The sequence below is a fragment of the Uloborus diversus genome, chromosome 1 (assembly GCF_026930045.1).
Source record: "Uloborus diversus isolate 005 chromosome 1, Udiv.v.3.1, whole genome shotgun sequence".
NCBI classification, from domain to species: domain Eukaryota; kingdom Metazoa; phylum Arthropoda; class Arachnida; order Araneae; family Uloboridae; genus Uloborus; species Uloborus diversus.
In genome coordinates this window covers 94,782,522-94,854,610 of record NC_072731.1, presented here as the reverse complement: position 1 = coordinate 94,854,610, position 72,089 = coordinate 94,782,522, and positions in this window count along the sequence as shown.

Below are 72,089 nucleotides of genomic sequence, written 5' to 3'. Positions count from 1 at the left end.
AGGGTTTTTTTTACATGCCGCGCAATTATACAACATGCACGCTGTCGATGTTCTCCATTTATAAAATCACCGACTTGAGTCAGGATTGATCCTGCGCATTTGGGCGTAAAAGTTCAGCTTTTGATCACTACACGACTTTGTCGTTCGTAAACAATGGTGTTAAAGTAATTATTTGAGAGAAAAGCAGCAATGCTGCCGTGCTGAGCGCAAAAAATCGTATCTACAGCTGAGTTAAAAATAATTCCCATTGACAAATGATCTTGAAACATTTTACTTAGGTTAAATATGTGAAGGGAAAAAACCACCAGGTGACAGTAACTAAATTATGATAAAAGGTGCAGATACGACTTTTGTGCTTACCACGGCAGAATAATGCAACATAAAATTTCATTTTGGGTGGTTACACTAATAAAAGAATTAGAAAAATCAAAATGCAAAATGTGTTTCAACTTCACCTGGTCTCCTTAGTTTGTAGATTACTGGTTGATGCTTCAATACATTCCAAGTAGCGTACACCGTTATTGAGTGCATTTTTCAACAGAAATCTACCTGTACATTCCCAGGCGCCAAAGCTATATGAAGCATAACTATCTAAAGAGGAGTAAAGTTAATCCATCAAAAGCAAAGATCGAAAAAAGGAAAATAAAGTGTTTTCTAGAAACTTTCGACGAATTTTTCTTTGTATTTATTCTACTACTAAGAGCTTTAAAATATTTTCCGATTTACTTCAGGGTTTTGAGCTCGAAATAAATCTCACGAAAATGAAATGGAGTGTAAGGAGATATAATCTGAAGAAATTTTAATTTTTTCTTTTCAGGAAAGAAATTTAAGATAAAAATCAGATTCTTCTGTCACATTAACTTCGACGCTCTGATGGATTCTAGTAGCAGTAAAAAAAATTTCCAGGCTGTAGTGTTACATTTTACCTTAGATAATCACTAATATTTTTTACGCCTTTAAGGGTTTCCGTAAAAAATATGTCAAAAGTAACTAAGATAAAATAGTAGATTCATAAAAAATGCTCTTAATTCCGTAAAAATGCATTCGTTTCAAAAATTTAAAAAGTATTTTTTTTTTGAAAAAGCATTCTTTAAAACATAAGATTTGACCATTTTTCAAATAATTTGTTTGAGTAAAACTTTAATCCTGTTAATATTTTGTCCTATGGCACGAAAATATACCTGTCTCACAGTCTCCGAAACATTCGTTTCCTTTGTATCATTGGAACAGATACAATTTCTGAGAATATAAATGTTTAGAATCAAACAAAAGGTACATCTCATTTGCCTAGTTCTCACGAAATTTGCTTGAGTTCTGCCTCTGCATGCGGTGACGTAACTAGAAAATTTTTTTAAGGGGGAACACTGAAAAAAAAAAAAATGTTGATTGGATAGGAAAAGAGGACAAAAGGTGTCCAGTCAAACTTTGGAAGCTAGTTTTAAAAACGCAATTTTAGACTTAAAACGCTATTATAGGCCATGTTTATTGACGTTAGGTTAAGGGAGGGAGCTCAGAGACTTTTTCCGATCGATTTTTTTTAAATAGATTGAAATCAATTCCTTATTGTGCCTTATAGTAAGGCAATAAGGGTAACAATAAATGTAAATGTTTACTCACCTTTGTATACTTCTCCAAGTAATTGTTTTTTGAGCACATCTATTAATTTAGATAGTGAAATTGCACGAACTTTTCAATGTATTTTAACTCGTTCAAGATATTACATGGTACAATTAATTTGATCCTTTATTTTGTTTTGAATAACATTGTGTTTCACGCTAGAATCATATTGCGGTAGGCAAAATAACTAAATCTTAATAGATTAAAAAGTAAGAAAATAATATTCCTATAGAGTAAAAGTAAACAAAAACACCGTTAAAAGCACAAATTTGACAAAAAATGCAACTTTTGTTTAACTTACGTTAATTTAATATTTCAGCGCTTGACAATTCAAATCTTTTTTTACTAATAATAAAGCTGAAAGTCTGGATTTCTGTGATGCACATAGTGTCTAAACCAGTTGACCGATTTTCATGAGATTTGGCACATTAGTTGGTAGCATGGAGGAGTGCAATTCGAAGCGATTTTTCAAAAAATAGATTTTGTTCTTTTTTATTCGAAATTTAAGTCCATATTTCACATACATTTGAATAAGGGAGAAATATTTCATTCATATATTTTTAAATTTTAGGTCATTCGGAAGCTTGAAAATTTCTGCATCAGATGAAGTTGATTGGAAGTTTCTGCGAGCATTCAGAAAGCAACAGGAATCGTTTAAGAAAACCAAACACCAACGCTTACCTTAAGCAAGCCAAACTGCAATCCGAATCATTTTCCTTTGTTGAAAAAAAAAAATAAACTGAAGTATTTTAACTGTTAAAGAAATTCGTCTGCTTTTATTCTCTTAGTTTTTATGGAATTACTGCAGCGTTCTCCATCTTTGCACGGTTTCCCTCGAAAATAAAAGTTGTGTCCAGTGACGCATGTTCAACAATCAGGTTTCAATTAGAGGGGAAAAAAAGGGGACTGTAAAATTTCTCGTTAAAATAATTATTCTTAAAGATAGTAAACGTCAAAAAGTTCCCGAATAAATTAAATGCAACTCTCTATAAATACAACTAAAACCCTTAAAAAAAGAAAATAAGAAAGAAGATAAATTGCCAAATAATAATCAAAAGGGGAAATTTTTTCCTCAAAACAAAAATAAAATTAGATGGCGAAAACGATAGTTTTTCGATATGGAAATAGAGTTTCGTGGGCTTTCGAATTTCGTTAAAATCGAACTGATCGGATAACTATTTCGGGTAGAAAGAGCATTTTAATGCCATTTTCGGGCATTAAAATTAAAAATCGAACGACTCGGTTCTTTTCTGGCGTTCGAAAACCCCCCTACGTTCCTTTTCGTTGCCCAAGTATCTCCCTGCCAAATTTGATCGAAATCCGACGTAAACTGTGGATTTGCATAGGGAACATACACACACACACAAAAATTATATATTCTTTGTTTTATTTATATAGATGTTCATGTAAAACATTAAAATATTGCTATTACAACGCTCTATCTGTAGTGTTTAATATGTGTGCGTTATAAGCAAGGAAAAGTTAATTCTAAATATACAGGCGAATCAATTGACCTTATAATTTTCTACTACGGGCAAAGCCGTGCGGACACCGCTTGTAAGTAATAATGTTAAAGCAGATCCACATCTAATAATATAGATAGGGACAAAATCATTCCAATTTATCTAGTAAAACTAATGTTATTGGGCACAAGTCCATTCTTCTAATAAAAATATGACTAGTAGTCACCTTTGAACTTCCTTGGGTACTAAGAAATGATGCATTGGTAAGTCAAGGCTGTTAGGGTGAAACACATCAATCTCCTTTTTTTCACATTAATATAGATAGCGATCTTCTTATCTATACAAATAGGTCTGTCGCATAGCATAATGCAATAAACATAATATTATGATAAATGGATTGTTGTTAGATGTGGTGTATAAGGATATGCGTTTGGATGTGTTATTAACTTGTTTTTAGGGTATTTCATATGGAAGTTTATTTTTTGTGTAGGTATTATAGAAGCGGTAGCAAAAAGAAAGATTTTTGTATTATAAACATTAGTAATTTCAGAAAACTCACTATTTTCGTTGAAGAAGGCGTTCCCTGAATCCCCGATACACGTGTATGCAGCAACCTGCTAATTTGTGTGATAAAACGTTGTTGTTTTCCTTTTAGTCTTAGTTGTGTTGTGTTTTTTTTTTGGGAATGCTAAAGTAAACAAAACTGATTTTTAAAATTTGTATTCCAACAAAATGAACTACTAATTAGTTGTCTCTTTATTTCTTTAAAAATAAGTAAAGTCAAGGAAATTCTGAAAGTTAGTCTGTGGTGGGCCTGCGTCCAGGAGACCGTATAGCGCCTACAGCCTTAAAATTTTGAACAAAATTACTTTAAACCCCGGTGATTTGCACCTGGGGTTTTGTTTTTTTAATTCGAAACATTTTTTTTTTCAATTAAATTTTAAGCTCAAATTTCGCGTAAATTGCCTATTAAAGGGGTGAAAATTACTTGCACATGTTAATATTATATATCGTTGGAAAGGGTGAAAATTTTTCGCTTTCTTCGAAATTTGTTTCAATGCTCTAACTTAATTACGGCTTGAGATATTTGCGTTTTTAGCTCGAATTTTTTTAGGCTTAGTTGAAATTTAGGCACTACTTTCTTTATTAAATCTATCAGTGAAAAGTGAAGGAATTGTCCCAAAGTTTTTATTTTGACACCACTGGAAAGAGCGGCTTTCTTTACTCCAGCTCTAACTCGACCAATGGTCGAAAAACTAAACTTCTATCTCCAAAGGAAAAAAAGTTACAAGCCGTTTTAATTAACTTTGAAAAATTCCATCTTCATTTAAACTATGGATGTTTCATTTGGCGTTGCCATAGGTACGTCTTTTAGATTCGTTTGTTTCTTCTTTCTTTTTCACAAATTTTAAGGGTTTCGATTTTAACGGCGAATCTTTGGCTCAACTCAATTCAAGCCCCGAGCTAAAAAGCAAAATATATTGTTAGAGACCACGAGAATAAAAACGACTTTTCAAGCGCACAAAATTGCTATTTTGCAATGCTCAGGAGCCCCTTAGCTCTTACGGCTCTGCAAGTTGGTCCAAGTTATTTTGAAACCCGGGGAAGGGGTACTTTTTTTTCCAAAGGGAACTCATAATGCGTTTTTAAGCTGTTTCTTTATTATTTTATACCTATATTTAAATCTTTGCGTCTCAAAAAAGATTGCCAGGCAATCTTCAGGGGTTGGTGAACGTCAACAAGAAGGAGGCGGAGTCCCCTAATCTTAAAAAATAAATAAATAAAATAAAAATAAAAATAAAAATCCTTTGTTACAATTTACCAGTGTTGAATGAGCGCGAGTCCAATCCTTTGTGTGCACCAAGCTACTATTTTTCCGCTTGCCTGTAAAGTAGCGAAGCGACATACGTTCGTCTGGCTCTGAGGTACAGATTTTATTGAAATATCAAGAATAAATTATAATACATTGGTAGTTTATAGTGCAAAGACAACACATTACTGAGATTTACCATTATTCTCTGAGTTCTGATTATGCCATAATAAATATTAAGTAAATTTAAATTACTAAATATTAAGCAAATTATCTTATTAGCTCTTTTTAAATAGTTGGTAAATAAATAGCATTGCATATCACGTAGCTTACACATAAACCAACGCAATTTTTGCATTTACGGCTACTAAGTTTATTTTACAAAATCGAGTAAAACTGTCCATTAATATACCTAATACAATCGATTTATCATGTTATCATCAAAAACTCGTTTTATTGCAACAAAACAATGTACTTTAAAAAATATAATAATAGTTTTACAGAAATTCCGCATGAGAAAACAAAACAAAAAAAAAATTCTATCAAATATATTGAATGAATGGCTCAAATCATCATTTTCTCGCAAAATTATTCGTAAAATAAATGCATCCGATAACTTTTGTCGTGAGTCGGTAATCAGCAAAATGACTCTCGAATCAAATGTCATTTCGTGAGAGTATTATGAGGAAAACATTTAAATGAGGGTAAAGAAAAGGGCTGTTTTTAAGAAATCTGCTTGGGTAATTTCGGTATGTGAAGACTAATGTTGGGTATCATTTGACTTTATGTTAAACGTAGCGTTTAGATTGCAGCAATTGGGATTATTGAAAAGCTCTTTGAGTGCCCAAAGCTATTCTTACATGTATGTCTTACTCTGATTTTCGGACCAAGTTGTATTTTGGTAATTAAATGGCTTTTTGTCATTTCGAATGTTCTGAAGTTTTAGAATATGTAAAAAGACATGCTTTTTTTTATAGTCTTTATTCTGAAAAAATATACGAGACATTTGGAATAAGTAAAATGAAATACAATTATATGAAGAAAATGGTCTTTGCGCTTTAAAACAGAAAGTTTATGTATGGTTATGTATGTTTTTTTTTTGTGAAAGTTAGTATACAGAATGTTTTGTTTGGTATTTTTTATCAAATCAGAAGTTATTAGTTATTGAAGATGCACTTCATTACAGAAAGTAAATGTAATAAACGTAAAAGTAAGTACAATGACTAAGTTAAGGCCATATTACGTTCTGTTAGCTTCCCGCTACGTCCTGGCAATGTCCTAGGCCGTCATCACTAGGCTATCGACCGCTGGATGCTATCCTTGAATTCTTTTAACGCTTTTAGTAGCAAGGGTATATAAAGAATCGTTAATGTGCCCTCAAAGTACTGCAAGTATAGTTGAATATCACGCGTTTTGTAACACATAAAAAAAAACACGCCTCTCTTGTTTTGCCGCTATTTAAAAATTACTCCACTAGTTTTCAATCTGGTTAACACAGTTTTGAATCTTGATGTGTCTGTGGTTATACTTAAGCAAACCGCATGTAACAGTTTGTTGCTCTTCTGTGATTTTTTTTAAAATGATTCAGGGACTTTTCGGACACCCTGTATAATATTTACACATGCTACGCAAGCATTTAGCATTGCACATCGGTGCGAATTTACCCATGGTATGCCTCGAAACAGCAGTTCATGTAGCTGCTGACAAATGTCGTTAAAAGTATCATGTATTATGGTGCCAGTAAGATGCATGCGGACACGTACATAATATACGATACAAAATTGATAAGTAGCACGATGCGCAAAATGGGATGTTTCCTTCAGTCAAAAGTAGTACCGTAAACTGGGGCTACTTGAGCCTCCAAGGACTACTTGAACCAATGAGAAAAAAGTGTTTAAAATCCTTCCTGGTACTAAAACACTCAATATATAGACTTAAAAAACCTTTTCCATGACAGTAACCAGTACTAGGCAGAGGCTGGATTATGAAACAAAGTTTCTGCTGTTCCCGCCTTTTTCTGATAAAGGTTATGATTGCAAGTTGTCTAAACAGTTGTTTTTAGTGTCTGCAAACTTTCACATGTAAGTTCATGGAAACATCTAACATCATCAAAGTCAAGATAGTTTTATGTTTGCATTCTATTACTAAATAAAATAACAATGTTTTAAAGTTATAGATATATAATTAACACAGTAACTAATATAAGTTAGTAAAAGTACATTGGTTGTTTGAAAATGGGGCTAGTTGAACACAGCGTTCAAACAGTCCCAAACCATATTTCATCACTAAATTACGTTAAGTAAAGTTTGTAATTTTTTTGAAATAAGGAGTTTGATACTTTTTATACTGGATAACTTGCAGCTCTGGGAATAAAAAGGGTCCGAAAGTAAAAGAGAACCCTTGGAAGTAGGAAATATGCGGATTTTTAAGAGGAAAAATTACAATTGTGTCCCGATTCAATTAATTCCGGAGAAATGTCTTAGGGAATAGTATCAGCCTATTTTGACTGAAGTACATCCATTAAAAAGAAGGAAATTAAAAGATGATTCACAGAACAAGCTGGGCATTCTGTAGTATTTGTAGTGAGGAAGAGCAGGTATTAAATAATATCAGATAAAATAAATTCATTCAAGCCATTAAAGACAGGAGTTTTCTTTCTTTCTAATGTTTAAATAATGAACTTTTCAATTGGTTTTAGCTAGGGTCTGGTGGGGTAAAGTGGTCATAAAATCGTAGGTTTTCAACTTACGTGAATAATAGATACAATAAATTCTTTAAACATTTAAACTTTTTTTGTTTTTATTTTACATTGCATTATTAAAGAACACAGTACATTGAGTTTTAGGAAAATAAATATTGATTTAAGTAGTTTTGTCACACTTCCTTTTCCCTTTGTATTTATGACCACTTTACCCCATGGGGTGGGGGAAAATGGTATAGCGTGGGGTAAAGTGGTCATAGTTAAAAATAGATGCAAAACCATTATAAACAACCCTATTATTTGTATATTTCGGTTATTTTTATAGTTACAAGTATATGCACAAGCATATGTGTGAATACACGAGTATATACGTGTCGTGTAAATATTAGTAAACACGTTCATATATGAGTAGATACATGTATGCATCAGATACATGCATGCACGCGCCTACTTAAGTATATACGTGTTTTCACGAGTATATAAGCATGTATACGTGATTACCTACAGGAGTGTATGCGTGTCTACACGAGTATATTTGTGTCACGTGTATATACGTGTCACGTGTACGTCCGGGTATATACGCGTATAAACGAATATCATGCGTGTATGCACTTGTATCTCGAGTACATACGTGCATATCTGAGTATATACGTGTACAGTATATCTTTAAGTGTAAATACACACATATACGAGTATACACGAGTTAATTCGTGGATACATCTAGTGCGTGTTTGTACGTGCCTACTCATATATATATATATATATATATATATATATATATATATATATATATATATATATATATATATATATATATATATATATATATTGTGAAGCACGAGTATATACGTATGTTCGTGCAAACACGATTATATACCTGTATAGACGTATATACATACATTTATGTGTATACACCAGTACATGTATGTATACACGAGTATATAAGCTTATATACATGTGTACCTGCAGAATGAGCAAAAGTTCTTGAGCAAAAATCTAAGGAGTGTGAAAAGGGAGGATAAGAAGCAAAGAACTATAAGGAACTTACGTTCGCTGACGCGCTACATGTACACAAAGCCAGAAACTGATGTATGCAAACAAATCGCAATTTTGTTACACAAAGATGATTTTATTCAACATTTACGTTTTAAAGAAATATTTAGAGCAGTTGTTAAAAGTTACAGTCTGTAGTAGCTCTAATACAAGCATCGCAACAAAGGCGCAGCGACAGATGAAACTTTTTCAAAAGTGTCATTATTGCAACAGAGTGCTTTGTGATTGCGACGCACATGTACGAGTATTACAGTTGCAGGCCGCAAATTTCATCAGTCGCTTTAAAACTTTCTTGAGACCTAAAATGTTGTGTTAAATTTTCTTTGTGTAATATATAAATTTGTGACTTGTTTTGCATCCATTAGTTTCTGGCTTTGCGTGCATGTAGTGCGTCAGCATTGTGTTTGTGAACATATGTTTCTTATGTGATTCTTGCTTCTTATCCTTCCCTCTAACATATTTTAATAATTTGCTCAAAAGTTTAAACTCACCCTGTTTACTTGTATATCATATGCTTGTATGTAAGTGTCTACTCGAGTACGTATGCGTATATTCGTGTCTACCAGAGTATATAAGTGTTTATACATATGCGAGTATAAGCGAGTATATACGTGTATAGTCGAATGTATATCTGTATAGATTAAAAATATTTAAAGATACTCATATACATATTTATTGGTGCATTTATGTGAATACGTCTATATACGTCCCTACACGAGTATATGCGTATGCATATGCATATACTCGTAAATTTAACCCCGTTTAGTGTAAATACAATACATAATAAGTGAAATTACAATTTAATTTATATCTGCCTTATACTTAACGATTAAGTGACATTAGAAGAACAATATTTGCTAAGCCTAATATTATGACCACTTTACCCCATCTTACTTAAATTGTTCTAAAAAATTATCTAAAAGAGATTCAGCTAACTGCTAATGGGTAAGAGTCATTGAGACATGTAGGAAGCTTCCTATGCAGTCAATCTGTTCATAATTCTAACAAACAAAATTTCCCAAGGAAGTTAAAAAGAGTGTTTAGATTTAAAAACTTTTCATATTCACACAAAATATTTTTTTTTCACCAAATAAAATTTTGCCAGTTGTAAAATTTTGTATTCAAAATATAGTTTCTAACTGCTCTACTCCATAATAAAATTTTTCACATTCATTTGAACATTTATTTCCAACCTATAGCCATTTATTTCACGAATGACCACTTTACCCCATTGACCACTTTCCCCCACCAGCCCCTATAGTTAGATTATTTTTCTATTTGAGAAATTATGTTTGCCTAAAAATATGTTTTTATGAATTTACGGTGATTTTATATTAAGTTATATAAATAATTTGCAATTTATATAAATAGTTTGCTCATTAGAATGTATGTTTTTAGTTTTCTTTCAAAATCATTGGTCCTTCTTGATACCACCACCTGTTTTACAGCTTTTTCGCTGAGTGAAACCAAGTAGCCCCAGCGCGGGGCTACTTGAACCCAATTTTAAAAAATATAAAAAAAATATAAAGAGATAAATTATTGTTTCAAAAAGGCTTAAGGTGGTTGCAGAGCATCTGATAAGTGGTAAAAACTAAGGTAATCCGTGCACATTACGTGTTTAACCAAAAAATCAGTGTAAAACTCGCAAAGTATATGAAATTTCGAGTCCATGTAACCCCTGTTTACGATACTAAAATTGGAAGAATAAGCCAAAAAAAAAAAAAAAAAAAAAAAAAACATGAACTCAGAAAATATTTTTACTTTCCTAAAATTTGATCTTTTATTAAGTTTTTTTAAATGTCGGATTTTTAATTTAAAATGCTTCATCTTGTGACGTCACAAGTTATTAAAGCCATCTTGAACCGAAACGCGTGATCGTCTTTTCTGGCTAGCTATCGCATTTTAATGGTTTTTTCACGGCGAGCAATTTATTAGCGGAACAAGAATTGTTAGTTTAAATAAATTATTCATTTTTTAGCGATGTTTGTCAGTGCTCTGAAACTTTACTCTGGTAACCCTACCGGTTTGTCACTTGTGATGTCAGCATCGAAAATAAAATCAGTGGGTTGAATGTTGTTAAAGGTTATTTTTAAAAGAGAAAATAAGTCAAAACAAAGGAAAAAAAATAGCTTCCCCATGTTTTTGACGATGCTTTTTCAAAAAAAAAAAAAAAAAAAAACTTTTGAAAAATGGGAACTATTCCAATTGCACGATGGTTTACGAAATGGTAGTTCGCCATTTCAATTCTTTAAAGAAAATAGTTGGTGATCAAAGTCATGGTTTGGAATTCAACATTGTGTTGTGATTATTGCTTGCATTATTGCTTGCATCACAAATGATTAGATGCGATAGAACCTCAAATAACATTTTACCCTGCTTAGAACTTAGATGCTAATCATGATGTTTGTACTTAATTTGCTTTGCATCTGCATAAGATAACAATCCAATCCTTTTTTAATTTGTCTACCTTAAAATTATCATACAAAGTAAATTATAAGGCTACGTTGTACAAGTCTTTTTCTGAACAACTACTTTTATTTACTTTACTCTTAGACTGTTTTATTTCTTCTGGCTTTTTGACAGCACATTAGTGGATTCATTCAAGCCGGGATGAAGAATATTTTTAGATTATAAGTGCATTATTGTTCCCAATTGGAACATTATTAATCGCGAAACCCCGAAATAAATCTTGATTTATGAGCATGAGGCAAACAGTACTCTCTGTTTACAACAACGTGCACTTCTTTTTCTCAGAAAAATCACTATCGAGATGGATGTACATAGGGCAGGGTGGCCCAAAGCGGGTAGGCATTCCTGTTCCGCGCATGGTGTGCAATCGGTGATACATACGTATGCATTGTTTTACAGAATACCTCCGAGTTTCTTTCAGTCCCAGTAAAGCAGCGGTGAAGCGGCATTGCGTTTTCAGGCTTAAAATTAAAAAAATAAAATAAAATAAAATAAATGATTTGTAACTTGTGATTAGTCGAAAACTAGCTTTTTTTTTGTCGACAATATGACGTTATTCTAACACCATCCCACTACGATGGTTACTCTGTTTTTTTTTTTTATTTAATATCGGTTATGGTTATTGGAATAAAAAACATGCTTTCGGGCAAAGCGGGTATGCCCGTTTTCTTTATATAGTTTTGCCAAATATAGGGTAGACCGGGGCACGTTTACGAGGATTTTTTTCAATTAACTTTCTGAATTTTACGTTTTAACTTAGGAAATTTTAGACATCGCGGTTTTATGAAGCAGTTAATGGAGTCAAAATTGGTATATTCAGTTGTTTTGCAGTAAATTACCGCTCTAAAGCCAGGCCAGGCAGAAATACTTAAAATACACCGCCAGCTCAGTTATTCCATCCGAGGACTGCAGTTTCGTGCTTCTTAGCACTCATCAGCCCGGAATAGGAATCACATGAGCTGGATGCGAAAAATCTCTTAAGAGAGCCAAGAGAGCCAAACAAACTGGTAGCTAATGCAGAATTAGCAAACCAGATGAGCTACCGCAGCAATGGTGAGTTTCAACTCAAAGATTGCTGTTGCTACAGCAATCGTTAAAATAAAGCAAACTTATTACAGACCAAATTGTGTATAAAGTAAAAGCTGAACGGGCATGCAGACAGAACGATATGATTATATGTTATAAGATACGAATTTGTAACTCTATTAAAAATTAAATGGTGGTTTTCAAAACTAAATAGTTTGAAAATACTAAAAAAGTTTTGAGACAATTCGGAGTGAAACAAGCGTAGAGGCACGTTTAGAAGTAAGACATAGTAAGAACGTGCTTAAAGGTGCTCAGACGACAACGCGTGAACATGCCCCGTCGTCAAGTTTGGATTTATTTTTAACGTGCAAACAAATTTAATAACAGTTCAGTTCATAGAAATACAATTCCCAAAGAAGAATAAAATCCTGCTAATTTTTATGTATTTGTTCTTTTTTAACTAAGTATCATTTATGCACAATAAGCTTCAAAAAGGTTAAACTCAAGATATACTCGACTTGGTAGAAAACAGATTATTCTTTCTGCATGCTAGATCGAAGCTCTACTAAAGCTCAAAAACTTTTGATGATATTTTCTAGGGAGAAACATCAATATGTTATGACTGTTGGCTCTGCGGTTATAATTCGTTTTGAAAAAAAGGCACTGCGTAAACGTGCCTTGGTCTACCCTATTGAGTTAGATTTTTTTTAATAGGATAAGTATAACTTAAAAAAGTTACTTTTATGATGGCAATCAGAGCTTGTCTATTGATTTAATCAATTATTTCTTTATGTTCTATAAAGAAATGAGCTAACTTATACATGTCCAATTTAAATTGAAATTCTAACTTATTATTATTTTATCTTAGCCTTAGTGAGTTGATTCAATCATTTATTACTTCATAATTGACTGACAAATGAATTAAATCACAATTAGTTAAGCTTACCTGCTGTATCCGAATGACTTACTCGCTTTTACCCTCTGATAGGGCAAAGCTGGATTTTTAAATGTGTGTTATGTTTGATAATAAATAATGGGTTTGATAAAATCCAAGAATAACTTTTTATTTTAATGCTCACGATACATGCTAGGAAACAAAAAAAAATTGTTATGATAAAAAGCCAAAAACTAGTTTTCTTTCCTTCTTCGTTAACTCACCCGCTTTGAGCCACCCTCCCCTACAATTAGATACTTTCCATCCCTCCATCTCATTTGGTACGAAAGTTTTATGTGCACAAAACATCACAACAAAACAGAAACAAAGATGCATTTTTCTTTAAATTCTGAGAAGCTAAGATGTGATGAAAACATTTCATTATAAGCTTCAAGTTTCTACATATTACTAAAAAAAACTAAACGTTACAATATTTATACTTTACTTCGCATAATGAGAAGCTTTAACGAACTGGATTCCAGGAAATCTTACTCCACTGCTATCTTTTTTTCCCGTCATTTTCTTATTGAATTGTTAAATATTTTTTTTAATTCGTGTTCGAAAATTTTATTTTCAATTTTCACAAGATAAATTACTCGCAGTAAAATACCTATCGATTTCAGTGCTTGAGCATTATTATTTTTTCCCTCATCATTTATTTAATACTAGTGGTAAACGCATGGCTTTGCCTGTAGTAGAAATCGAAAGGTCATTTGGTTCGCCTGTACATTTACAAATAATGGGCGATAAATTTCTTGCCAATAAGCTATGCTAATTTGCTCGTCCATGTTGTGGTAATTTACTCACCTACGTTATGGAAATTTTCTCGGTATTGCTAGAGAGAGATTAAGTCCACCAATGATGGCTCAAAGTTGAAATTGAAAAAGAACAAAATCGAATTTTCGAAAAATCGCTTCGAGGCGCTTACTCCAATGCTACGAATTAATTATTTGCCGAATTTCATGAAAAACGGCAGAACAGTCGAGGCGCTATGCGCGTAACAGACATCTAGAGATCCCATTGAGAAGGAATAGTAATGGAGGGAGCCATAGCAAATGTCTCAGTGAAATAAGCTTGGGATCCAATGTTTCCTAGATCAAGTGACTTTTTTGGCCGGGAAGTTGTCGCGTTTTGGCACGCAATCGCTCTTTTCTCATTAAATATTTTTCAGACGACGTGACGGCGCTTATCATGAAGTCGGGGCTACAAATCAGAGCAACTTTGGCTCCAACTCCTTTACCGCATAATAATAAATAAATAAATAAATAACGAATTCCCTAAAATGACGGGCATGTACAAATAGTTTAAAGTGTTCTGTTATTGACTGAAAATTTATGGATTCATATGTATTGTAATCAATGTTTTGAAATGATTTCATACGCAGGCACATACTAGTATTTAAATTGAAGCATAAAAATAGCAAATCTTTATTCTTGCGCATCTGCTGTTCACAGGAGCTTGGCGAGAAAATACTCGCCAACAAAGCAAATGTACACAAAATGCTTAAGAGCCGTTAAAAATAATTACTAGTTAAGCAAAAAAGTGTTTTTATGGAACTAAAATGTTATTTCCACTCAAGATATTCAATGTTTTACAACTTTTTATAGGGCAAAATAAGTACAAAATTTAAAAATTACAAGCTACTGTGGAATATGTACTCGTTGAATGCATATAAATGTTATTTTTTCTTTATTTAGAAGTAAAAAACATTCGTACATGCTAGGGAAAAGTTACTGAACCTCCTGGTGTGGCTTTTCCCTCACAGTTTACAATGCTAGAATACTGCACTATTACTATAAATCTAATTTTTCTCTTCTACAGTTAGAGGTTGTTATCATACATGGCTTCAGCTAATGAAAACTTCTTCAGTGGTTACGGTCAACTCGAAATTGCTCCCCAAGTCACATGGTACTGTTGCCGTATCGAGATAGTAGGGTTGCACTCTCTTCATCTATTCCTTCTCAATGAGAGATCCAGACATCCAGAGACACAGACGGAGTTTTAGAGACAGATGAGTTAAAAGTTTTGCTTTTGTCGTGATTTTTATAGTTTTGTTATAAATAGGCTTAAAAAATGAAAATTTGCCTGATAAAATCGTACAACTTTTTATTTCTACGTAGGATATAAAAATGAGTAAAATAGTGAGAGACCTTAATAGAATAGGAACAGATTTATTCATTTCATTGGCTTTGAATTTTCAGCTAAGCATTGGGTATGCTTAAGTAAACCTTTGAGCATAATGACAGGAATGCTATGATTTTCACAGTCATACGTGAATAAAAATTTTACGGGTTGGTTCATCTTTTTGCATTTGTACTCTTTTGCATTCACTCATCTTTTTGCATTTTATGCATACGAATTCGAAAACGGATTTCTTTGATTTGTTTTAAATGTTAAAATATACATAGCATTAAATATTTAACGTCTCAAAACATTTATTTTAAATAATCTTTTTTGTATCTTTGCGCTGCTGGAAAAGACTACATTTAAGATTATTTTAATACTTAAATATATTTCTTAGAATTTATAACTTATTTTACCGATCCAATTCTACATATTTTTTTCTGCATTTTTACTGCTGTTTTAATTTCTTGCATAACTAAGTACAACACTTTTATTCAGGTTAATCATTTTCTGCTATTAAAAAAATAATACTAACTAAACCTAACAACAAGTAATATAAATATTGCAGAAAACTTACTGAAGCGATATAATTTTTGTCTTAAAGCTTTGAATAATAAGTTTTCAAAAAATAATTGCGACTGAGGCCAAAAAATTTGAATTCGAGAATGATGTTAAAGACGAATTTCATTCATGTGGTTTATTTATTTGTCTTTGTGCATTTTTAAAGTCCATGATACATGTAACTGAGGAAGCTCCATACATTTAGGTCGAAAAATAAATATTGTAACGTATCCGGTGCGACTTCCACTTTCTTGAAATAAAGAAAGTTCTTGAGGGAAACACAGGAAATTTATTTACACTATATGTACAGGAAAGATCGGTAACAACTGCTAAATTAATCATCAGCAATTAAACAAATATCAATCAACACCGTAAACTCAACGGTTACACACGTATTTACATCCAAATACGTAAAACACAGGAAAATGCCTCGCAATAAACAAAGCTAATACACTATCAGTACAAATTCTCAATCGAAACTAACTTTTTATCATGCGTAACGGCTTTTTATACACCACCGAAAGAGAACTCTCAAATATTCCACAAGATTCCCGAAAATCGTAGATCGTTATTTTATTTCTTTTCCATTCACAAATTTTATTATTCAGAAATGAGGAAAAAATTTAATAAACGCCGAATTTAGCTAGATAACGACAAATTAATCACGAAAATAATTACTTTTTACAGAATTTGTAACGATATATTATCTTAGACTAAATAAAAACTGTTTGCCTTTATTGCGAAAGTGTACAAAAAAAAAGTTTAGAGTGCTAGATGTGCTTTTGGGGGTGTGTCTTGAAGCTCTCAAACTTCTCTTAATCATCACGATCGTAATCTTCATCATCATCCAGAGCTGAAATCCTCTTTCCCGTTCTTAGTCCAACCATCGTATTCCTAGTTCTGCTACGGTCTTGTCCTGTAGTAGAGGGCAGCTAGAGGAAGTCTCCGCCGTTTAACACGTTAGACTTGGTAATTAAGTTTTTCACGGAGGTTAAAAACTTTTATGAATACTTGTAAATTTCTAGACGACTTCCTGTTGTCGTAGACTGTTTTAGAAGGGGTTAATTATCATTCCCTGGATTGTATAACTCATTTGTTTGTTTTGTATGAATTATTGCTATATCTGTACACCACGGAATTCCTTCGATTTGTGTCACTTCTTTTATGTTCCTTCATGCTTTTTTGAATTTAGTATTTTTTTACTTAATCGATTTCTGTACTAAGTGTGTCTATGTTTATATGTGTGTACATTTTGAATATTTTTACTTTTTTGTTTCACTTTTGCATTCATATGTGCTTGTTTGTATAAATTTTATTATGTTTTATTGCACATCGTTCGATGTTAACATTTGGTACTAATACTTCGCGAAGCGAACTTACTGTTATCACAGAGAGGATCGGTGAGTAACAGCGAGTTGTAGCAGGAGCACACTTGCTTGTTGAATATCTTACCCAGAGGGAACCCACACGAACCGCGTAATAATAAAAAAAAAAACAGCTGAATTAGGTAGCATTCAAAAGTGCATATTGACATACTTAAAGTGCTGAAGTTAAAAAAAAAATAAACGCAAAATTTAAAATTTGGCGAGAATTTAAAACTAAAACAAAATTTCATCGCATTCATGTGTCAGTAAATCTAATTTGCGAAGCGTGTAAAAGCGTATCCGAAACTCACTAAAATTGGCTGCAATTCTTAAAAAATTTTGGCAGAATATAAGACATATTACTTCAAAAACCATGATACTAAGACATATAGTATATAATGGTTTCAGGAACATGACAAATGCTACGTATTTAACTTTTTAAAATCATTACACATAAAGTAAACACTTGTGTCTAGTCAAATATCATCATTATTTATGCCATCATGTCAAGAAATTATTTCATTCCTTCCAAGATGGATAATTACTGACATTGAAAAAAAGGTCAACCATAAAATTCGTACTTTGAAAAGCATCAACGTTAAAAATTCTAATAGGATTCCTTCAGCTTTTAAACATTTAGTGAAACACATAATATAAAACTAAACGCTCGTTGCACGTCTCTAGTTCATTATGTGCTAAAAATGTTGTCAAACGCAGAATAAAACATCAGAGACAGATACGATCCATCTTCGTCAAAACCCAGAGAAATGAAGATGTGAAGGAGACGTCCCATTATTAACTTCATTTTCCGTCCTAAAGTCTGGAAAAACAATTAAGAGTGATGATTTTATTTTATTCACCATAATGAATGCTTTTAATGAGGTGTCTCGCTTGCCCTATTATGGCATCAAGTCTTTTTTCTTACAATTCCCTTCTAGCTTGTTTATTGCTTGCTTTTTCCAGATTTGATAACACGAGATACTTCAGATCATTACACTTCGAAAGATGTATAAAAATACTTTGGAGATTTTGAAGACTGAGGCATGTATTGAATGATGTAAAAGTAACTGCAAAATCTAGAGTTTAATCTTAGTCACAACCACTTTTAAGCAATAAACATTTAATTGTTATTTGATTCATTTTTTTATGAATTTAAATGAGTCAAAGTAATTATGTGGCATTATTAATATGCATTTTATAGCTATTTTAGTTAATTGGTTTAGCGAAAAGCTACATTTTTTTCTTTGCATCGCAAGTTGAGGGTTCTTTCACTTGAATCCAACTTAGACTTTGTTTAATATTTTAGCCAGAAAAATAAATTTGCAGTAATTTAAATATATTTAAATTATTATTAATTAAACTCAATAATTACTCAATACATTAAAATGACCTAGTTAAGTAGTACTATAAAATATTTAGACCTGTATTCACACCAGCCAATACAATACAATAAATGAATACTACGATAATCTAATTAAAATTAAATGTTTTGTGAACATGCTGTATTTAGATATTGATTAAACATTAGCATAATACTCGACACAAGACACACATCCGTCTTGTATGCAGAAAAATACAATAAAATTTGCTAAATAATAGTAAAAAATGCGGCGAAAATCTTTTTTTAAATTAAATATTTTATGAATGTTATTCGGACATTGATGAATAATCATCGATTCTTTTTAGTTTTCGAAAAATCGGAGGCGAATGAAGACGTTGCAGTCTCAGAGTCTGATTCAAGAACTTTAGATATGTTTCCCTAGGTTTTGGGTTCATTAGGTTTTTCAACTTTTCAAAAAATTCAACAATTCTTTGTCACCCGAAAGCATTCTTATTTTAGTTACAGGTAGTCCTTTTTCTAACAAACGCGACTTTTATCAGCAGTTTCCGTCTAATATGATGAGCAAATTACGGAAACCCTCGTGTAACGAGGTTTCGGACAAACACGATACTAAAAATTTTACATTTCTTGCCCGACACTGAGTCCAAAACACTGATTTAAACTAACTATTTACACACTTCTTATTTTATTGGACACTTCTTTTCATTATACTAGCGCCGGAAGGCAGCTGTCGTGAAGAAGAGACTGTCTCAAGCAGAGCTAATTTACTGCCTATGTATAAATAGAAAAGTGACATTTAATACCAGAAAAAAAGAGAACAAAAAAAAAATATTTACTCTCATGTGTTTCGGTCAGGTTTATCTTTTCTTTCTTTTTCAAGCAGTCATTTTCACTCCTCAAATGCAATGAACCTTTTTAACAGGTTAAACAGTGTTGTCACACATTGGGGGGGGGAGACTCCCATGCCTCCCCTTTCTTTGTATCCACCACTTCATGTAATGCCCAAAAAATTGAATTCAGAAATATATTTACTTTTTCTCATGGTTTCGATATCTTTTTATACTTTTTCAAGCAAACATTCAAAATTTTCTCCGCGATTTGAGGGGTGGGATCACGACCCCCATGCCCCCCCCTTTATATCCACCACTGGTTATCACATCTAGGAGCTACAGTTTCGTTCTAGATAGAATTAATCAGTCAGGAATTGTACATGAGTTCTTGCAAAAACGATACTGGAGTTTCTAAATAAGATAAGTGAGCCGTCTGATTGTACACTACATGTCGTTCTGCCCTAGCACTATCTTAGGGACTGTAACTTGCTGCTAAATACCCAAGCTTTGCTTTCAATTTACGGGTTTAACCGCAACATGCTGCGAACGCTCGCTGGAGAGATGCATTTCTTTTATCAAGTAGTTTGTTCACGCTCTCAGCTTTAATAAGATAGCATACGCCTCAAGGTCGATTATTCACTATTTCGGACAGATGAGTTACAGCAAGAACGAAACTGCACTTTCTAGATGTGATAACTGGACTGTCCAGTATATTATTGCCTTAGTCTAAGGCTTTGGGCCGGTAACTTATTGGTAAATGCCTAATAAAGTAGCTGAGCATTACATATCTGTGCACTGCTGGTAACTAAAAATGGTTTTCGCAATTGTGAGAACGTTGATGGAACTTATATCGATTAGGAAGTCTTTATTATACATAGAGCCCCACTAAACGTATGCTGCAGTCAATGGGAATAGTTATTGAGTGGGAATAAGCTCAATTGCTATTTAAAGTGATTAGACACGCTTAGCATTTCATTGATCAGCGGTATCAACTGGGCCTGAACCATATTAGTCGACAATTTGAACACTTTCTTTAAATGGTTGGTTCCTAATTTGGTTCATTTTACAATTTTACTTCAAAATCTTCTGTCCCATAATAGTTGTTTCTGTTATAGTCATTCAAAGAGGGAATATATTTTTTAAGACACTAAGTATACATTAAAAAACATTAAAGAACATTTTTAATATTTTTTAATCACACACTTCTAACTATTCACTACGAGTATGCTATTAACCATATGAATTGCACGCGGAAAACAAAATACTCTGGCTAAAAATAATATCCTTTTACCGGGATATGAATCAGATGAAAGACATTTTGATGCTTGATTTTTTGCAAGATGAGTTGTTTTGTATCTACAGTCAAGTTCTCGGTCTTCAGTTAGAACCAACTCCGTGAATGAGATCACTTCTCGTGGAAGAGCACGTATAGAACTGATCTCCTACTGCTGACATAAACTTGTTTTAGTTGAAGTAAGGTGTTTATTTTCCTAGATATTGTAACTATTAATTTAGAAAGTATTTAATTCACTTCATCGCCACTTCAAAAATCTGAACGATCAGTGTATTATGTACAGAAATTCCTTGATACTCAGGCACAAAAAGGTAATTTCTTAATTGAGTTTTGCAAATTTAACTGTTGCTTCCTTTAAATTATTTTTTTAATCCAATATTTGTAAAAAATGTCTCCTATAATGTGGAGTTTTGCTTTGATACCTCTGTAGCTTCGAAACACGACCTGAAAAACTAAAACATAGATCATTTTTGGTCTTTGAGATTGAGACTGAGTTAATCAGAAAAAAGTGCCATATCTAAGACGCGAAAAAAAAACGCAGTTACCCAGTATTATTATTTCAGAAAACTTCTTTATCTTCAAAACGGCTCTTCCAGCGCATGCCTGAGCTCTCGAAAAGTTAAACAAATGAGATGTCTAGACCAGTGTCACCCAAACGTTTTTACCCGGAGTGCCATGTTTGATATTAAGATGAATCTGCAGGCCAGAATATATGAAAAAATTAAATAGGCTTTGTTTGTCTTTCTAGATAAGATGGGAAATCTCGAAAAGGGAAAAAAATCAAAGTATGGGGTGATTTCTTTCAGTCAAAAGTACTACTTTTAGTCACTGAAAATGATAGAATGAGTAAAAAAATAACATGCACCCAGAAATTACTTTTATTTTCCCAACAGTTATTTTTTAATAATTTTTTTAAAATTTCCAATTTTGAAAACAAGGCGTGATCTTTATGACGTCACAAATGATGCAATTTGTCGTACCTTTCTACCTCGTTTCCACGTTATGATAATCAAGAAGCGAATTAAATATTGCGCTCTACGCTTGCTTTCAACCATATCGTTGCCAATACACATGAGTAAAGATGCGAAGTGAATATTTTGCTCTGTGATTGGAAACTCTTAATGGCATTTCATCATTTGTGATGTCACATGACAGAAGCGTAAACAATGAAAGCGCAACGATTTAAGTATTTTTTTAAAATTATTAAACTTAAACAAATTATTTAAAAAATGGTCAGATCCTATGTTTTTAAGCATGCTCTTTCAGAAAAGAATACTTTTAAAACTTTGAAAACGACCCCATTGTTGTTATCATTACTGAAATCGTATAATGTATGTATTTCTATAGCTTGTTTATATGTAGGTCCGTGAGCTCTTCCTTATTCCTTCATTAGATTCCATTATTTACACCTCATTTTAAAACCTAGCATGCCGGCTAGTGATGAAAAATTGACCTACTTTCTAAAAATATTCCGTGTCTTTTAAATTCTAGATTTAAAATCATCTAAGAGGTCCTTTAATAGAGTACAAATTTCCTTATTCCTTTATCAAATTCCATGATTTACATCTCATTTTAAAGCCTAGCATGCCGGCTAGTGATGAAAAATAGACCTACGTTCTAAAAATATACCGTTTCTTTTAAATTTTAGATTTAAAATCATCTAAGAGGTCCTTTTAATAGATGAAAAATTTCCTCTTGGATTGTCAGGAGGGAGAGTCGGTTGAGCATTCAACTTTAATTCGAATTGTACTGTCGAAACGTACAGTATGCGAAACACCAAAACACATACCCAAGATCACATTAATTACAATTCTTTAAAGAAAGAAACAGCTTTATTCTTACTAGGTGGCATGGTTAAGATGCAGCATTATAACACAAATACAATTGCAAGAACACTGCTTTTAAAAGAATTTAAAACTATTCCTTGATCGAATACTAACTCTAAAAATAACCCCTAACAAAAGTTAAAATACATTAGTTGTCACACGTCCAGAGTTTCCGCCTATATATATTTACAAAAGCACCAAGCCCAAATAACTCTCTGCTTAAAATTAACTAATATGAAATTTGCATTTCACACACATTAAAATAACATCAGCCTATGACAACATAATACCATAATTTGCACAAATTAAAAAGTTCTTATGTAATACATTAAAACATTACTTCACAGGGGTTGCATTCTACGACGAGGCATCAAACAATAAAAATCTCACATGCTGTACAAAAGGCACCAATTCGACCTTGCTTCAAAGATCTAGCGTAGGCTGAATGATTTGAGGATTTACCCGCTGCCGATAGCTCCGAACTCCAATTCCTGCTACTATTTTCACGGGCCACAAGACTTACAATTTCCTACCATCCGATGCGCTCATTAGCTCCCAGGTCTGGTCAATGGGGCCTTTACTTCCGACACAGCGATGAATTTAGTCTGGCAGAAGACTCGGATAGTTTGTTGGTTCACTTATGTGATGCCGAGACTTCACATCTTAGCGAGGAACATTTATCTGCACTTAACCTTCCAAAGGGCCATCTTTACATTCACTATTTGAACGAAACTCGAGAGGCTGTTTCAGCCACGCACGCAAGGCGAGATGATATGCGTAAAAAGGGAAACTTTAGCTCTTTCGTACTGCCTTATATCCATTGCGTCATTTCCAACTGTTGCCACTACGCTTTTGGGCAGTACAAATGCCCTCCCCCTCAAAAAAAAAAAATATACACAAGTATATTTTTACTGAACAACTTTTCCATTCACTCTAGGCCGCAAATTATAAGGATGCACAACATGTGGGACAAAACGACCTAAGAGACCAGGCATCATTTGGACATCAAGAGGCAAACTCCCAGTTGAATTTCCCTCCTCTTTTGTATTTTCTTGTTGTGTTTGACAACCTTGTTGTGTTCTTGTTTGACCCATATCTGTGGTAGCAGTATCCGGGTCAACTAAGGGAAATCTGGGAGTGGCCAAAGCAATATTCTCTACATGTACCACCCTGACGTAATTTGATTTCTTTGCGTGCCTAATTTTTACCACTACTGGAGAGATAATTTCAGAAATTAGAAAAGGACCTTCATTATGTTTACTCAATTTTTTTGAGTGCCCTGGCTTCACTGCTGGATTATACCAAAATATTTCATCCCCTACTTTAAATTGCCGTATTTTACTTTGCCTTTCTCGTCTGTTTTCATTTGTCTCAGCCGCATTTTCCAAATTGTGTCTCACTGTGGCGTATGATTCATGCAATTTCTTCAGTAGCTCATTAGCATAATGCATATTATCCGCATAAGAAAAGGGGGTCGCCTTTTCCAGAAACTCATGAGGCAGATTTAAATTTCTTCCATACATCAACCATGCCGGTGCAAAACCGGTCGACTCGTGTGTAGACGTTCTATACGCCAGGAGAGCAAAGGGCAATTTTATATCCCAGTCATCATGTTCGGAATTTACTATATGCGAAAGCGCATTACCTAACGTTTTGTGATATCTTTCCACGCACCCATTACTCTGGTCTCCACGCCAGGGTATCTAATTTTTTTATATTCAAACTCCGGTATACTTCATTGCATTGCTTAGCAAATTCAACCCCCGGTCTGACAAAATTTTTTTTGGTGTCCCATAACGACTAATGAATTGCATCACTACATCCGCGATGACATCACTGCCTATCGTAGACACAGGGAAAGCATCCACCCACCTTGTAAAATAGTCAGTAAAGGTAATGATATATCTATCACCCCTTTCAGTGACAGGCAAGGGACCTACTACGTCGAAAGCGACTGTTTCGAATGGTTCTGCCGGAATAGGAGCTCTCTGTAATGGAGCCAAATACCCTGGCAGATGTGCCCTTCGTTCCATACAACTCTGACACGACTTCACCCAGTTTACGATTCGAGCACACATTCTCGGCCAATAAAACACACTTTTGATTTTGTTAAAAGTTTTCTTAATCCCGGGATGACACGCTTGCGGACTATCATGATAAATCTCACATATTTTTCGCACCAACGACTGTGGCACAACGTACCTAATATCTTTTTCCCCCTTGGAATTTCTGTTTCTGCATACCAAAATTTTATCCTTCAAGAAAAATTTCAGTTTATCCGGATTTACCCGGCTATTTTTTAACAGGTTGTTCTTTATCCTAATACATGCTCTATCTTTTTCCTGTTCCTCCCGCAATTTTTCAACCGAAATTTCAGCCTTAACTGGGCCCATCTCACTCAATTCATTGAATTGAACCTCCCTATTTTGTGCCTCATATTCAGAAACATTTCTGGACAAAAAATTCGCCACCGTGTTAATTTTCCCTGGCAAATATTTTATTTCAAATTCGAACTGGGAAAGCGATAAAACCCACCGGGCTATTCTGCAGAATGAATCCTTAAGCTTAAAGCAGCTAGCCAGAGGCGCATGATCCGTGTACAAATAAAATAGTTTTCCCAGCAGATATTGTTTAAAATACTCGTAATTGGTAAAATACACAATGGCTAAGGCCTCTCTTTCAGTCGTCGAATATCGAGTTTCCGCAGAATTCAATTTCCTACTTCCAAAGGCCACGGGTTGTGGAAATCCTTCTGTATCCAACTGCGCCAGGACGCAACCTATCGCAATCTTACTTGCATCTGTATACAAGTGAAAGTCTTTCTTCATATCCAACAGATACAAAAAGGTGTCATTCATCAGAGCCAGTTTTAAATCCTCAAACTACTCCTCCTCCGCCTGTTCAGTCCATTTAAACCCCTGTTTCTCTTTCGTTAAATTTGTTAAACTAAATGACCGCCTAGCAATATTTGGTATACATTTTCTGTAATAGTTTATACATCCCAAGAAAGATCTCACTTGTTTCCTATTCTTTGGAATTTGAAAATTCTTTATAATATCAATATTTTTTTGATCCGGAAAAACTCTATCTTTGCTAATTTTAAAACCCAGGTATTTAACAGTTTCAGTCAGAAAAATGCATTTATTTGGCTTTAATTTTAACTTATATTTTTTCAATCTGTCAAATACTGCCTGAAGTTTCGGAAAATGGCTTTCAATTGAATTACTGCTAACTATGATATCATCAATGTAAACTCCGATATTCATGGGGTCCAAACCAGAAAGTATAACACTCATAAGTCTCTGAAAGGAATTCGCACTTGTCCTTAGACCGAAAGGGGTGCGAGTAAATTGGAAAAGCCCTTTCTGTGTTGTAATTGCCAATTTCGGTCTATCTTCGGGCACCACTATTTGTTGAAAAAATCCACTCATCAAATCTAAAGTTGTAAAAAATTTTCCGTATTCTAAATTATCAATTGCTTCATTAATATTTGGTATGGGATAGGAATCGGGCACCACTTTCATGTTGAGGCCGCGAAAATCGACCACCAATCCAAATTCCCCTGAGGTTTTTCTTACAAGTAGAACGGGTGCGGCATAAGGTGATTCGGATGGTTCCAAAATTCCTGCCTCTAACAAGATATTTAACTGCCTATCCATTTCATCCCTTAAGTTATAAGGGACCCTGTATAGTTTCTTCTTTACCGGATTTTCATCCAAAAGTGGAATCTTGTGTAGTACAGCATCGCATCCCTGCAGGTCCCGTACCGAACTTGCAAACACCTCTATTTTTATTCAGAAAGTCCATCATTTTATTTTTTATATCAGGTTGCAAATGATCTAACCTAAATATATTACTCCACTCTAAATCGGCCTCGTCGCATTCCCCAAACCGCTCCTCGTTTTCCACAAAATACATGTCATTCATTATACTCTCAGCTTTAACTACTTCTTCGCATCTGACCAACTTTGTTTGTTAATATGAATAAATTTATCTGTTGGGTTCATTATCAGGACCGGAATTCCATCCTTTTGCGCTCCCTTACTTACAGATCGGGCAATTAAGAAGTTCTTTTCCTGTTGATTATATGGTTCTATCATTATAACCTCCGAACCTAATGTATTTTTCAAGTTAACCTTTGCGACAGACTGAAAAAGGGGGCAAGGTGATTTTTCTGCATATACGACCTATTTGGCCCTGACTCCCGTTTCCATAGCGTCTGTTTGCTCCGAATTTTCCCATGAAAACATTTCATTGTTTATTTTTACCGTTTTTTTTTACTATAATTGATGATACATCCGTTTTCAACCAAGAACGGCTGACCCAAAATAACTTTAAAATTTTTTGAAATATCTTTTGAAATTACATAAAAATCCGAATTTATAACTTTATCATTTATGGTCACGTAAAGATGGACTTTTTTAAGGATTTTTATAGCCTTTTTCGCAACGGTATTTATCCACAACGAGCATGGTTGACAGTCTGACTCCAATGGTATACAACCCTCCTCAATTAAATTCAACGTCGCCCCCGAGTCGCATAAAGCCCCCATCTTGTTCTGGCCAATCTTAACTTTTATAACAGGAAGCTTTCCCTTTTGCCCATTATTTATACGCACCCCAGGGATTAATGTCTGCGTTTGTGCCGACCAGACCCCCTGGTCTAGTTTTCCGGAATTTGATTTTTTTGTGTGCTCGTATCCTGGATTCGTTCTACAATATCGAGCTATATGTCCTATTCGCCCACATTTAAAACAAGTAACATTTACTCTTCTTTCATTACCCCGACATCTATGCCCCTCCAACAGTTCAACTCTTTTTGTTAGATAATCCATTTTCTCTAACAAGGTATTAAACCCGTCGCTTACTTTATTATTTTCTGTATTCGTTTGATTTATTCCAAACACCGACTCAGAATTTGCCTCGAAATGTTCAGATTGATTTAAAAATGGATTACCGGCGGATTGTGCTGCCCTCCAGGCAATTTCTTCACGACCTGCATAATCTTTGAGTTCTTCCAAATTTTTAGGATTTCTGACAATTACTCCCCTCAAGATTTCAGGTCGCAAATTTGCAAGAAGCATGTTCATTAACATGTGTTTACGCTGACTTTCCACTATTTCTTTAGATTCATTTCCGAAATCTAGCATTTTGCTTTTCGCATTAGCCCTTGCGATAAACCTCTCCACTGGCATATTTGGTGGCTGCCGGAATGCCATAAACTCGAAAAGGGCCACGCTTGGGGGCGGCTTGCTAACAAATTCTCTAAAAAGGACCAGTTTCAATGTTTTAAAATCACTAATTTCTTCGCGAAACTCATTGAAACATTCCCTAGCGTTTCCAAACAGCCTATCTCGCGCCACGAAATATTTCTCCGAATCAGACCAATTCCACTGCAAAGCCGAATCCTCTATCCTTTCAAAAAACTCTGGAAGAGGAGTTTCACTATTAATACCTTTAAACACAGGTATCATTGATAGATTCATTACAGATAAGCCGTGAGGTACAAAAACTCCTGATGCCTGGTCCTTGGCCATCCCTAACTTATACAATACGCAAAAGCACACAAAATTACAAATTTAAAACTTGTAAAAACCGCCACATATTATACACCGCTAATATGTTTTTTTTTTTTTTTAATAAAGCTGCAAGAAAAGAAAGCCACGGCACCATTTTTGTACTGTCGAAACGTACAGTATGCGAAACACGCAAACACATACCCAAGATCACATTAATTACAATTCTTTAAAGAAAGAAACAGCTTTATTCTTACTAGGTGGCATGGTTAAGATGCAGCATTATAACACAAATACAATTGCAAGAATAGTGCTTTTAAAAGAATTTAAAACTATTCCTTGATCGAATACTAACTCTAAAAATAATCCCTAACAAAAGTTAAAATACATTAGTTGTCACACGTCCAGAGTTTCCGCCTATATATATTTACAAAAGCACCAAGCCCAAATAACTCTCTGCTTAAAATTAACTAATATGAAATTTGCATTTCACACACATTAAAATAACATCAGCCTATGACAACATAATTCCATAATTTGCACAAATTAAAAAGTTCTTATGTAATACATTAAAACATTACTTCACAGGGGTTGCATTCTACGACGAGGCATCAAACAATAAAAATCTCACATGCTGTACAAAAGGCACAAATTCGACCTTGCTTCAAAGATCTAGCGTAGGCTGAATGATTTGAGGATTTACCCGCTGCCGGTAACTCCGAACTCCAATTCCTGCTACTATTTTCACGGGCCACAAGACTTACAATTTCCTACCATCCGATGCGTTCATTAGCTCCCAGGTCTGGTCAATGGGGCCTTTACTTCCGACACAGCGATGAATTTAGTCTGGCAGAAGACTAGGATAGTTTCTTGGTTCACTTATGTGATGCCGAGACTTCACATCTTAGCGAGGAACATTTATCTGCACTTAACCTTCCAAAGGGCCATCTTTACATTCACTATTTGAACGAAACTCGAGAGGCTGTTTCAGCCACGCACGCAAGGCGAGATGATATGCGTAAAAAGGGAAACTTTAGCTCTTTCGTACTGCCTTATATCCATTGCGTCATTTCCAACTGTTGCCACTACGCTTTTGGGCAGTACAGAATGGTCCCAGGGTCGAGCCTCTGTTCGAGTGTCCTGTCGTTATAACTTTTTTACAGTATAGTCGTTATAACTTTTTAAATTTTGCCGGTAAGATCTTAGGCGTCATTACTAATGTAGCGGGAATGTACATCACTTTTGTTATTCTTTGACACAGAGTCTTCGTTAAGCATACTGAACTATGACAAATTATGCATTTTTAAGTCTTTATCACAATGTAGTTCGTGAGGTATTAAGTTGAGTAATTTTCTAATTTGGATTACGTTATTTTTTATGTAGGGTGTTTTTAATTGATATTTTTACAGAAGATCTTTATATTTCGAGTACGAATGCTTTTCACGGTCAGCTGATTTGGTTAATACGAAGATTTCATCTAGTTTTAAGAAACAGACCTCAGACTATGCCCCAGCATTGCAGTTGCTGATGGAGGAGGATTGCTTGTTTTAGAAGGTTATAGAAGATAGTTTTCGATTTCTAACATCAAACATAATAACGGGCCACATTTGTCAGTATTGCAGGCCTTATATGGCCCACAGGTCGTAGACAAATAATCAGCGTACATCTTCTTGGGTAAGTTGACCGAATATTTTCTGCAGGATTTATTATAATTATTATACGACTTTTCCAACGTCTCCAAAATATAAACTCTTACGAAATATTTTTGCCAGCTTTTAGCTAACATTTTCTTAAATATAAACTTTTATGACTCACTCATTTATAAGTATGTAAATTATTTATTAGATGCATTGAATATGATTGCATAAGAGTTATATGCCACAGATGCCAAAAAAAAAGAACTTGCTCCTCTGACATACATAAAAAAAACCATCTTCCGTTCCAATGTTTACTTCTTGCGCACCAATACATCAACGTATCCATTCCAAGAAAACACCCTTAACGACTATCCATCATACTATTATAAGACGACCGGGCATGTCAGCTCCTTTATTTTTACCTTTAGTCTCAAGGGCAATACAAGTTTCCTCGCTATCGCATATTTCTTACTTTATACATTCTGTAATATTATGTACAATATTTAATATAATAAAAGGGCCTTTTACACAAAAAATCAAACAAAGGGAGATCATTTTTGTTTCTTCGAATACATGGAAAAGAAGTACTAATCCCCAAAATGTTATAATGTATGAAACACTTATAATCAGACGCCGCGTCAAAGAAAGTTCATACGCTGTTTCGGGAAGATCTAAAATTTAAGGTATAGTTGGGAAAAAAAAGCTTGCTTGATCATATGAAATCATATTCTGACCTTTCACATTCGATTACTATCACTTATTTATTTTCCTTCTTCCTTTTCATCATTATTTTCTTCACATAAGAAATGGTATTTTCGTTCAAAAATGCACTATCATAAAACTTCTTTAAATCACTTTTATGAAAAATGAAACATTTATTCTCCAGTTTTTTTTTCTATATGACAAATTTTTTATCTATATAAAAAATCGGAACACTATTTTTTCATACTGCAATATGTACGAAACATAATAAAAGCATATTTGCCTAGGATTGCTTTGATTCTCTTTGTCAGGCTATTGATAATTCCTCGCAATTTCTAAAAGAAATATTTGAACCTGGAAAAGCTGCCAGAAGCATGAACAGCAAGGCTGAAGATTTCTACGTCATAGTTCCGTGTTCGAACGGGGCCACCACGAAAGTAGATGGAGAGCAGCTCAGCTGCTTCTTCGAACCCGGTATTACTAGAGGGCGCTTTGGCGTTCCATGTCGCTAAAGCCCTGGCTTCTTTGCAGCGAAGTCGCCGATCGGCGACTTCGCTGCAAAGACGTCTCTGCAAAGACGGCGAGGAGCGACGTCTTCGGCGTCAAATCAAAGTCAAGTGATTCCGGCGTGGCCATTCATGACGTCAATTTAGCTCGGGCGCGCATGCGCAGAAGAATCAAGTTTACCCCTCGGCGATTCGCTCCAAGGAAACCAGGGCTTAAGAGATGGACAGCATGATATTTACATCGGTGACTGTTGACGCTGTATGGGAAAATATGCGATGCAAATTATGTGATTAAAGCCTATTTTCTTCTAATTTTCGGTGTACTAAATTCACAGGCAGCTGAAAACATTAACAAATTCGATGCGGGTAAGTTGTTATTGTAATATATCTGTATTTATATTAATTTCAATGATAGGCTTACAAACTTCCGTTTCTGATGAAAATAGAGTCGAATTAAGACATGATTAACACAAGTTAAACATTCTTGTGAAATTTTTTTAAGATCAATTCATTCTAATAGTCGAAGTGTCTAAGTTATATTTTTCGCAGTTACGTATTTAATAGGGTGAAATCGGTCAGTCGATCTCGACTGGTTCTAATTGAACTTCATAACTAAGATCTAGCTAGTACTTGGTTGACCGTTGATTGTAATTCCTAATAAATATTATATTAAGTTAAATTTGCACTAGTTAAGAGTTGTTTTGTTTTGATTTTGCCTTCCAGTGAATCAACAATCCATATTTTGATAAACTGCAATGACTTTAAAATATATATATATATATATATATATATATATATATTACGATTCCTTATCCATATACTCTTTAATGGTTTCACAAACTTAATTAAAATACAATATTTTGAGTTGTACCAGATCAGGTTTAAAAATTAGTCATTTTTTATACAGTTAGTTATTAAAGAAGATTGTTTTAATATTTGTAGTGCACTAGAGTGCAAGGTAATAATATTTGATTTGTTTATAAAGTTTGTTCTTGTATTAATACATTCGTTCCCGTTTCTATTAAAGCCGTACATAGCAAATTTATGGCTTATAACGTAATAGCTTCAATCCTTCTTCACGCTTTATTGTAACTTTTTATAAGAAAATTACGGCTGTAACTAAATTTTTATTCGATTCTTCGACTCCACTATAAACGTACTGTATTTCTTAAACGACTAAACAATAAAATTGCTTTTTTTTTCCTTTCATTTATTTTTATTTATTTGTTTCTCTGTGAAGAGAATGGGAAAATGAAAAGCAACATTCTATAATCTAGTGTGTTCGAACTGTAAATTTAGTTTTTACTTCATAGGCTGTTTTGTTATGAACTTTTTAGTTTCCTGGTATGTGAAGAAGCGTGATTGCTGTATGAGTTTTGTATTTATAGTTGCATAAAAGCCATTATCTAAATGTTTTTTTAACTGGTGTTTCATGTTTAAACATCTACTATAAATTTAATGTAATTAAAATTGTGACTGAATAATTTTAATCAATCAAAATAAATTACTTTTTAAATAGAGCTAAAGGCAAAAGAGCTGTTTACTATTGAATAAGTATTTGATCCCCCCCCCCCTTTTTTTGCTATGCATATCAAAAAAAGATTCAATACTAGTAAAATTGTTGTGTATTTGATAGGGATAAGTTGACTTTTCTAATGTATATCAATTAAAAAAACTTTCTGCTGTTCATTTTAATACTTTATTTTTATCGCTATTATTAGGGAAAGGTGGGGTACCTCGGACCTATTTTCATTTCTCAATTTTTTATTTCATAATTATTTGCCAAATCCAAACACAAACACCTTTAGTTAAAACTTTATGATTTTTTACACAGCATAAAAATTTCTTAAAAATTTATTTAACTTATTTCAATTACATTTTTAAGAAAAAACAGAAGAATGCAATTAGTACCGAGGTACACCACCGGTGGTGTACCTAGAGTCTTGGCATGGTGTACCTTGCACCAATGACTAACAAGTAAAGAAAACGTGATTTTCAGTAAGAACATCACTATTTATCAATCAGTAAACCACACATAATTTTAGAAATACATTTTTTGTTTGTTTCAAAGATAAATAAAATTAAGATCCTATTATCTTATTACGGTTCACTTTTTTAATAAAATGACAAGACTCTCTAGCTTCTGAAAACCATACTAAAGATTATTTTTTTAAGCTACACTTGTTTCTAACGAAGATTGTAATCGGATAAGTCAATTCCAAATGTTAACTTCTCGAGCTGCCTTTCAGATCTACCAGTTAGTATTGGGTGTGGTAGCTTGAATATGATATCTTTTTTGTCAACTTCATAAAGGGTAGGATCTTCTCTGGTGAACCTCTGACAGTTTGGATCTTTTTTCAGATATTACACTTTATATTCATCATCAGCAATAGAAATCATCTCTGCAAGAAAATATTTGATAGTTTTCTTGCCAGACAATTTCACCAATACAAAAACATCAATCTGAATATTGATGTTATCTGGATCTTCTAGCTAATTAAAATGATGATCTGAAATATCGGTATCCTCATATAATTCTTTGATATTCTCAGGTTCAGACTCTGAGGAATAATAAAGTTTTCTTTTACCTGACTTGGTAGGAAGTTTTACTGTATTAGTTTGCTTTACTTTTCTATTTCAAGATTCTCTTTCTCGGGTGTGTTGGTCAAAATGCAAGACTTTCTTTTTGGTCTCCTCCTATGAATTTTTTTTCTCGGTTGTGCCTTTGGATATGGTCTTATTTCTTCAGGAGTGACAAGGCTTGGCAATGAAATACTAGCTTCTGATGTTGACACACCATTAAAATCATTTTATGTGTTATTTTCTTGTTGCTTTTGCATTGAGAGATCAGTGACATTTGATAAACGGAAATTAAAATCTTGAGAAATATTTTCATTCAGTGTATGTAAGCCATTGACCTTAAAGAAATTGATTATATTTGATAATATGAAGGCCAGTGGGAATGCTCGTCCAACTATTCCAACAAACTGGTGAACATGTAGTTTTAGGAGTTGTAATAACTATGCAGAAGTGTGTACCTTGGACCAGTCCAAGGTACACCACTTGTATTGAAATCGAGGTACACAACTTGGTTATAAAAAACAAAATAGCTGACCATCATGTTACAGTTAGGCCTAACTTTGTTTCAAGCACATGGTGTTATAGCTAGAACAATACTGTATAATACATGACCTTCATTTCAGAATAAACAATGTTTGTTTCATAATAAAAAATACATAAATGTATATGGGAAAACTTACTTTTGAATTGTATATTTGTTTTTTTTTTTAAATAATACTTCCATCAGATGAGCTTTCAACAAAACAGAAAGGTATGCAATGAGGCGTCTAGTGGCAAATACTTTAACCACACATGTTGCTATTCAAATATTTTAATAAGCGGAGCTATAACCAGCCTAGGTCCAAGGTACACATATGTCCGAGGTACAGCACTTACCCCTACATTTTGAAATGAAGTGAATGAAACTATTTTCTATTCTCCTAAAATTATTTATTTTCGTTACAGCTAGATTTTAAACGTGGTAGACGAGTTTGATATTTATATAGTGCACAGGAATGAAAAGTTTGCCATTGTATAAAATTTTATTGGTGTGTGAAGTCTGTTCCCTCAATATATTCTTCAATACAAATGATATGATTTTGTATCCCTAAAGGGTATGAAAAAGTAGCTATATTATCTAGTGCATCTACACTGTAAAAAAAATCCGGAAACGTTTCTGAGTATATCGTGCAGCTGCGGTTCATGAAATTTTCAAAAACGTTTCTGAGTATTTCGGAATTCTCTTTCTATAATGTACAGAAACGTGTCTGAGTATTTCAGAATCCTCTTTCAATGTGTCTGAGTATTTTGGAATATTCTTTCTGTAATTTTCAGAAACGTTTCTGAGTATTTCGGAATCCTCTTTCCATAATTTCCAGAAATGTTTCTGAGTATTCTGTGCAGCTGTGGTTCATGAAAGTTTCGAAAACATTTCCGAGTATTTCGGAACTCTCAAAACAATTTTCAAAAACGTTTCCGAGAATTTCAGAATCCTTTTTCCGTGATTTTTTCTAAAATATAATTCTTGACTATAGTATTGCATACCATATCAGTTTCAGTTCTTTCATATCTAACAGCAATAAAACAAACAATTTTAGAATCATTCGTGGATTTTTTTTTTCTGAATTTCTAATGACAAATAGCATGGTTAACAGCATAACATATGCACAGTCATAAATTTTTGAAATATAATGAAATAATATAGTAGTTTCATTCCTATTCACAAAATCGGGGGGAGGGGGGGGGGTACTTTCTCAAAAGTGGGATTGTTTGTTAAACAATCTTAAACTTCAGTTTTTCTCTTAATATTTTCAAGACAAAATTATCAGCATATTGTATTTTTAATGCAGAACTTAAAAACATATCTTGTATCAAACTTGATAGCTTTTATTTTCGGATAAAATTTGACAGAACTTACCTTCCCTTCGCGTCAAGTCTATTTCTCTGACGAACAAAGTGCACCGAAAAGTGCCAACAGAGAAATTGGTGAATTTAAATATGACACCAAGTCCTCCTGTTGGAACCATTCGAGGTGATTCTTCTGTTTTTGCCCTTTTCCAGTTCATCACAAATATAAATACTTAATCAAAATAGGTTACTGATTTTATTTTTACAATGTGCGCAAAATGCATTACATATTTTATTTATTAAAACATTGAATTCTATTGCATGATTACTCCATTTCATATATACGAGATTCCCCCCCCCACACCATAAGAGTGATGGTGAACCCATAAAATGCAATAAAGCGCCCCCTCTCTTAAAAAAAAGCAATCCCTGAAAATGTCAACGGCAGTCTGCGTGGTGAACGCCCCTCATCTTCTCCCCATATGTACATTGTATATTAATAACATAGTATTTAAAAAAGGATCACTTTTAAAACAATGACATGAAATAATGTTTCTTTTTATTTCGGCTTGTAAATGCAGCTGTTCCATTTTTGCCTCTGACTCATTCCTCCAGACTGTCCTATATTAAACTAGTATATCCACGAAGGAAATGTTATTTACCGAACAACTAATGTCAAGGAATTTTTTATTGTCAACCACATTTAACAAAATGAATAAGCGCATGAATTAATTGCATAACTATGTTGCTTACTAATAGATAACTGGACCATTTTATAATGGTATAAATATTTTTAAATAAATGAATAAATTATAATAAAAAAAGATAAATAATACTGGCACATTTTTTGTGAAGCATATTACAATACTAGAAAACATTTGCATTACCATATTTTTAATGAATTAAACAATTGATTTTTTTTTGAACCAATGTATGTATATCCAAGTACTTCGAAATAACTTTTCTGTGATTGCTTTTCAAATATAAATCTTATTTCTTTTGCGTAATTAATCAGTTTCAATTGGTTACAACAAATAGTACACTGCGCACATAGGTATGTAGGATAACTTTAAATTAATTCGATAAACCCAAAAACAGTTACAATTGGAGCCTCATCAAATGCAAATCAACAAAAATATAAATATATATAACAACATGTTTTAAAATATTCATTAATACTTACACGTGAACATGAGCGGAAGAAAATCTAAGTACCTCCATTACAACTGGATAAGTAATCCAAAGGGTTTCGTTTCATTAAGTATAAAAACGGGTGTTGAAATTATTCACGCTTGAACACACAATATATGTGTAATCATGGTCGCAACGGAAATTGTAAAGAAGCAAATCGTTATTAACTAACTTAATAGCTGCGTACATCGTCTAAAAAATCAAGGGCAGCCCAAAATGCAAAGGCGTAAAATTAGTTTCGACACAATTTACTACTCTCTGGACTTGAAATAACAAGCAATCCAATGCTAAACAGTTGCTGACTGCAGCAACCATAGATAAGGAAAAAATAAGCTCTCGTTATTTTCGACTCACTGGCGCCAGTGTTGGAATGATAAAATACGTTTCGAAGCATTGCGCCTCACTTCCGCTTCTAGATTTCTTGAAATAACAAAAAGCTTTCTGAATAATGAGGAGTTCGCTATTGGATGAAGGATTCTTACTATTTCGGAGACGTTTCCGATATATCTAGAAACGTTTCCGAAATTTGTTACAGTGTAAAGTGTAAATTTTAAGTTAAATGTTCTATATGCATGTCAATAAACCAGATTTTAATACAACTGCCGTGTTTATTGACTGAAATAATGTTTCATGTTTTACCACTTACAAAACGTTTGATGAAATCTAAATCCCTGTGTTACTTTGATTTATAAATAAAAAAAATGAATTAAAAAAAAAACATTCCAATATTAGCTTATCATACCAGAAAAAAGATTTTGTGGTTATTCGTTAAATTGAAATTATTAAATTATTATGGACTTGTACAAGCCTTTATTTACTCGATAGAAAAAAGGATTTTTGATCCAAAGGAGTTAATGTCATCAATAAATTGGTTCTTAATTAATATATTCAACTATTGATGAATTTCTCTTTCAAATAGCATTTTCTTCCTGACGCAAAAACGCCGCTTATCTCGAGACCGTCAATGTTTTCGTTTCTTCCATCGCTTAGCGTGAGTCATCATTCCTCAGTACCGGGCCCGAAGAAGAAGCGGAGCTGCTCTCCGTTACTTTCGTGGCGGCTCCGATTCGAGACCCGACTTTGATTTGGATGTTGTTGATTGACGTATAAAGATTTTAGCGACCAAGCGTGACACTTGGCGACACAGTTGTTTGCTTGGCGCTGAGAAGCAGAAAACAGCGCTAATTAAATACTGTCTGACCACGGATTGTATGGAAAGACATCAGACTTGAAATTTGGCAGGTATGTCCACATGATTACTAAAGTTTCCACTAACAAAGGATTTTTCGAAATATAAATTAGTTCAGGAGAAATTTATTAAAACCTCTTAATTTGTGTGAAACTAAAACCTCTAATTGAAATTTGAATCCCTTATTTTCGAAGGCTTTCCTCCATTCAAATCATTATTCGGTATTTCATCTCAACTTTTGGTCAATAGCGAAATTTAAATTTGAAATTGTTTTTGTTTCTCACGTGATTCTTCGTGGCTTTTCTCAAGTCAAATAATAATGTTTCTGTCTTTTGCTTTCACTTTTTCAAAACTGGAAACGAAGTTTCCAGTTTTTAACGTTTTTTAAGAACATCATCACAGATAAAATATATAGAGCATTTAAGTTTTACTTCACATAGTAAAAGTACTGTCTGACCACGGATTGTGTGGAAAGACAAACATCCGTTTTACAGCCGGAAATGGACGAATCTATTTTTTTTTTACCGATGTCAGCTTTTGCAGAAGCAGAGTCTCATTCAAATGAGCGGAATACGCGCATTAAATTTTTACTTTTCCCCTTATTCACATAGATGAGTCTTATCTGGACGTTTGAAAATTCCATGGAATCCGTGGTTTGACACTAAGCGAAATTTTCATGAAAAGACTCGCTAATTCAACGGGTAATTCATGAAAATTGCAAATGTTGGCGCTAAACAGCAACAAGCATTGTTCATTACGTTATTGTTTGAACACGAATTGTATGGAACTATGATTGTATGCATTTGCAATCGGTCTGGTTAAGACGATTCCAACTGAATGAATGTAGCAGGGAAGAGGGGAAAAAAGCAATGGGTTTTTTATGCATGCGTTTCATAATTTCACTAGGACCTTATTTATTTATTGTCTTTGTTGAGGTGAAAATGAGTATAAACAAAATGAGTTTCTGTGGAAGCAACAAAAAGAAAATGATAATGTTTTCATTTCGATCGGAAATTAAAAAGCAAAATCGTAAGCTCAGAATTAAGTTGTAAACAAAAACTTCAATTCATTTTTAAGTGATAAATATGAATCGAATATAGTTTTGATTTGCAAACTAGTGCAGTGAACAAATTTTCATTTTTAAAAAACTGAATCGAAATAATAAGGAGGCAAACGCACACAGCTTTATCAGAAAAACTACTATCCCTTAAAAGTAATAGACGCGTTTATTCACGCCTGTAAACCGGATATTAGCCTTTCGATATAATGCGTGGTCAGACAGTACTTCTTTGTTTTGTTTTTTTTACAGCACATTTTCCGGCATTGCGGAGACCTTTCCGTTCAGCTTTTTTTTTTGTTTACTGGTGACCGGTTCCGGCGGTATATGCATGCAGTCGTTGGGTAACAGCCAAAGTACATGTACATAACGAGAGAAAAAATTGCTTCAACAGCGCATAATTTTAACGTATCCTGTACAAACACGTCTACATTGAAAAAAAAAAAAAAAACTCTAATAGCCCCCAGCAAACAAGAAAGTACTACCTTTTGCTAACTACTGCTGTAGTATTTGGAAGCAAAATAAAATTAACAAAACATAGAACTAAATTTGATTTCAGGTGATAAACTTAAGCTCAAAGAATATTCAATATTTCTGTATAATTATTTATATAGAGCGTGTTTAAAAAAAAGTAAAACCATGAAAAAGAAATTCTATGCAGTTCTCAGGGTTAAATTAAGATGATGAAAGGCTCTAATAAATGTTCATTTTCTATTATCGGAACTTCCTTTTTGATAATAAAATGTTGAGAGCAAAATTAATGCTTTTTCAAAGAAATTGCTTTATCAAAGTAAGTAATTGAGTGATGAGCATATTAATCTAATAAGAAAATTTTAATTATGGTATGAGATAAAATTTTTAGGACCTAATTTACTGTACTATATTAATTCTCTTGATTGATAAATTGATTGAGAAACTTGGGTACGCGACTTTTATTAATATGCCATATATATTCTGGTGGTTTTTCATTTTATAGTTCAGACTTTCTTGACGTGATTTTTTTTTCAATTTGAAAAACTAATTAACAGCCCGGAAGATATTTTGCACGCCTGTTCATGGTTTAAAAAAAAAAAAAAAAAACTCTCCGCAATAATGCAATTAAAGTTAAAGTTAAAAAAAAATAAAAATAAAAATAAAAACTTATTTGCATTACATCTTGAGACTTAAAACTTGTTTTAAGTATCTTCCTATATATATATATATATATATATATATATATATATATATATATATATATATATATATATATATATATATATATATATATATATATATATATATATATAAAACTAGCCACAGAATAATGAAGAAGTAGACCCTTCTAAACAATACAAGAGGGGCTACTTTATTAGTTTTTCTCAAAATTTTTCCTTAAAAAAAGGATTAAAAAAGAAATAAATACATGTAGAAAAAATAAGTAAATAAATAAATGGTAAAATAATTAAAAAAAAACAATAGACAGAAAATTTTTATCGCTTGCAGCACTTTTTTTTTTTGAACAGAAAATGGCACTTTTCTTTTTTTTTTTTTGCTCCTGTTGCTTATAATTTAAAAAAAATGAAAATAAATAAAAAATAAACTCCACTTAAATAAATAATTTGCACCAAAAAGTAGTTCTTTTGCAGCTTTTTTTTTTTTTTCGGGTAAAATTAAGGCAACCCAAGTTTCCTTTTGTTTTTCATTAGCAAATTTGGAAAAAGAAAATTAAAAATTTGCAATAAAAACGTATCTACTATCATTATTTCACAATAAAATCATTTGCGTTTTAAATTCACATATTTTCTTTCAGCTAATCACTATATTTAACTTTCGAAAATATTAAGTCTGCAAGAAATGCCCAAGCTAAAAAAAAAAGTGTGGCTATGTGTTTTTTGCGTAAGTGTTTTGACAAGAACGTTTTCCCACAAAGTTTGTTTAGAGTAAATCCGTCTTGGTTTATCTTAAGTTTCCGATTTCCGAAAAGAAAAGGTTGTTCGAATCAGACTTTTCCCTAAAACATTATAAAGGGAGAGGCGGTAAACAGACCCACAATTTTTCCCTTTCTGAAAACACTACTTTCCATTTTTTTTAAATTTTTTTAATATTTATTAATTTAGTATTCTCTATTTCTTATTTTTTTCCCGATATTTTAACGATGCATTAAGCCTTACATAATGAATTCTTCTCCTTTATTTTACTGCTACTGGAAAGTAGGCTAATGCTTAGGGGAAAAAAAGAACCGCTCTTTGAAACACTTCGTTGCACTGAAAAGTTTTGCCAGGATCTCTAGGTTGTTTCGGCTTAAGGGTACTAGATTAGCCCCTGCGGACTCTGCAATCATCGCTTGCTTGCTTCACTTACGCCGCAGAACAAATGTTTAAAGATTTCAGATTTCAGATGTCGCATAGTGCTTTGATTTTGATATTAAAAAGTAATCTGGATGTAATAATTTTAATTGCAGGGAGCTAGTGGAAAAATAAGAGAGCATCCAAATTTTTCACTATTTTTTTAGTAACTTTTCGTCAAGGCATATAGTTTTTAAACTATATCGAGAAAAAAAATTAATTACATATTTATATTCCTACTTTTAGAAATCATGCTTTGCACACTTTTATACACTATATATAGTTTACGATTTATCCATTCTTTGGGAGATAATACTAATATTTTTGCGCACATTATCGACTTTCTTATTCGCCCGTTTAGGCTGGTGTAAAAGAATACATTACCCCCTAAATGTAATTTGTGTTAAAGAGATCACTCTCTATTTGTTCCGACACCTGTGCTACGAAAGCTAACAAGGGTACGGTTCTATTTTTATATCTAAAGAGAAAGAGGACTTCTTGTGAAACATGGCCAAACAAGCACAGCACTTAAAGTTTAATCTTTTTAAACATCCGCTGGTAAAGTGGAGATTTCTGTACTCCATTAAAGATTCTATCAAATTTGATGCTGCTGCATTTTAAAGTGTTCACATCACTCTTAATTTTTTTAGTAAGGATCGTCACCTTCTGTAAATGCCTTTTGAGCGAAGTTTCCATGCTTGTTTTAAGCGTTGCATTTCTGCGTTGTTATAACATTCTATCTTGAACAGTTTAATGCAGAGAAACGATAAACTTTAATTCAACGCTAAAGTAACTTTCCAAATTTCTTTTTGAACACTTGTAATAAAAGCATTTGTTTTTATTTTCAAGATACTTTAAAAAGCCCTCTTGAGTACAAAATGGGATGTATTTTTTATAGCAAAATTAAAAGTTCAAAGCGGAAACTTTCTCATTTTTTTGCATTAAATTAACAACCAACGTGAACCATTGACATGTGGACCAGTGGGTAATTCAAGAGGCTTCCAGTTTCGTGGATGAAGTACTTTTGTATTTCTTAAATTCATTCAGCACATGTTTACACTACATACCTTTTTTTAAAAATAACTTTCCTAACTGTGAATATTATCTGTTGATTTGAGATTGCTTTCATGTCTTTCTCTTGATATAATTAAGTCGAGTATTGAGTATACTGCCGTGATAAGCACTAAAGTCGTATATGCACTTTTTAGCAAAATTTTAGTTACGGTCACCAGGTGGTTCTTAGTTACATATTATGCCGAAATACAATGTTTTATGGTCAGTTGTCTAATAAAAATATTTTTAAAAGTATTCTGAAAAAGTCTGAATTATATACATGGAGCAGAAAAACTTTGAACCGCAATTTCTCATTTTGAACTCAGCTGCAGATACCACTTTTGCGCTTAGCACGGCAATATACTATATTATCGTTATTAGAATATTACTGCGTAAATTAATTTGACATTGATTTTAAACCACAAATGTATTTAACCTCTGAATCAAAATGTTAGTTGAAAACATTTATTTATCTCACTTAATTTTAACGAGTGTATTTATCCCTAAATTGGTGGTAACACACTTTTTTTTTAACTATAAGATACTATTTGACACCTGATTCTCCTTTTGTTAATTTAAAACAATTAATGTGATAATTTCGTTCCATATTTATAACGATGCATATTTTGGAAGCTGATAAATTTTAATCTGGTAGCAAAATTCAGTTTTACCGAAGCTGATAAATTTCAATCTGGTAGCAGAATTCCGTTGTACGATGCTATAATTACGTTGGTCGTGCTTTTCCAGTTTAATTTCTGTAATTTCTATTTCCTGATTATGCTTGTAATACTCCACCCTTACGTGATTCCAGTGGAAACTGCCTCTTTCAGCAGTTGTTCTCATCTAAACACTTGACCTCTGAGTTAACTGTCGAATATTTTAACATCTAATTTAAATAGGACAAAATTACTGATTTCTGTAATCATGGGAGGGATTTCAGTTACCATATGCAAATCGCCTTAGTTTGCTGAAATGTCATTTATAAAGTATAAGTTTTCAGTTTGATTATAGTAGTTAAGACAAGTGGTCTTTTAACAACCTAATAATTATTAGTTAAAATAAAATAAAATGCAAAAGTATTCATCTTTGTGAATTAATGGTTTCTTATTATCCTCGCGATTTTTATTCAAAATAATACTGCTAAATAATAATTTCTAATAGTATTTTTAAGAGCACTGCTTCTGTGTTTTTCATTAATGCTGTAATAAATTGACGTAGCATAATCGAACTAAAAGTTAAGCAGATACATTAAATACGTTCTATGTACTGTAGATTTTTCAAAATTGTAGAAGTTTTACGTCTTTCTCTCCTTGAACTATTGCACTTTTTTTTCATCTTTCTAACATCTTTAAAGTTTTGCGGTTTTTTTTTCTGTTCACATCGGTACTAAGGAATAATTTTGAAGCTCCCTAATATTTAGGCGAGTTTTTTTTTAAATTAAATAAGTTATCCGGTACTCTGGCTGAGCTACCGATAAATTTGTTGTTATTTTTTTCGTTATACATGGTCTATTGGTAAGTTTTCCAAAATTTTTAAATGTTCATTTGGGATACCGGATAAGTCCCTTCCCTCCTCCATCTTTGAGAGTATTCAAAAGGGTACACATTACACACACGTGGCTGATTTTTAGAGTTTTTAAAAGGGTAGTTCATTCTCAATGCTATAAATAAATAGTTATCAATTCTGAACCTAAACCATGGGATAATAATGAGTGACACAAGCAGATAAAATTAAACATCTAACTTCCTATTTGTTACTATTTGTAAACTACTTGAGTAAAAAGAATCATTTTTGAATAAGGATTAAAAATTTGAATAAGATTTTTTTTAGATTACTTTTCATTGGCAAGTACTTTTTTTTCGGAAAAACTTTTTATTTTTAATCTTGTAAAAAATATCACAAGCTAATCTGATATTAATTTTACAAGTCAGTGTTACAAATGATGAAATAATTATTCTAAATAATTCTTCACGGATAATTATTTTTAAACATTTTTGGTCATATGTTATAAGCAAATATATCTTTTGCCGAGACGTGAAGTACACCGGCCGGTGCAAAAAATACAATAACTTAATTAAATGAAGACCTGAAATGGAACCTTTGATTTTTGGAGTAGAAAACATATCTTACCATTCGGCAACTGAAAAATATCTTACAAAATGAGCTGTAATTGCTTTATAACCTGAACCTGAATAATATAAACCTGAATACAGTTTTTTGATTTCTTTTTCATAGGCATATTTTCGTACTTTTAGATCATTCTAGTTATTTTTCCTTTAAATAATATTACTGATCTAAAGAAACATTTCAAATGTACGTGACTATTCGTGCAGAGAGATCACCTGTAACTTTTTTAAATGAACGAAGTCGTTCAAATGAACGAGTTAAATGAACGGATTAAAAGAATGAACGATCCTCTGATGAATGGATCGTTGAAAAGAACGACACTGCTCGTCTCTAGTTTGTATTTTTTGTATTTTTTTTTTTTTTTTGAAAAATTACGAAGAAAATACTAAAGACATGCCGCTAGAGAATGCTAAAGACAACGAGTTGCGTGTTTAATATTACATTTTTAATCAGTATACTAGTTACATTTTTTTTTAAAGATAACCGAAATCAACGCTAGCAAGTTTTGTACGACAGAAACATTAATGGCTGGTATCTGTTCTACATGAAAATAAACCTTTTCGTGAACAAAAATACAGATCATTACTTAAGACGTATCTTTATTCACATCAACAAAGTTGTAAAAGAGAAAACTTAAGCAACCTTGTAATTAAAAACTAGGAAGAATATTTTATGTAAATCAGCAGATGAATTTTCCAATGAATAACAACTTGAGTATGAAAGAGAATGAAATCGCGATTATCTTAACTATATTGCTGCTATCCAACTAGAGAACGCTTCTTTTACTCTATATGAATTCGAGTTACGCTTTCCACTGAATATCCATAGTTATACGCAAGTTAAAGATCATAATTTTTGTTATTTTTGCGTATAACTGGCATAAAAATAATAAATGAATAAAGAGAAATATATTTATTTGTGTTTCATTTTTAAATGGCATATCCTACATTTTTAAAAGTAATCTTCAAAGGAAAAAAATACAACATTTATAACGTTCATAAACTTTTCTATGAAGATAATTAAAATTGGTTTTTAAATGATACTGTAGGAGCTTTCATTGTTTTGGAATAAAGGAAAAAATACTGTCCGCTCTCGAAAGCAAAGACAGCACTCGGGATAGATTCCATTTTAAAAAGGGGTGATAAGTTGAGGATAGGCACTTTCCGCTCGTACTTGCTATCTCTGTCGTTTTCGACGCTACTTTGGAAGAACTGCTGAACACGTCAGTTTGCACCTTTTAACTTTCGTGTTTACCTCCTTATTTTGATAAAATCAGAGCAGACCTGACGCTTGCCCTAATTGGCGGAAGATCTGAGCTAAGGAAAACAGACAATACTTCAGTAATTGTATGCATACGTTTGTAAACAGTAAGACAGTTATTGTTGAAGTATTTTGTTATGTTACAGACTACTTTTCTTTTTCCGCTGATACTTTTTATTTCATGTTTCATTCCATTTAATATTTTTAGTACTTATTATACTGTTTATTTATTTATTGGGTTCTTTAATTATCATCCGTAAAATTAATGCATCATTTTCAAAATATGCATCATTATTAAGTTTTATTGGTTTTTAAAAGTGTGTTTCAAAATGTTTAAGCTCGAACAATGTTGCTTATGAACTGTGATATTTAAAAACTATTCAATAGCTATGGAAAAAATTACAAGGACAAGCAATAAATTGCCAATTCCAGGCTCCATTTGGTGGCAAAAGTATGCAAATATTTTCATGATAAAAATACATGAGGCGAAACATTTTCAAACAAACTTTGCTTAAATAATTTTGAAAATTATTAAAAAGCATTAATTTTTAAGGTTTTACAAGTTTGCCACTTGTAAAAAAATTATAAGGACACACGTTTATTTTGATACGGGGTACAAAAATTTGGATATTTAGTCGCATCATGGTTATTTACACTAACCTAAAACTGTTACGCAGTAAGATTGTTCACTTGATCCAGTTCTTCGTCAAGCTGAACAGCACACATTTCTCTGAATGTGAAAAGTGATAAATATTTTCTTACAAAACATGTAAAATGGGTGGACGTGAAATTGCAAGTGAGAAAAGCATATCTAAAACAGTAATTTATAATTTTTGAAGAATACAAAAAAATATGGCAAGAAAAAACGTACAGGCAAGCTTCTCAGTCTTACTAAGCGCCAGAAACGAGCATTTTTTCATGGAAATTGATTACAAAAACACAATTCCACTAAATTAAAAGATAAACGAATGTACTTTGCACTAGCCGAACATTGCGCAATGTTTTTCAAAATAATTCCAATAATATACATGCTAAACTACGGTCACATTTACCATTCATAAATTTTCAAAAGAAGCATCGATTTGTAATTCACTAAGAAACACGTTTCTTTTGGGTCTCGATGGAAATATGCCGTATTTTCTGATTTAAAAAACTTCTATTTGAACGAACCAGATGATTTTCAGTTACGGGAATTATTTAAAAAATGAAACCTTCTGTTTTTTCAAACGACAATTCAAAAGTGGTTTTTTGATGGATGTGTGTAGGTTTTGGAGCTAATGGAACATTACCAATTATGTCCGTTCGATATCCCTTGAAATCAGTATCATATGTTGATATACTAGCTGAAAATGTATTACCTGAAGCATCCCTTATCACAGGTGGTGACTGTTTCTGCAAGACAGTGCAAGTTGCCGTGTGTCTTGTGGATAACATTCATGGTTTGAGGCCAATTCGGTGAAAATTCTTGACTGGTCCACAAGAAGTCTTTATTTAAACCCTATGAAGATTCTGTGGAGCATTTTCACTAGAAAATTGTCTAAGGGTCGGACACAATATGCAAATAAAGACGAAAGAACGTCATCCATTGAATTAGTGTGCAAAAAGATTTCTAAATAAACTTTAACTAACCTTTCTGAGTTAACGACTGGAGGATTGATGAGGGTGATTGTAAAAAAAAAAGTTATTTTGTAGAACATTATTTTTTTCGTTACATATTTGTTAATGTCCTTATAATTTTTTCCATTTTTCACTTAATACATTTACGTTAGTTTGGAATTTAACAACTATATTATAATCAATTTCATACTAACATGTTTCTAATATTTCCTATTTACAGGTAGTCAATTATGTTTGCCTTTGTTAGCAGTTGATGACTACTTTCATACATAACACTCAGTTTTCAACGTGTCCTTATAATTTTTTCCATGGCTGTATTGCATTATGGTAAAAGGGAAAAAACCTTTAATTTTGTAGTTTCGTTAAAGACGTAGGAAGTAGGTATCTTAACTATTAAACAGTCACTAAAATCTTAGCATCTTCACAGCTCTAGGGATTTATGAGCTTATGTAACATTGTCCGATGAATGTTTAAGACTTAACTTTAAATGAAAAGTAATCAAAATTTAATTAAATATACACATTTTCAGATGTTTCATTGTTGTAAGCAATTTGTTTTCAAAATTAAAACTCTTGGTGCGTTTATCCGATATCGTTGAAATGTGCATTTTTAATCAGCTTTTGGGAATATTTAGGTGATAGTGTAGCATATGCTGACTTTGCAAAAATATTATATGCTGCAATATACTTAATAAACAAAATTTAAATTAAATTCTGCAGCAGCATACTTTTCTCACAACTTCTCTAATTGATTTATAGAAATGAATTTACAGGATTATTTTTTTAGCAGAGGGTGCAAGTTTTTGGAATGGTAATCGGTAGGATTTTCATAAATTGGAATAATACAATTTGAAACGTTTTCATTTTTTTTCATTGGAGGATTACATTTTTTTAAAATAATTTTTGGCAGTTAGTTTTAAGTTACAGGGAAAAAATGTATTATTTACTTGTAAAAGAATGTATTATTATTATTATTATTATTATTATTATTATTATTATATATTTAAATTTGTTTAAGTGAAGCGTATTAATATGGGTCATCCACCTATAATGCCCCATTAGCTTAACTTAATCATTAAAAAAAAGTTAAAAATAGCCTATATAAGATACCAATAAAAAAATAAATTATAACGGAATGATTAAAACACATTCCTTCAACCATACAAAAAATAAAAAAAAAATTACCCGTTGCTGCTTATGGACACGTGTAAGTTAGTTATCTATTAGTAAGTCTAATTATTAGTGCTAAGAACAGCTATTTATATCTCGACCGAACATTCTTTAAGAGACAAGTCTTTCTCGTTGATGCCATATTGCTAAGAAATATATTTAATTTCTCTTTGGAATGCATTTTCTATTTAAACATTTATTGTTCGGTTAGTGATTTCTGCGACAGAGGATTGTTTGGTATTAAAATGCTGATCCATTTTAAGATCATGTATTGCTCAATTGTTCCATTTAAGAACATATTGGCAAAGTACTAGAATACAAGATAATTTTGGTATCATATTTAGCTTTTTATTTTATGGTTTGTCAAACATTCTGCGTATTTTAATTTTTGTATCTGAGAACCAAAACCTGTAATGGACCACGTAGGCAGCTAATGTTACCCTTTTGGCCCATTAGCAGTACCAGCTATAGCTGATTGTTAAAAAAAAGAAAAAACAATCAAATGGATCACTAAAAAGGTGCTAAATTGCTCCTTAATCATTGTACTTCTTCGCTGCTACTATGAAGACTGAAAAATAGTTCATATTCTTTCATCTAAGCATATATGAAACAGCGAGAAGCAAAGGGAAGTAGGTGGCTAAATTCAAAATTTGGAAATAATCTGTACAAATGTTAGGTTAACCTCTCCTCTATTCTTGGAACAAGAGATAATACTGGTGGCCCTGGTAAGTTTTGCTATACATATAATTTTTCTAAACAGCATGATTTAGAAAAAAATGTCAATGAAAGCGTACTTAAAATCTTATCTTTAAACAAGTTTTACTCAAAACTTGAAGATGTCCACTGGCATCCGTCTGTTTCTCACTTTTATAATCTGCTTCACTGCTTCTAATTTAGTGACGCCCATTTCTGGCACGCTTGAGATTTAGTATGACCATTTCTGGTACGCAGAGAAAAATTAGAGCAGTTTTTTTACTTAGAAATCTATACATATAAAAATCAATGTCCTGAGATAGTATATATCAATTCACAGCCGATCCCGCTGAAGCATCAGACTTGAAATTTGGCAGGCATGTCCACATGATTACGAAAGTTTCCACTTATAAAGAATTTTTCGAACAATCAATTAGTTCAGGAGAATTTATTAAAACCCCTTAATTTGTGTGAAACTAAAACCTGTAATTGAAATTTGAATCCCTTATTTTCGAAGGCTTTCCTCCATTCAAATCATTATTCAGTATTTCATCTCAACTTTTGCTCGATAGCGAATTTTAAATTTTAAATTGTTTTTGTTTCTCACGTGATTCTTCGTGACTTTTCTCAAGTCAAGTAATAATGTGTCTGTCTTTTGCTTTCACTTTTTCAAAACTGGAAACGAAGTTTCCAGTTTTTAACGTTTTTTAAGAACATCATCACAGATAAAATATATAGAGCATTTAAGTTTTGTTTCACATAGTAAAAGTACTGTCTGACCACGGATTATGTGGAAAGACAAACATCCGTTTTACAGCCGAAAATGGACAAATTTATTATTTTTAGCGATATCAGCTTTTGCAGAAGCAGAGTCTCATTCAAATGAGCGGAATACACGCATCAAATTTTTACTCTTCCCTCTCATTCAGATAGATTCGTCTCATCTGGACGTTTAAAAATTGCATACAATCCATGGTTGGACAGTAAATGAGTGATTTTTGCAGTTTACTATTAGTTTGCGTAGTACTAATTTAGAATTGAATTTTCCTGTCTTCGACTCTGTAAAATAGACGCTTAGCTGGAAAAATACAGAAAATATGTTTCCTGAAAGATAATATGATGTAGTATGCTGCAATTCAATTTAAAAAATCGAATTTTTAAAAAGGAATCATTGGCGAATTTTTTAACGAAGAGGCGAAATTTCGCTTTACTATTTAACAACGCCGAAACTTTTTAAGATAGCTTAATAAATTTTTTTGCGTAAAATTTGATAAATTTTTCAAAATCACGTGAAAGATTGCAAAAATCTGATAAAAAAAGTGCGCATTAAATTTTTTTGTCATTTTTTGGTTTTCCTTTTCAATATTACAAATTTCAGATTTTCAGGATTTTCAGATTTTCGTAACTAGGTGTGCCAAGCACTGTTATCCCCTGCTAATGGGATTGTCTCCTTCAGTCAAAAGTAGTATTTTTAATCACTGAAATTGATAGAAAAACCAATAATAATAATAATAGTAATAATAAAAAAATAATATGGGCTCAGAAAATTCTTTCAGTTTCCCAACAGTTATTTTTTAATTGATTTTTTTTAAATGTCCGATTTTTCAAACAAGGCATGGTCTTTATGACGTCACAAATGATGCTTTTTGGCGCATCTTTGTACCTCGTTTCCACGTTATGATAATCAAGAAGCGAATTAAAATTGCGCTCTACTCTTGCTATCAACCGTATCGTTGCCAATACACGTGAGTAAAGATGCGGCTTAAATATTTTGCTTTGTGAATGGCAACGCAGAATGGCATTTCATCATTTGTGATGTCATCGGCAAGAAATGTAAACGAAGAAAGATCACCGATTTAAGTAATTTTTTTAAAATATTAAATTCAAACAAATTATTTAAAAAATGGTTAAATCCTCTGTTTTTAAGCATGTTCTTTCAGAAAAAAAATACTTTTAAAATATTGGAAACGACCCCATTCCATTACTCGAGCAATGCCGGGTACGGGAGTGCTAGTTAATGTATATATACGTTGCGCCAGAGGAAAAATTTCCATGTACTCAAAAACTAAAGGTAATTCTATATGTGCAAAAATAAGCCACACAATATCATTGAGTTTTCCAGTCAAAACTGTTATTATTATTATCCTTCCATGGAACAAGACAAAAACTGCGCCCTATTTAAATTAAAGTAGAAGTTAAGAATTAATGTAGAAGTTATGAAAATAGGAATAAAATCAAACAGTATATGTTTGATGATTTTTAGCATTACGATTTTAAGAAAGTTAAAAATGGTGTATTATAATCTTACGAATAAGCTCTTAAATTTTTTTTCTCTAACTGATGGAAGGTCTTCGAGTATCCTATTACTGGAATATTAACAATAGTTATTTATTCATTTAATAATTTTTTGAACGATAATAAATATGTCCTAGTTCAACATGCGAACTAAAGGAATTAAAAGTTGATGTTTTCAAATTGTGATTTTTGTTTTCTTTTTAATTGTGTTTCTTCATTCAGTTGCTTTTACTAATTTTTTTTTTCTCTTATTTCAAGACAGTTCTCTCGAAATACACTACGAAATCATGTTTAAATTGGAATCGGATCTTATAAACTCGAGCTGACCCATCAATTATTTTGATGCCATTTGTAGTTGCTTGGCAGCAATAATTGTTAGTTGAACTTTCATATTTTGCTTATGCTTACATTTGCATTAAAAAGTACGGGGCTCAGAAAATTCGGTAAATGGAAAAGATATAATAGTTTCAATATAATAGCCCGCTCTTATTTTTGACATTAAAAAAATACTACTAAGTCGGTTTGTATTTTCACTCTGAAATCACTTTATTTATAGCAATTTATCCGATTGATCACTCATTTAGTTAAATTGTAAAAACTGAAGATTGCACAGTGAAACGTAACAGCGTGATCTTCCGCAAGCTTATCCCTCTGGTTTACTTGCATATTTGTTCATTATTTTGCCAATTCAAAAAAAAAAAAAAAACTGGTTTGTCATTAATTATTTTACGAGTCGCTCAACAAGTATTTTGCTCAGCTAATCGACCAAGCAGGAGTTTATGTATATATATATATATATATTTAATATTTAGAAAGAGATATTTGTAACGTTTAAAAAAAAATGTTTTATAATTGAACGGGGTTGGATTACTTGTTAACATGCCTTATACGGAGGATACTACTTTTAGCGTTTCTGGCTATTATAATAGAGGTGTCACACCATTTTGCGTATATCATTCGCCAAAAGTTCAAAAAACAGGAAAAATATATGAATAAATTGTCTGAATGAATAAAAAATGGTATATATGAGCTCTTAATCAAAGCTGTACATCGTATGAGTTGGGAAAAATATTAACTAATAATTGAAAGGCTTAAACGAATTCTGAGTCGATTAATCCTATTTACGATTATTTTTGGCTACTTGTAGTTAAAACAATAAAAGCACATTTTATTGCAGGGAAAAAAGCAATAGAAGAAGCATAGAAAACGCATTTAGTTACAAGTAAATCTTTTAACAAAATTTTTTATATGGGTCATTCTCAAGAAAAAGTAACTTTTGAACGCAAATATTTTTCAACTTCGAAACCTTTTGTTTTCTTTTTTTTTAATTTCTTACATGAAAGTGTTACCTACTAGAAGTAACCATAAACAATAGCCCAGCTAAGTTCCAATTATTTTACTCATAAATAAAAAAAAAATGCCTTGTTCACGGAAATAAAAAAAGGAAGAAACTTTAAATGTTTAAAAATCAAGGCCAATTAAATATCAAAGTAGTAATTTTGTTGGTTGCGCAAATAATCAGCTATTTTAAGGATTAGTGGGAATAGAATATTAAGCTCTCTTTTAATTTAAGTATGGCTTAATTAGTAGTTTCAAATGTATGTTAAAAATAGTATTTAATAAATTTGAGGATATACTGGCAATTTTTAATTTCGGTACAATGCCAATTATTGATGTATTTCCCATCCAACATTTATTTTCACCTCAGAAATTCACCTCATGTCATTGGTAAGGTCTGTCACGGAGGTGAGGAATTTTCCATTGATATATGCCTTATAGATACATTTTTCTGGGATTTTTTTCTTTGTTGCTACAATCTGCACAAATGAAAACCTGTTCACTTATTTTTTACCTTAATTTACATCCCTGAAATTCAAATTCACGGAGGTGAGAAGTCAGAATAACTACACTAAGTTTTAATGCAAAAGCTATCTTCTTGTTTTTCTACGAAAACCTCACAACTTCAACTATGGCTGAAAATAAACAAAGGGGCGTTCTTGTATCATGCAAAATAAAATTTAGTGTCATTACTGCCACGTGTTGATGAGGAATGACATTTTGTGTTTGGGTAAAGTAGGCGAGAATTTATTGTGTAACATGACTCCTTGTCTTACTAAAACGAATTGAAAGACAATATTAAAAAGCGAAATATACTTAAACGATTAATATTTGAGACACATGGGAAAGGAATAATAGATAAATCTATACATATAATTAAATAGGATGTTTGTGTGTGTGTGTGTGGCGCGCATCCCGGGAAAACGGTAAGGCCTAGAAAGATGAAATTTGGTATACAGTTGCAGTTTTTGCTGAAGATGTGCACCTCGGGCTTCGATTTTTGATATTTTAATTAGAAAAAAAGTTATTTAATGTTTTATGTTATTTTTAGCACTTTTTAGTACTTTTAATCTCACAGACCCCGAACCAATCACGCCAGAAGGATATTTTTTGTACTATAGTGTAGGAAATTTAATTTTAAATATGATGAATGAAAAAATTTTGAATATACAGCAATTTTTTGTATTTTTTATAGATTTTTGAAAAAACCCTTATTTTACATTTTTTCCCCTGGGTTTAGTTTTTTTCGAAACCCATCTTGCAAAAAGTATTGAACCCTCAATTCTAAAATTTTAGTTGGTAATAGTAAAAACATTCCGCTTCCTTCAGAAGAAAAAAAATTTTTAAAAATATGCAATAGTTTGTTGTTGTTTTTTACAATTTTTTTAATGCAGAACACAACGCGAGCTGTTCGCTTGCCGGCTGAGTTCCGAACTTACCTCATCACGTGATCCAACTGAAATCGTCTGCCTTCTCTTCACCTTTTTTTTTTAGTTTTACATAGAGCCTTTTTTTTGCAAGCTATTTTAATTAAATGAATAAAGACCGCGGTTTTTTGCATGACCTATGTTTCTGTTACGGATTGGCGGTTAGGTTAGGTAGATACAGATATAGATAGAGATTGAGTGGACAAAAAAATTTTTTTTTTCGAATTAATACTTATATAAATAAAAAAAGATTGTTAATTACTGTCAGAGGTAGATATGCATAGATCGTATAGATAGATAGATAGATAGACAAATATAGAGGTCGATATAGTAGATGGACAACAAGAAAGAGACATGCCCGTCATTTAAGGAACTTCAACGGGGTGTCAATGCCCCCCCCCCCACATATACCATGACTTTGAAAAAACAATGCTTTCACATAAAAGTGGAAGTGCTTTTTGTTACTTTTCGACAAAATTTGCATGAAGAGTACGTCGTTTGTGTCTCTCCTCCCCCTCCTATAAAAATATCCCAAACGACGGAACTGAAGACAGATCTAGAAAATATTTGATTCAAATTGATAATGATATAGATAGATATAGATTGATTGACACCGTCACGAAATTTATTTATTTAAGCAGCCGCCGAAGGCGGCAACATTGGCGTAAAAAAAGCGAATGATAATGCTGATTTATAGAGAAAAACATTGATTAATGTCGTCACTAAATTGTCTAAGCAACCGCCGAAGGCGGCACCCCTGGCGTTAAAAGGTGAATGGCGTAAAAAGGCGGACCAGCTGGTCGCCGCAGGCGGCTAGTAAGTATATATTTTTAATTGAACAAGTTATTAAGCAACATAAACAGTCACACCAGGTGTGTTACATGCCACGGAGGTGAGAATTCACATGTTATGAACCAAAAATATACTGAAATAAAAATCATTATTAAAAATTGTTGGCAGGTTTAAATAGATATATTTTTGATGAAATTAAAAATCATTGTTAAATGAATTGTTTCTCAACGTTTTTACTTTAAAAGGAGTGTGACAGAAAAGGTACACTTTTTGAAGAATGACCCATATATTTCCATTCACGTTTTTTAAGAGCGAAGTACTATTTTAGTTGAAATATCGGCTAACGAAAAATGCAGGTATAATAAATACATTTACTAGTTTCAAAACGAATTTTTTTGATAAGAACTATAAAGTTAGTTTTAAATAAACGCTGGGACTAACTGTTTTTGTACATGACATCTCGCACAATACGGTACTCATTTATCAATCAAAATCTATGTCAAACACTTAAACGGATGCATGAGAACGAGACACCATCCATCATCGCCAAAACATTTATTCAATAAGCATATGCACGGAACGTTTTTTTCCCGCTACTTCATTATCTGCGAAGCGTTTAAGGAATGTGTATTAAAATACGCATTTACATTCTAGCATAAATAAAAAAACTTGGGAGTGTTTATTAACATCGTTTTATAGTTTTATTGTTTAAGTTTTCGTTTTTGTTGTCACTGTTTGTGTTTTTGCGGAACATTTTTCTTTATTAAGTTCCTTAATAACATGATGTGTAAAGTAGTGGTATAATTTTACTAGTTATGAAATTTAAAAAAAATGAGATAATATCTTATCATCATCAATACTAAATTTGGGAAATGCAATTAAGTAGCAGAATGTGTTAGGGGTATTTTAAGCAATAAACTTCGTTTTTTTTTTTTCTTTTTTTTTCTTTTTTTGAGCAATGCAATTGTCAAATATTAAGCATTTAAACATTTTGGAATGCAGGTTCTGTATCAAGGGGAAAAAAAGGAAAATCGACGGAGCAGAAGAACAAAACGACATAACAACATTCCTCCTCGCCCCTTCCCAGTTTACTCGGAAATAATAAAATCATTTCCGTCTCCATGCTGATATGAAAAGGACTGTGTGCAATGTAAGAAAACTATACAGTTGGGGGAAAGAAAAGGGCAGTATTTGCAAATTTTTCATTTTGTTTTGTTTTGCCTTTTTTTCTCATCCATTGTAATTTAGCTTTATTGTATACTAGTGGTACCCGCACGGCTTTGCCCGTAGTTGAAAAATTAAAAGGTCATTCGGTTTGCCTGTATATTTACAAATAATGGATGACGAATTTCTCGTCAGTTGGCTATGTTCATTCGCTCTCCCGTTCCACGTCATGATAATTTCTGAATTTACTCGTCCATCTTATGATAATTTTGCTCCGGAAAATGTTCTTAAAATTGAAATAGAAGAAGAACAAAATCGAATATTAGAAAAATCGCTTCGAAGTGCACACCCCCATGCTACAAACTAACTTTGTGCCAAATTTCATGAAAATCGGCCGAACGGTCTAGGCGCTGTGCGCGTCACAGAGATCCAGACATCCTACAGACATCCAGTCATCCAGACAGAGAGACTTTGAGCTTTATTATTAGTAAAGATGCTTTATTATTTATTTGCCACTGAAAATAAAGCACGAAGAAAAATTATCGAATTCCATCATTTTGCAAATGATAGTGGGGAATCTAAAACGCGTCTCTTCAAATATATCAAAAACTCGTTTCTTCAGATGCTGCTGTTTACTTTCCCACGGCAGTAAACATAATAGGCTGCTTGTGTGAAGGTTTCGTAATTTTGATTACATTTAAGTATGTTCAGGTTTATTTTAAAGAAGAACACATGCATTAACGTACCATTTTTAGCCTATTTTTACTTAAAACATTTTGTTTCTTCAGAGAAAAAAAGTAAGAAAAAAAATACTAAAATTAAAGATAAAAAACAAGTAGAAAAAACACAGAAAAAAGGTTTATCCGTCAGAAAATTATATATTGAGAAATAAATAAATGAAAGTTTATTATTTAAAAAAATATATTTAAAGTATGTATTTTTGTGATGGGTATGAGGAAAAGGAAAAGGTTTTGCTCACCTCTTCCATAGAGTTTGCATCGCCCGATTTGTGCTATAGTTTTTGTAGTAAATGGATTAGCAATGGTTCCACATTTATATTTCTTTAAAATTTTACTATTATTAAAGAAAAAAAATTAATACAATATTGTCTGAGAGCTGTAGTGACTGGGCAAGCTTCATCGTGAAGTATGCATCTACGCGGAGCATGCATACGTGACTTTTATTATTGACTAGTGATACCCGCACGGCTTTGCCCGTAATAGAAAAAGTAAAAGGTCTTTTGGTTCGCCTGTATATTTACAAATAATGTATGGTGAATTTTCTCGCCAGTTGGCTTGTACCCATCTTACGGTTTCACGTTATGATGATTTCGTATCTCGCCAATTGGCTTGTGCCCATGTTACGGTTCCACGTTATGATAATTTCGTAATTTACTCGTCCATCTTATGATATTTTTTTTCTTAAAATTGGAATAGAAAAAGAACCACATCGAATTTTTAAAAAATCGCTTCGAGGTGCACACCCCCATGCTACATATTAACTTTGTGCCAAATTTCATGAAAATCGGCCGAACGGTCTAGGCGCTATGCGCGTCACAGACATCCTACAGACATCCAGACATCCTCCGGACAGAGAGACTTTCAGCTTTATTATTAGTAAAGAAAATTGGAATAGAAAAAGAACCACATCGAATTTTCCAAAAAATCGCTTCGAGGTGCACACCCCCATGCTACATACTAACTTTGTGCCAAATTTCATGAAAATCGGCCGAACGGTCTAGGCGCTATGCGCGTCACAGACATCCTCCGGACAGAGAGACTTTCAGCTTTATTATTAGTAAAGAAGTGAAAATTTTTATGCCAGGGCTTTGAACCTCTAACCAATTACATTTTTGTCTGACGAAAGTGACCGTAGTTTTTTATAATTATTTCGAAAAACAATGCAAAAGTGTAATAATTATAAGTTTTGTTTTGAAAATAAGTGTAACAAATAAATTTCAAGGCTAAACTTAAGCATGCATATATTTATGAATTTTCGACAGTTTATGTTTTTCAAATGATGCAGGCTTTCGAACATTTCTTTAATTAAAGTCAAGTCAGTTTAAAACGCGTAATCCACATTGCTTAATTTCAGCCTTTAATATAACAAAATTAACTTTATAATGACAATTATTTTTCATTGTCTTTGGCAACAACTGTTTAGTTTTCTCGTTATTTATTACCTATTTCTTTATCAAAATATACAATTTTGTTGTGAATATGCTTAAATCAGGCACAGAAAGAAAAAGACGTGTCGTGAGACAAATCGTGCGATGGATGTGGAAGTTCAAAATATATATATATATATATATATATATATATATATATATGTATGTGTGTGTGTGTGTGTGTAAAATGTTCAAATGTTCTCTAAAAACCTGAGACAAGAGAATTTTAAGCATTTCACTTAATAACTATAGTGACAAACATACTTATTAAGTGACTTGATACATAGTAGGTTTTTTTTTAATTCTCAATTCAACACTACAAATAATCGGTACACCTTCGGAACACTATAAGTGTTCCAGCTGCTGGAATATGTACTAAAATGTATTTCGAATGCATTCTGTAACGAAGAAAGTGCGCTGAAATGTTTTACAAATCTGTTCCGTTATGAAGAAAACGTTCCAAAATTGCACCAAATGTGTTTTGCTGAGAATCTCGATTAAACCGAAGTTCGGGATACACTTGAGAACACATTGAGTGCATATTTGAGAGTGCTTGTGAAATCACAGCTTTCTTTGCTACAACGATGATTGCTAGATATGAAGTTGTTAGGTAGTATGCTATACTGTATGAATACGCTGGAAAAAATTATGCACTTTTTACAGCAATCTTTGCTGTATTTTTGCAATCGCTCCTTTTAACTTATCTCAAAAATTTATTTGTGCAGTTAAATTGGATTAATCGCAAAAACAGAATCTTGGCTTGTTTGTACACATTGTGGATCACTCGCTATCATGTTTGTTTTGCTTTTAAATATTTAAAAGGTACGTTTCTTACTTCATTAATGTTCTTCAAAGTTTGAGAAATTTTGTATTTATACATTTATTGAGCTTCATATATATATTTACTTTAAATAAACTAACAATTTATCATAAGTTTTGAAATAATCTGAATGGCTAAGTGCTAAAACCTGTGGTACGTTATGATTAATTCGTAATAAATTATTATCCTGATGTTAGACGATTGATTTAGGACTCCTGTCCTAATCTGTCTTTAGAATTATTGTTGTCTGATTTTAGAATTATTTTAGTTGATATTTTTCTGGTTAGCAAATTTTGATACTTTAGTACTTTTGCTTGTAAAATATATAAGTTATCAACCATGTTGTGTATCAATGTTTGGCTAAACAGTCCGAAAAAGACTGAATCGCTGGAAGTCATATGGTTTAGATTAGGTTAAACTAGAATATAATATATATCTACTACAACAACATTGATGAGATTCGAACCTAGGTCCAGGGACCAAGATTCTTCTGATTAATGATGTTTGTAAAAAATATATTGTCTTAAGTTTTATATCAATTAATTTTAGCTCACTTTTGAAGAAAAAAATACTATCTAAGATTTAATATCTTATTTATGGACAATTAGTTTTATTATCTGTTGCATTTCATGCATTTTTGAAGATTAAGTTTCAAGATTTATATTTTACAGAAATGCGCATCGAAGTATTGTTCGGATAAAAATTCTGAGTTCAAACTATTAGCTAAAGATTTTAATAAGTATTTTAATCTTATGTTTGAAATCATTAAAGCAATTAGTGCAAACGTGGTGCCTTTTTAAATGTGTGTTTTACGTACGTACAGTACATGTATCGGTACATTTTAAACCGCTAGTTCAAAAGATAATTCTGAACAGTTTTTTTTTTTAATTCCACTTTTTAATTTGCTGTTTAACATGTGAATAAAAAAATTAAATTTTTAAAATCCATGATTTCTACATAAAACAGGTACAACATAATAACGTAAAAGTAATAACAAAATAATTTAAAAAAAAATACTATGAACGGTTTTGTAAAAACGGTTGGATAAACTAAACGTGTTGTCTAATGCAGTGTTAAAACTATTTCAATTACATTTTAGTATTTATATATTCTATCACATTGATAGATAAGGGTAATCACATACTGAGAAAAGGAGAAGTATCAGGATTTTTTCTGAGAAAAATGTCCAATTTAATATTAGTAACGCGAGTTTAAACCATATTTAAAGTTCTGGAAAAGGCGTATGGAGATCTTCCCTGGAGATTTATCGACTCTAGTCTTAAAATAAGTTTGAGCTGCGTGAAAAGTTTTTATAAGATTGGATTGGGGGGGGGGGGGTTACCTCTGAAAAAAATTGAAACTGCTGTTTTAAAATTGTGCATTTAAGCCATTTTTAAGGAATTCGGGGGTTTTGGCTGAAGCTAATATGTTAAAAAAATTGTGAGGCAACATAAGAGTGAGGGGATAAGGGACATATATTTACCACAATATCTTGATTTTCTTTTAAAGTACAGCTCTGAGCTATCTTTAGTGATGTTAGAAGAAGGAAACTCTGGGGGGGGGGATGTTAAAAACTGATACATCTAAAACGTTTCGGCTACCTTTGATGATGTAAAGAGGGGGGAAATAGGAGAGGGTTACGGGCTCTTTCTGTAAAAAGTATTATTATAGAAAAAATAATACATATAAATGTGTAAAGTTTGTGTTCGAGTAATAATGTTTATATTTGTAAAAAAAAAAAAAAAAACACTTACTTATTATTAATTTTAGGTATATTTTATCTTGTTGCAGAAAGCTAGATTGTTTCAAGCATTGTTATGTAATATTTTTATGTGTATGCACAAAATAAAATAAAATAATTTAAAAAATCTTGTGTTTGATAACTAGATATGTTCGATAAACTCATTTTAGTGTTATTATGTACGTAAGTTTAAAATATAAATTCCATGCGTATTTTAAATTTAGCTGCATTAGTCAATGATCGTAGAACTTGATATTTTCTTAAGTTAAACCTGAAAATAAGCACTCGCCATCTGTCGACTAAATGTCATACTGTTCAACCACGGATTGCATGGAATTTCCATACGTCCAAATAAGACTAAACTATGTGAATAAGGAGGAAAAGTAAAATATTGACGCGCATATTCCGCTCATTTGAATGAGACTCTGCTTCTGCAAAAGTTGATATCGGTAAAAAAAATAATAGATTCATCCATTTCCGGCTGTAAAACGGATGTTTGTCTTTCCATACAATCCGTGGTCCGACATTATGTTGGAAACTAAAAAAAAAAAAAAAATACTAAGAACAATCCCAAGTTTTCACAAAGTATTACATGTGTCAATCAAAAGAAAAAGCTATTATTAATTTCACTATCCTTACCGGACCCCTCAATAATTAGCAAGCTCAAACGTACAAGCGTATACAAAAGGTTTGTGCACGCCTTTGGCGGGGGGGGGGGGGATAGTAAAAAGCAAATGAATGGCATTTTCAGTTAGATCTCATACATCAATACTTTCTTCCACAGCTCATGTTTTCATGTAGTATTTTTTGTTTTCGTTCAAAAAATAAATAAATAAAATGTTTTGTATAAAAGTGCTACTAATGGTAAAAAGAGGGCTACTAAACTGATAGTGTATGCCAGCCACTGACGACTAAGCAAATTGTTTTATTATTTATTTATTTTTTCACAAACACATTTGTTCCTTCGTGCAAAGAACTAAAAATAATAACTAATTGATAATTGTTAGTGCCGGATATATAATTTTTCTGAGCCGGGACAAATTTTGAAGCTTCTGCCCCTATCCATCTTCCTTCAAGTTTACTATTAAGTTCCGACGAAAAAAAAAAAAAAAACCGGAAATGAAGTGAATTTGTTGTTTTTCAAAATTACAAAAAAGTGTTCTTGCCTCCTGAAGGCAAGGGTCCTGACTCCTCCATCCGCCCCCAGATCCAGCACTGATCTCTGTAGTGAACTTTCAAGAAAATTATTAGTCATTAAAGAACTCCCCGATATTTACATTGTTTAAAAGAACACTACTGATCAGAAATGAAGCAAAAGATTGTACCGAGTAGCATGAATTCAAACATATAAGACTTATTGATTTTGTTCTATACAAATTGAACTTTTTGAAAATGAAAGTTTTGAAGCAACGAATAAAAGTTATGTAAGCCTTTGTTCATTCAACTTCGTTTACTTTATACAGTATGGATTAGCTTTGAAAACGTAAGTATGGAAGTTCATATTTTAAATGTAAATGCAGGGGTTTTGTGGTAAGTAATATTGTGTACTACATTTTCCTGCAACCTTTTTATTAGTACACATTGTTCGTGTGCAATTCTACTGTTAGATATTCAATTGTTTTGGAAACATCCTTGTATTTTAAATTTTCATAGTAGTTATGCTGATTAATAATTAGATTCATACAAAGTCTAAACCATCTTCAGTCTGCAGTCCCAAAATACGCGACTTTAGTGCATATTTATTATTTCTAAAAGCTTCTTTTATACTTGTGTAGCACAGGGGTGGATACAGGCTATTATTTTAGGAGGGGAGGGCATGCTGAAGAATTACCCTCCCCCCCATTAATGAAACTACGGTTTTGGTTTCCAAAAATTTCTGAAACTGCTTGGGTGTCAATAAAAGGCATCAAATTGTCCTGGAAAAAGGCACCTAATAGTGTATTAATGGTATAAATTAATATCATAAGCAATGAAAAGAAGTGTAATATTTCAAATTCAAATACAGTAGGCGCCGCTTAATGTGATCACTTTGGGACAAATACAATTTTATAACACTAACCGACTGATAACAATAACCGAAAAGAATCCAGGACTCACAAAATAATGATTTTTTTCCAATTAAGGTGCATTTATTTTGACAACCTCAAATTAAAATCACAGTGACTCAACTAAACGCACTTTCAAATTATAAATTATTGAATTAACAGAATGGAAATATCTGAATTATAAAAAGTTAAAGCTAAATTATGCAATTTTTAGTCACTTAGTAATAGGTAAAATAAAATATCACCATTTTCCCTGACATTCGTAAACCAGTTTCAAAGCTCATTCAGCTTTTCTATCTTTTCCAGCATGGTTTTGCTTGTTATTTAAATTTTAATTTAACTTCGCTTTGTTTTCAATCTCGACACAATTCTTTAATAGCTTACAAAGCAATGGCAACAATGGAGGTTCTACATCAATGCCATGTCCAGCGACTGAATTTGTTTAGGTACAATAGAAAGTTTTCTTTGGGGGAGTCAGTGGTCACTGGGGGCAAACTTTTTGTAGCTTCATTCCTAGAAAAATTTTGAACTGCTTTTGCAAACCACAAAATAGTCTCGTCAGGGTTTGCCTATGTATTTCTGTTAATTGAGGAACAATAACGGGGAAAAAATTCAAAGTTTATGAAAAAGTGATTATAGTAAACGAAGACGCTGATTACAATATCCGACTTTTTTAACGTGTGTTAACATACAAGTGTTTCGAGACTTCGTAATTCTGATAACATTAAGCGAATGATAACATTAACTGTGATCACATTAAGCGGCGCCTACTGTATTTACTTTCGAAAATAATTAATGAAATCAAAAGACTATCGAAACAGTTTACATTTTATTCATAAAAGTTTTGAACACAATGTGGACGGATACTATAGTCGATTGTTTAGGTGGGGAGGGGGTCATGACCACCATGACCCACGCCTTGATCCCGCCACTTGTGTAGTCTGTGTTCTGAGAGGATATTGGTGCTAAGTCATTGTTCTTAAACGCACCTATAAACTGTGCCTAAACCTGTGCCACAAAATGTTTAGCGTAAGTGTTCAATAGCGTATCTTAAATGCTATACTATGAGTGCTTAAAAAGTGCTCTAAAAAGAGGGCTGAACCAAATATATGTTCCGAACTGTGTTTCTAGAAATGTTTTGGAAACGGACCCAAAAAAGTGTTCTAAAAAAGAGGACAAGTGTACATGTTCCAAAAATATTTTGAAAAGTGTTCTCACAACAGTTCTAATAAATGTTCCAGAATAAGTGTTCTTAAAAAGGAGACAAGTGTCCGTGTGAAAAAAGTGTTCAAAACAGTGTTTGATTATTTGCAGTGAATACATTTAAATGATAAAAGATGCAATATCTACAACCGTTCAAAAAAACCAAAATTCTCACCAAATACGAAAATCGGTACGATTACTGTACTAAACAATAATAACTTTTTCGAAATGTACAAATTTATCTTTAACAAACTAAATTTGTTTGTTTCAGAGTACAATGGACTGAATTCTTTAGCCCGGAAGCAATTTGCTGAAAATTGTCTTCCTCCTAATTTTGACAACTAAGTGATATTAGTTTTCCGCTTGAAGAGGTAATTTCAGTTTTCTTCTCGAAATCGATAAAGGATTTGAAGGATGAAATTGTTAAAGAAAGAAAGTAAGAAAGTCTAATATTTTGACACTTCAGCATTTTGTTTTATTTGTTTTCATTTTTGAAACAGAAGCTTAATGGGACTGAAGGAGCTGAAAAAAGAAAGGCTGAGAAAAAGTAGAAAGAAGTCTTCTTTAGTATTTTTTAAATTTAAGGGTCACTGCACGAAATATTTTTCCAACGTGATGGGTTTTATTAGTTTAATACAATTTGTAGTTGCATGACAGTGCGAAACGTTTGAGCTTGAACACATTCTAAGTGCATTTGCTATAAGCACATCGTACGTGATGTGCAATCGACGATAAGTGTGTAAGTGCGCATTAATAAGTGCAAATGTCCATGCAAAGATGATAAAGAGTATAAAATTCATACAAAAAATACAATCAGCGTTTAAGTATTTGATAATAGTATTTGCATACTCACATAACTTAATAAAAACAGGGAGGTAAAATTTCCTGGAAGGAAAGTTATGTTAATCGTTTTGATTATATCTTGATTGTAACACAGGTCTGCCTTTTCAGTGATAATAGAAGCGGATGGTTGCTGTTTAACCAGTGACAATTTATGTTTCTGAGCGTAAATATTCGAAAAACGACAAAAATAAGAACTGTTTATTTTTTCAATATTTCTAAAAAATCGCTTCTTGCAAAACAAGTAAGCATAAAAAAATGCTAATTTATCTTTTCCCCTCACATTCCCTTTTTTTTCAAGAGGATAGGTACCTTTTGATTAGACAACTGGTTCCTACTCTGGCGTCGTAACTCAGCTTGTTCTATTGAGTCTGTATGCTGCCTTTGCAAGTTTTTTCCGTCGTACCTACATGGGGTGGGCATATGAGGACAAATGGACAAATCACAAAGGACAAAATTTCAACAGAAGCTTTTTTGACGGTTTTCGGGATAGTAGACGATACTCAATAACATATCCAAAATTGAACGAAATTGAATCATGGGAACACCTCAGATCAAATCAGATTTGAAAATTGAGGGTTAGTGTCAGTTATCCTCAAAATAGGTAAGCTAACAAACTTCTTTAAAAGCATAGCAAATACATATTTAGCATTCTCAACTGTAATAATTATAGGTTAAAGGACCTGCTAAATGGTTACAGTTCAAAATATTAGACGGAACCCCGATAACTCGACACTTAGATTACTCGACCATCCCGATAACCGGACGCATTTGTTCCCTTTTTAATACAATGCTATAACGGGTTGAGAAGAAAAGTTGCTCTATATATGTTCACAGAAATTCCCTAAATCGACTAATATTTAAACCAGAGTCTGCAACTTTAGTCCCGCGATCCGTATGCGCCTTAAATTGTAAACCTATCCGACCTTTATTAATGGATTTCAAAATGGCGTAAATTCTTGTCTCGGAATGCGACTAACACAAATTACTTTATGCTTTTCACGTCATAATAATACTTTATTTTCCAAATATAAAATTAAAATATATTTAAGTAGTACGAAAGCTTCTATTACATACAAAGCAAATAAATTACTCCTTTTCATCACCGTCATCATTCTCATAATAACTAACGCTTTGATTTTCACAGTCATTGATTTGACATGCCCCAAACGCAGTAGAGCAAATTAGTCCATTAAGCTTACATCCCCATCGTAATGTAGCACATTATTTTTTTGCAGGAATATCATATTTAATAGATAAACTGGGGCATGCGGTAAGTCACAAAGTATTGGATAGTACGAGCTATTTTTAACGCACCAGACCCCAATCTTCTGGTTTGAGTCTGTCTTTACAAGCTTTCCAGATATTTATCTGCAAGTATGTTCGGTAGCTATGGTATTTCGTGGACGAATCAGTTGGAGGTAAACGTTCAGGTGTAATAAAAGATTTTGTTGTAGCAACCTTCGCTAAGAACATTCGATGTCGTTGTACATCTGTAGTTTCCAAAGCAGATTCATATAGTTAAAGCGTTGCTTTTCTCCCAGCGACTGCAATTTCTGCATGCGAGCATGAGTCAGTGGAAAAAACCTTTGCAAAAGAACGGAGCTCTGCATCTTTCATCAGTTTTACAAACACTGGGGATTTTCCAGTTGAAAAAATTCTAGATGTTCTATCACAGCCTGTATAAGCATGAAGAAATAGAAGTAAGTCGCAGTTTTCGCAACCTAGTAAAGATTGCATGTTCAGAATATCGTAGACAGGTTTGGGAGTAGATCCTCAATTATATAACATCGGGACTACAGCTTAAACTCATTATTCTTCGCGGATGCAGGAGCAAATACAGTAAATCGGTGTCTTCGCCTATCACTATGGTGTGCTCATGTACAGAGGGGGATATTGAAGCACGCACAATTTCCACGTCAGTATGACCATCAGTGTTTACAACAGAACACCCTTGTTTTCGCAACAATCACTAATAAGGAAGATCACGGCTTGTTTGTTCTTCCCATTAGCTAGGAACTGTTCTTTTCTCCCGAAAAACTGCATGGACGACGGACAGAGTGAAATTAATGTCTCTACTGGTTTTTGTATAGTGTCGTCTGTGAGAAGCATCTTGATTGTTGGGGACCCTGTGTAGCCATTGAAAACAACAATAGGTTTCCCTTACGTTTTCAGAACAAAATTAACATATGAAAGAGCAATATGCTTATAAGTATCGTTACTGCACCAAGGAAGACGATATAAGAGAGGTCATCCATTCAAAACATACCTATATGCCGGTACCATGTTGTCAGATTCTTCACTACACAAATTTTTCGTGTATTTGAGTATTGTGTGAACCAATTCAGAATTTGCTGCTTTTCTCATCATGTGTTTAGCTTCAAATAATGTTGATGGGTATGCACAGAGTTCATAACGCATAACACGTCTCGGGAAAATGTTTGCCCCTTAATCCCAAAGGTAGAAGGGGGAATCCATACAATCAATGTGCATGTCATTGAAATACTGCTTAAGAACTAACAAAAAGTCATATTCCAAGAAATGGCTAACGCTTAAAGGTTTGAAGAGGATAAATTATAATAGAGGGACTGGAGGTGGAAAACAGTACTAATTCTATATACGCTACCAGTTTGTTTGGCACTCTTGGGTTCCTTAAGAGTTGTTTTCCATCCCCAGCTCAGTCACTTCCTAAGCTGGGCTGATGAGTGCTAATAAGCACGAAACTAGAGGTCCTCGGCTGGAATGACTGAACTGGCGGTGTATTTCATGTATTTCTGCCTTAACCCTGGCAATAGAGTGGTAACTTAATGAAAAAAAACTTATTGCTTTAACTGTATTATTTATTTTTATCTTTGTAGTCATTTAGATAATCATTTTTAACAGAACAATATCGCATTTTCCTTCATATTTTTCCCCGACACTTACAAAAACACCAAATTGTTATTTGAAAGTGCCAAACTCAGTAATTATCATGTTTTACAAGTGTCAAAAAATACGACTTTAAGAAGCATTACTTCGGTTGCACGTATATGACGTAAATGAATATCCACATCCATTCTTTTGAGTTATTAATGAAACATCGAAGACTTAACAGGGGTGAAGTGAAAGGGTACACATAAGTTTTTTTCCCTAAATTAAGGAGATACTTTCTTTAAAAAATGCATCTGTTTGTGTTAATGCCGTTAAAGTAGCACTCACTCATTTAAATAACTTAATGTTCCGAAAATCACTAGAATATTTGATTGATATCAAATTATTATGACCATATAGATTTGTCAAAAAATGTGTTTGGTAAAATCTCCCCCCCCCCCCACCCCCGGAAACAAAAATATTTTTACTGAACAGACAACCAATTTGTTTGTTTTCACTAAAAGTCCTGGAATCTTGTAAATGTAATGAACAAATTTGAAGTTTCCCAAAAACGACAAGGCTAAGTAGTTTCCATTATAATTAAGATTCTAGCTTTCATAAAAAAAGCGAATTTTCATAGCAAAATTTCGAAATGACCTCATTGTATTTATTTAAAGGATGGAGTTCAAAGATAATTTTTGAACGATTTTTGAAATTCTGTGGAGAAAAAAACAGATGAAATGAAGCACCCCTAAAGTTGCCCCTGAATGACGTTTTCCCGACCTTAACTCCCTTTTCGCTTCTTAAGCACAAGGGTATCAATGAAGTATTACATATTTATTAATTATCAAAATATAACTTAAATCTTGGAGAAATATGGGTTGAAAAAGGCATGAAAAATAATGTATGTCTCACGTTTTTCTCCTTAAAAATATAATTTAACAATTTAACTAAAACAATGCTTTTGTTTTATATAATTTCTAACATCATTCAATAAAATTTATTCGTTTAACAAGAGTACTACCAGATAACTAAATATATATATTTTTTAAAAAATGAGAGACACAGTTATGGGATCAGATTTGTGATAGCCAAACCAAGCTTCCTTTACAAAAGTGTCAACTTATACCTTCTTAGCTGCAAAGCCGTATAAGATCTTACTTGACTTTCCAACGTCAATCATGGATGGTGAATGATATTTTTGAAAAAAAAATAAAAGCATGGAACCTACATATCAGGAAAAAATGACAAGCCATATAAGTTGTAAATATTGAAGAAAAAAACATCATGAGCAACTCCTGTTTAGCATTTGGAATGAGAAAGGTTTCCGGATGAAATTTCAGATTTGTGAAAAGATATCAGACCTGAACGAAACTTTTTCATACCTTCGTTTTTACTTTATTTTACCTAATCTGTTTTTTAATGAAAAAGAACTTTTTACAACGTTTAATGCACGTATGAAAAGATAAAATCTTAGTTTGTTTACTTGAAAAATGAACATAACTGGAAATCATAAAAATCATTCGTTATAGAAAAATACCTTTGAGTCTGAAAAAACGAGTCCAATATTATTTTTGTTGGTTTAATCCAGTTTCTAAGAGTGAAAATTCAACGGTGTTTTTTTTTTAAATCGTTGCACATGAAAAGGGCATAGCCGAGGAAATTGAGATGAGATATTCATGCACAAATAAGTTCATATAATGCCAGTTTGGGAAATAAGCATAATGTAAAAATTTCTCAAATTACATGAAGAATTCATAAACAGAAAATATAGTATAAGATTGTAATGCAATAGTTATCTGTAGAAAGCTAAGAAAAGAGGAAACTTTAAACATGCTATTTATAGTTATTAACAAATCCAAAGTATTTTTCCTTATGTAAATCAACATTGGAAAAAAAAAAAAAAAAAAAACATGGGGGCAAAGCATTTGCCTTTTCCTCACTAAAATTACAAACAGTTTGTGCTGAATAATTTTTAATTATTTTTTCGTATAAGACAGAAAGATACAGTTACTTTTAGTACACGAAATTTTTACCTTATAAGCTGATTTACAAGAATTATTACTTTAAAAAGTCATAATAAGAATAAAAATATAGTATATTTTATAAGTTCTAGTAATTACTTACTTATGTTTTTCACATTTTAATTTAAGAATTGTACATTGTTGGGAAAAAATGATAAGAAAATAAATAACGGTTTTAGAACATTTTCTAGTATTAGCTATCATTTTAGGCATTTAAATCATGTTCTACAGAAGATGAGCACAAAGAAGGATTTTTTTAAAAAATTCGATCATTTTTGTTACGCACAATTCAATTGATCAGTTTTACGCTTAATTTTTTTAGGTTCAGAGCAAGATTCTTTTTACGCTTTAAATTACCTTAGCAATCAAAAAAAAAATAACTTTTTATAAATGTAAGATGAACTTTGCTCTAAATATTTAAGGCAATTATTTAGCACTATTTTTTGTTTATTAAGGGCAATTTGAGATCTTGTTTGCTTTTTTTTGTGGTATTTGGCCCTTTTGAAGGAAAAGAAGTTGTTTCTTGCCCCCCCCCCCCACCTCCTGCTTTTTCTCGTAATTTGTATTTTTATTCATTGAAACATATTTTCTGTGTATTTTAATCATGGGTTTCGTTTTGATAACTGTTTTATATTTTCCGTCATATTCGTTTTCTATTATTAGATTTTCAACAATTCGCACAAAACTTGTCGGGCGTATTGAGGCGTATAACGGAGAGCAATTTTCTTTTTCTTGCCACACAGCTACTGCTTTACGTCCCTCGCAACTGCAATATTTTTAAAGAAAAATTATAATTAAGTACTTTAGAGTTGCGACAGATACAAACATATCTGCAGAAATTTTTAATCCAGCAATCAGAAATGCGTTATTGTTTTAAAAGTAAAACCTCAATTTTTAACTAAAAATTGACGGAATATATCAGTTCCACCTCTAAGAAAAATGCTAATGTGTCAACCTATAATCTAAAATGAGAGAGAGAGACATATATATCGTGTGAGCCGCCTCAGAGCAACAGTAACATATCCAATGCCAAAAATAACATTAAGTTATCTTACTATTGCTCTGAGGTGACGATATATCGACAGGAATGAAAGACTAATGGATGGGTTTCGAAAAAATGGTTTAATATTTTGAATTCTTATTCAAAGCGATTATCATAAGAAGTGGTATATAAATATTTTTTATCACACAATATAATACAACCTTATGAACCTTACAATTCTTATATGTTATAAATATTTTCAAGTTTACATTGTTTTCCAATAATGATAATTTCAGTCGATACTATGTCTGCCGTATACAGGTAAAAGGCAATATCTGCAGAAATGGATTTTCGAGGATATTTGAAGAAATGTGTATTAGGTTCAATATTAACAATTGGGAAATGTTGGAATTAGGCGGTTTTCTTCGTGCCTTTTTTTAGCCGAAACCAAATAAGCAAGAATGTAGGAGAGGGTGGCCCAAAGCGGGTAGGCCTTCGTATGCCCCCGTATGGTGTGTTAGCGACAATGCATAGATATAGGTATGTCGTGTTTACCCGAACACCCCCGAGTTTTAATCACTATCAGTAAAGCAGCAGTGAAGTGGCATGGCGCAACCGAGATTAAAATGAAAGGATCAGAAAAAATTAATTTGAATTTTGACATTTTGAATACAAATTATGTTTTTCCCAATCACGTGTTTTTTTGAGTCAGTGCAGGCGTGTGTGTGTGCGTGTGGGGGAGAGGGTATGTGTGTATGTAGGCGTGTGTGTTTGTGTCTGTGTGCAGGCGTGTGTGTGTGTATGTGTATGTGTGGGTGTGTATATGTATGGATATGTGTGTGTATGTTTATGTGTGGGTATGTATGTGTGTATGGGTATGTATGTATGAGTGTGTGAGTGTGTAGGCATGCGTGTGTGTATGAATGCATGAAGGATATGGACGCAACCTGGAGACTGTTTTCGCTAGAGGAGCAGCATCGTGAGGGCGGTCGGCGATGGTGCTGCTGAGGGAGGCGGGGGGAAAATAAAACCAGTGTAACGCCAAAAACAGTCAAGTGAGAACAATAAGCAATCGTGATTGCTCAAAAAAATGATACATTTCTAAAAAAAAATAAAGCTTTGTAACTTGTGATTAGTCGAAGACAAGCTTATTTTTTTGAATGTCAAAATATAATATAATAATACGTTATTCTAACACCATCCCCGTACAAACTACGATGGTCAATTCGTTTTTTTTTTTAAATTATTATTTTAAGATTATAATTATTGAAATAAAAAGCGTGCTTTTGGACAAATCGGGTATAGGAAAAAATCATTAATACACTACTGGCCATTAAAATTGCTACACCAGGGAAAAATGCAGATAGCAAAGTAATATTTATTGGACACATTTATAATGTTGGAAATAACAAATGATTAAATTTTCAAGAAATTTGGGTGAATAGATCCTGAGAAATTAGTACCTAGAACTACTACCTCTGTCAGCAATAACAGTGCTTATACGCCTGGGCATTGAGTCATACAGAGAGTGGATGGCATG